The sequence below is a fragment of the Anomaloglossus baeobatrachus genome, chromosome 9, assembly GCF_048569485.1.
Source record: "Anomaloglossus baeobatrachus isolate aAnoBae1 chromosome 9, aAnoBae1.hap1, whole genome shotgun sequence".
In the NCBI taxonomy this organism is placed as follows: Eukaryota; Metazoa; Chordata; class Amphibia; order Anura; family Aromobatidae; genus Anomaloglossus; species Anomaloglossus baeobatrachus.
In genome coordinates, this window is record NC_134361.1 from 53,605,190 (window position 1) to 53,677,278 (window position 72,089).

The 72,089-nt window shown below is 42.8% G+C and overlaps 2 protein-coding genes across 2 annotated transcripts; one reads left to right on the forward strand and one right to left on the reverse strand.

The window, feature by feature from the left end:
* Positions 1–791: 791 nt before the first annotated feature.
* AGTR2 (angiotensin II receptor type 2) lies at positions 792–7,142 on the forward strand. Its single transcript, XM_075322650.1, has 2 exons — positions 792–835; positions 3,552–7,142. Exon 2 carries the CDS (start codon positions 3,624–3,626, stop codon positions 4,698–4,700), a length of 1,077 nt encoding a protein of 358 aa, XP_075178765.1. The 5' UTR covers positions 792–835; positions 3,552–3,623; the 3' UTR covers positions 4,701–7,142.
* A 4,362-nt stretch (positions 7,143–11,504) lies between these two features.
* LOC142250464 (sodium- and chloride-dependent neutral and basic amino acid transporter B(0+)-like) lies at positions 11,505–56,856 on the reverse strand. The gene is made up of 14 exons (XM_075322651.1): positions 56,748–56,856; positions 54,819–54,966; positions 47,932–48,063; positions 39,323–39,484; positions 37,987–38,107; positions 34,795–34,927; positions 33,199–33,339; positions 30,912–31,140; positions 30,101–30,226; positions 22,287–22,405; positions 18,904–19,003; positions 15,520–15,629; positions 14,813–14,980; positions 11,505–11,875 (listed from the first exon to the last, which is right to left on the reverse strand). The coding sequence occupies exons 1-14, from the start codon at positions 56,808–56,810 to the stop codon at positions 11,630–11,632; spliced, it is 1,998 nt and encodes a 665-aa protein (XP_075178766.1). The 5' UTR covers positions 56,811–56,856; the 3' UTR covers positions 11,505–11,629.
* Between the last annotated feature and the right edge of the window lie 15,233 nt (positions 56,857–72,089).

The following is a 72,089-nucleotide window of genomic DNA, read 5'->3' on the forward strand; positions in this document are numbered from 1 at the left end:
AAATGTAAGTGCTGAGCATAAAGCACAGGATAAATCTGAGCTGATGGAAATCTATGCTCCAAAAGTCAAATGGCGCTTCTGTACTGTACAGTCACATGTGGAGTATTGCCACGTTCAGGAGAAGTTGTGTAACACAGAGGATAGATAGATAGAAGGATAGATTATAGACAGATGGATAGAGACAGAGAGACAGACACACGTTGCACACAGGGTTTGGAGAGTTATGTTGATGTTCCAGAATGCAATACGACTATACTTGAATAATTGTTGATTTTTTTTGTTCAAGAATAAATGTGGATTGCTGTTTATGGAAAAAAAAATAAGACATCCCCTGAAAATAATCCCTATCGCATTTTTCAGAGCAAAAAATAATATAGGATCCTGTGTTATTTTTGGGGAAACACAGGTATATGTGTATTTAAAAGAGGGGCCACAGTCCCTAAATTGGCAAAAAAGGGGAGAAAGTTTATTCCAGTTTACGACCAATGCAAGCAACTATTTATTATGTGATGTAAATGTCTCCTAATCTTCTTTGTACATCAGGACCTGGATAACTCTTTAGTGTTATTTTTTTTTTCCAGTTTGTTCCCTGATGACTTCTTATAAGTTATATATACTTTATATATATACACTTTGATGTGAAAGGAGAACATGAGTTAAAGTTGCCAGTAAGACCTGTGCCAAGATTTTCCATTCCAAGCTCAGAGTGCTGTAGACTAACATGTCCCAGAGGGATAAACAGAGCATATAAGAAAGAAAGCAGACTTTTCAGGCAATTACTCCAGGACAAGCGCAGAGTAGAGGACACCTGCTCCTCGCAGAGGCTTATTACACGGTAAGTTGCAATCTGAATAATAAGTCTCCTTGGGACCCCAATTATTTCTTCTTACTATGTGTGTATTGAATTAATATTGCAATTCAGAAATTAATTAAACTGAGCCTTAATTAATAATTAATAATAATATATTGGGAATGCTTAAAAACCACAATTAGTGTAAAAATGTCACACATTGTACTTTGTGTGTGTATATATATATATATATATATATATATATATATATATTTATATATACTGTATATATATGTATACATAGAATTTTATTTTTTTAGTTTTTATTTAGAAAATACTATATATATATATATATATATATACATATTGATGAATTACATACTATAATGATCCAATAGTGGGAGAGAAGACTCAGTTTGTTGGGTCTAATCTAGTCCGAGTGCCTATGTCTGCAATACTTTATTTGGTTACTAATAGTGAATAAGTGAACTTTAAGAAGTGAGCTCATTAAATTTTACACATGGCTTCTATATGGGCTGCTATGTGAATGTATAGACTTATATATTCTACCACCTAAATAAAGCATACATTTCTATGCCTTTTAGATGCCTTTTAGATACATTTCTTAGGACAAGAAACCTTTCTGAAAAAAAAACAAACATTTTCTTCATTTTGTATTTTTATACCTTAGATATGTTTTTCCACAGATAAACGCATTCCCATTATAGTGTATGGTGCTGTTCAGATTCCCGAATTTTTTGGGCAGATCCAGTGTCCTCCCAAAAAAATGGAGTCACAGATCCAGCTCACCCATGAAAATCCATGGGACCAGGAATAAAAAAGAATATTTCTCAGATGCAATCTGAGTGGTGTCTGGTTTTACTTTTAAGACTACTAGAGTGCAGCTGTATGTATTTTGTAGATATATTGTATTTTCAGCTGGCACCTGTTCACACCTGTTGGATGTGTGGATTAGTCTTTTTGATATATTTGTAGTGTATTTCTTTCTGATTGAGCACCCCACCCTGTAACCAGGCTGTGTCCATCCTCCTTTACAGCTATATCCTTTCTGCCCAGACATGTAGGTTTTTAAACCAGATAGAGGCATTTAAGTTAGGTTCCCAGTATATAAGAGATCACCTCGTCGGGGTTATCGGGCTCACATGCATTGGCCAATACATGCACTAAGTATCTCTTTTTTTTCCCAAATATTCCTATAGCAGTAATGCAATACCAGAGCTCCCTTATTCATTGTTAGCATTCTAGAGTGCAGCTGTATGTGTTTTGCAGTTTTACTTTTAATTGATTGTGTTTTTGCATAGAAGGAAAATGAATTCCCACTGACGGTATATATATATATATATATACACAGTACAGACCAAAAGTTTCACACCTTCTCATCTCTAGAACCACTGTTAAGAGGAGACTTTGTGCAGCAGCCTTCATGGTAAAATAGCTGCTAGGAAACCACTGCTAAGGACAGGCAACAAGCAGAAGAGACTTGTTTGGGCGAAAGAACTCAAGGAATGGACATTAGACCAGTGGAAATCTGTGCTTTGGTCTGATGAGTCCAAATTTGAGATCTTTGGATCCAACCACCGTGTCTTTGTAGAAAAGGTGAACGGATGGACTCTACATGCCTGGTTCCCACCGTGAAGCATGGAGGAGGAGGTGTGATGGTGTGGGGGTGCTTTTCTGGTGACATTGTTGGGGATTTATTCAAAATTGAAGGCATACAGAACCAGCATGGCTACCACAGCATCTTGCAGCGGCGTGCTATTCCATCCGGTTTGCGTTTAGTTGGACCATCATTCAATTTTCAACAGGATAATGACCCCAAATACGCCTCCAGGCTGTGTAAGGGCTATTTGACTAAGAAGGAGAGTGATGGGGTGCTACGCCAGATGACCTGGCCTCCACAGTCACCAGACCTGAACCCAATCGAGATGGTTTGTGGTGAGCTGGACCGCAGAGTGAAAGCAAAAGGGCCAACAAGTGCTAAGCATCTCTGGGAACTCCTTCCAGACTTTTGGAAAAACCATTTCCGATGGCTACCTCTTGAAGCTCATCAAGAGAATGCCAAGAGTGTGCAAATCAGTAATCAAAGCAAAAGGTGGCTACTTTGAAGAACCTAGAATATAAGACATATTTTCAGTTATTTCACATGTTTTTGTTAAGTATTTCATTCCACATGTTTTAATTCATAGTTTTGCCTTCAATGTGAATCTACAATTTTCAGAGTCCTGAAAATAAAGAAAACTCTTTGAATGAGAAGGTGTGTCCAAACTTTTGGTCTGCACTGTATATATATAAAAATACATCTGAATGAAGTCTTGTGTTTTTTGTTTCTCATTAGCATAAGACTTTTACAGTAATTTTTAATGACTTAGTGCTTACAAATCAGCTACATTAGATGCTTTTTTTTAATCTATTAATGTTCACTACTTATATATGCTACGTATTCAACCGCTAATTATTATTTATATAGATGTAGGAGAACTGGATGTGCCATTCGGTGCTACTCATATTACAATGCTTTGTATGTGACTTTTCCTTAGAACATAAAGTAAACCTATTATATCCTATTATATCCAGGTAATCAGGTCACATAAAGAGATCCATTCTATACTATTACTGATGGAAATTAAAAGGTTTGCCCTACTTGTCTCTTCGTTTACGACTTATTGAACTTAGTGGCTAAATATACCTTAGGATCAACCGAATGTTATACATGTTTATAATATGTAATTATATTTCACAGGTTGTTACATGGTGTCAAAGCGGAAACGTTAGAAGCCTCCTCCCCGAAAAGGACTCTATACAAATACTATTCATGATGATGGAAGAACTATGGGAAACAACTAAAAATGTGACCAGTAACCAGTCGCTGCCATCTTCCTGCGCTAATTACACTATTCCGGACTATCAGCTTGATCTGCTCCCGGCATTCTACTCCTTCATTTTCATCTTTGGCTTCATTGGGAACAGTTTGGTCATCTCGGTCCTTTGTCTAGAAGGAGACGTAAAAATTGTGGCCAGGATTTATATCTTAAACCTTGCTATAGCCGACCTGCTATTCCTTATGACGTTACCTTTTTGGGCGACCTATTATGCCTTTGGCTTAAACTGGATGTTTGGGGCGGTAATGTGTAAAATATCAAGCTCACTTTTAACCCTCAATATATTTGCCAGTATCTTCTTCATCAGTTGTATGAGCATTGACCGGTATTTGGCCATCGTTTATCCTCTCTGGTCACAAAGGAGGACATTAAATCAGGCCATTCTTGTGGCTTTTATCATTTGGGCCTTAGCCATTATGTTAACTCTTCCTACCTTCTACTTCCGGAATACTTACTACATTAAGAACCTTGGTGTCCATGCCTGCATAATGGACTTTCCCAAGAAGGAGTATTCGAGCTGGTGTGTGGCCATGGCCTTGTTGAAGATCACTCTAGGCTTCTGCTTCCCAATAACCATAATTCTGACCAGTTACTTAATGATTGGATTACATCTGAAAAAGACCAAAGGATCCATACTGAACAGGAAGACCAGAGATCGGGTGCTGAAGATCGTCACCGCCATCGTTGTATGCTTCTTAATTTGTTGGCTGCCGTTCCATCTGCTGACTTTTTTGGATGTCTTAACAAGAATGAAAATTATTAATGACTGCAGAACTGAGACACTTGTCGAGACTGCTATGCCTTTGAGCATTTGCCTGGGCTTTTCTAATAGTTGCATTAACCCTTTATTGTATTGCTTTGTTGGGAATCAGTTCAGAGAGAATTTCAGGAATGTGTTTACTAGTATACGACGAATACAGGGCACAAACAGCCATCAGAACTCCATCAAAGGGGGGAATCATTCTAAAGAACCGGACCCAGATGAAAAGTATGAGAACCCGATAGTATGACTGCTGAGCTTGTTTCTGACAATGGAAAGCACATGGACTTTGTAATGGAGATAATCGGACATAAGCAGTTATATGTTGGATGACCATGTGCATATTTTTCTGGTCAAATATACCTGAAACCAAGATGAGTCAATGTTGTAAGAAATAATAAATTACATCTATGGGCTATATCTCATATGGTGGGATGTCACGTATTTGGCCAAGGCCTTGTGTTGTTTCTTACCACGCATGTGCTTGGTCAAATACAGTATATTTGAAACCAACATGAGTCAACGTTGTTAGAAATAATAACTTACATCTATGGGCTGTATCTAGTATCATCGTCTGACGTCACAGTTATGGCCGAGGACTTTTGTTGTTTCTTACCGCGCATGTGCTTGGAAGTCATATTGCGCATGTTCAGCTAGGAAACTATGGTGAATGGGTATATGTATATAAAACGAAACACGCACAATGTTATCTATTACATCTGCCTCATTAATTTACAGGGAGATACTGATGTATCGGACAGGTACATTTAGCAGCTTGGGCAAGCACGTTACAGAACAGAACAGTACCAAGCTTGGAGGCTGTTTATTAAAGATACCAGAATATACAGTTCAGGGCTGTACTCAAGACTTAAAGGGGTGGTTCACCTGCTTTCATTACCGGCCACATCGATATAATTTTAAGAAACAAGGTTTCTCTCATATATGTTGTGTCACCAATAGGTCCTGTGAGTGGTGCTATTGCAGTCCACTCATCCCCTTCGTATGACCCCCTGGCTCCGTGACCTCTGATGTCCGGTGATATCATGTCAACTGAGGCCGCTCCCAGTATTCCTAAGTGGCTGGGCTGGGGGTAGAGTTTCACCCCTCATTGCAGCCCAGTGTCGCTCCTGCTTGCAGCGCTCTGCAGCGAAGGAGAGAGAGCGCGCAGGAAGCTGGGCTGTGACTAGCGGTGAAACTCTGTCCACAGCCCAGTCACTCAGGAAGACTGGGGCCGGCCTCAGTTGAGGGACATCACTAGACATCAGAGGTCACGGAACCTGGGGGGGGGGGTCACGCACAGGAGATGAGCGAAGCGCAATAGCATAGCTCACAGGCACTATTGGCAACTCAAGGTATTTGTGAGAACCCTTGTTTATCAACATAATATTAATGTGGCCAGTAATGAAAATGGGTGAACCACCTCTTTAAGATGCTCCATAAGGGTAAAACACTAAAAAAGTTTGTAAATCTTACATATCACATAACAAATATTGGCCACGCTTTGTAGGGCTCTTCAAACTCCGATGTATTTAGCTTGATACCCTTAATACAGTCTGCAAAAGTTGCAATATTTTCTCTTAACTTTTAGCACCACTTTCTTGCCAGTCAAAAAATATTTGTGAACCAGAGGACTGAGGGGTACTTTGCACGCTGCAACATCGCAAGCCGATGCTGTGATGTCGAGCGCAATAGTCCCCGCCCCCGTTGCAGCAGCGATATCTTGTGATAGCTGCCGTAGCGAACATTATCGCTACGGCAGCTTCACACGCACTCACCTGTCCTGCGACGTCGCTCTGGCCGGCGAACCGCCTCCTTCCTAAGGGGGCGGGTCGAGCGGCGTCACAGCGATGTCACATGGCAGGCGGCCAATAGCAGCGGAGGGGTGGAGATGAGCGGGATGTAAACATCCCGCCCACCTCCTTCCTTCTCATAGCAGCCGGGACGCAGGTAAGGAGATGTTCCTCGCTCCTGCGGCTTCATACACAGCGATGTGTGCTGCCGCAGGAACGAGGAACTACATCGTACCTGTCGCTGCACCGGCATTATGGAAATGTCGGAGACTACAGCGATGATACGATAACGACGCTTTTGCTCTCGTTCATCGTATCAAAAAGGTTTTACACACTACGACATCGCAAGTGACGCCGAATGTGCGTCACTTTCGATTTGACCCCACCGACATCGCACCTGCGATGTCGTAGTGTGCAAAGCCAGCCTTAGCTCACGAGGAATAAGCTATGATTCCTCAGAAACGTGTTGGCCGAAGATGGTGTCTGTCTCTGTATCATGTATGCAGCAGGTTATAACAGCCAGTAATCTGCTAAGTACTAAAGACTAGTGCTGGACGAATAGTAACTATTCATGTCCAGATAATTCCTACCAAATACAGAGTACTCTTCCAGTACTCGTCATGGCAAGAAAAATGCTTGTTGTTCCCCATTGACTTGCATTAGGTCCGTTACTCGTGTGGAATACCGGAATAGTATTTTGGGATTTGTTACGAATAATCCGAACACATGAATAGTTACTAATCGCCCATCACTACTAAATATACTTGTCATGAAGGGGTGAAGAATTCTAAGATTGAAGTAAAAGTGGCATTTTGTGTTGAATTTGGAGATACCACTTGTTATATTAGTTGTGTTGACCAATTTAAATTGTTCTTATTTGATTTATCACAATTTGTGCGAATAAACCTAATTTTTTTAAGTTAGTTGAATAATTTTGATTGTAATTTGCAACTGAATATTCTAATTGTTGTGATGATACACAATGAACTGTTCCTCTAATATTCCTCCTAAAAAATGCTAAATAAATTGGCAAATGGGTGTGTCCCTAACAGGACTGAAACCATCACTTCTGATTGACAACTATTAGGGAGGTGACCAATTTGTTTATAAATGTCTAGTTAGAATAACAGAGGACCTGCACAATACGGAGGTCGAAAAGATATGATACCGTTTTTTGGGATGGAGTCATAAATTTAGCTAACAAAATATCTTCATTTCCTGTTGCATCAACGCCGGCGCTGGCACTACTATCCCTATGGGATTTCTCAATCTCCAGGCACTTAGACATACTGTATATTGTCTGTGGCCAGGAAGTTGATCCCGAGGTACTGACGGCAGGAGAGGTCTCCGTCGCGTGCTGAACTGGTGTTGGAAATTAACGACATATTCAGGATGGAAGACCTGATGGGTCAGACCTCTGGTAGGTCTTACAAGGTATATGACACGTGGTCGCCCTGGATCATGTTCCGAGACTCTCCAGACATGGCTGAGTGGTTGAATTCATAGTAGGGAGCTCAGGTACTTTGACCCATCTTTTGTCAGCAGTACTAGTTTTCTGAAGGTTTTGTGTTGATTTGGACGGGGGTGGCCATCCGGACGAGATTCTACCTCTACTCCTACTTCTTTTCTCTTCTCTTTACCGTTTTTTCGGTACCTCCTTTTTCCTTTTTTCTCTCCCTTCTTGTCTTTTGTGTGGTTCTCTATGGAAGCTTTGCTAATTTAGCACTGAACCGTTTTGTGGGAAGTTGTTTGGTATCCGAATTTGGATATTCAGTGCAAATAATAGAGACAGTTGTTAAAACTAATATATATTAAAGGGAACCTGTCAGGTCCCATATGTGTTCTGACCTACAAGCAGGGTGATGTGTGGCCTAGAAACCCCTTCCTACCATCCCTGTGTTGTAATATTGTGTAATATGAATATATACAGTACAGACCAAAAGTTTGGGCACACCTTCTCATTCAAAGAGTTTTCTTTATTTTCATGACTAAAAATTGTAGATTCACATTGAAGGCATCAAAACCGTGAATTAAAACATGTGTAATGAAATACTTAAAAAAGTGTGAAACAACTGAAAATATGTCTTATATTCTAGGTTCTTCAAAGTAGCCACCTTTTGCTTTGATTACTGCTTTGCACACTCTTGGTATTCTCTTGATGAGCTTCAAGAAGTAGTCACCGTAAATGGTCTTCCAACAGTCTTGAAGGAGTTCCCAGAGATGCTTAGCACTTGTTGGAACTTTTGCCTTCACTTTGTGGTTCAGCTCACCCCAAACCATCTTGATTGGGTTCAGGTCTGGTGACTGTGGAGACCAGGTCATCTGGCGTAGCACCCCATCACTTTCCTTCTTAGTCAAATAGCACTTACACAGCCTGGAGTTGTGTTTGAGGTCATTGTCCTGTTGAAAAATAAATGATGGTCCAACTAAACGCAAACCGGATGGAATAGCATGCCACTGCAAGATGCTGTGGTAGCCATGCTGGTTCAGTATGCCTTCAATTTTGAATAAATCCCCAACAGTGTCATCAGCAAAGAACCCCCACACCATCACACCTCCTCCTCCATGCTTCACAGTGGGAACCAGCCATATAGAGTCCATCCGTTCACCTTTTCTACAAAGACACGGTGGTTGGATCCAAAGATCTCAAATTTGGACTCATCAGACCAAAGCACAGATTTCCACTGGTCTAATGTCCATTCCTTGTGTTCTTTAGCCCAAACAAGTCTCTTCTGCTTGTTGCCTGTCCTTAGCAGAGGTTTCCTAGCAGCTATTTTACCATGAAGGCCTGCTGCACAAAGTCTCCTCTTAACAGTTGTTCTAGAGATGAGAAGGTGTGTCCAAACTTTTGGTCTGTGTATATATATATATATATATATATATATATATATACACTGTATATCTATAAAAAGTTTTATTACTTACATGTTCCGTATGTAAATGATCAAAGGCTCTAGTCCCCTGGGCGTCGCATCGCCCTGTGGGTGTTTGCATGCTTTCTGTGGTATCATGCCCCTGTGGGTGTGATACCATTGATTTACATGAGCGACGTAACCGTCAGCTCCTTGAGATCCCGCGCGTGCGCACGCTTACCATTCCTGCAACCTTGTTATCTGGGTGCTTGCTTGTCGGCTTCAGACACGCTCTCTGCATGCACAGAAGACTCCTCGCGTCTTAAGCCAATAAGGAAGCACCCGGCTAAGAAGGCTGCAGGAATGGTAAGCGCGCGCACATGTGGGATCTCAAGGAGCTGACGGTGACGTCGCTCATGTAAATCCATGGTATCGCGCCCAGAGTGGCGTGATACCACAGAAAGCATGCAAACACCCACAGGGCGATGCGACACCCAGGGGGCTAGACCCTCTGATCATTTACATAGGGAACACATATGTTATAAAATATTTTTTATACATTCATATTACACACTATTACAACACAGGGATGGGTAGGAAGGGGTTTCTAGGCCACACATCACACTGCTTGTAGATCAGAACGCATATTGGACCTGATAGGTTCCCTTTAAGGGGCGTATTGTTTCTCTCCTTGCTTACATGTTCATAAATGTTACTTGAAATGGAAAGGTCTCTTTTGATTAATTAAAACTTGATTTACAAAAAAAATGATACCATAATTGTTATGTATGGGGAATTCACATATTGAATAAACTTCCCCCTACGTTTTATATATACTATATGTATGGCATAAACACACAGAACTGTGGTGTGGGTGAAGTTAGGTTTCTGTGCTCTGCTACATCTAAAAACTCTGATTGTGTTACAACTGCTGCACCCAGTAAACTAAGTGATACATCTCTGGAATCATGGTCTCTTTTTCTACAGCATGCTGCTCTCAGATGACGCAGCAAAAACTTGTTGAAAGATTCCCTTTAAGGCCTGAAACACACATCCGTTAAAAACACGCACGTGCCGCGAGACACGTATTTTCCCTGCATGTTGCGTGAGGTAAGTACGTGTCTCGGGTACGTGCGGTCCACGTGCGTTCTCCGTTTGCTATCCGCGATAGCACATGGAGAACAGGTAATTTACATACTCACGTAGTCCGCGCTGCTGTCCAGGGTCCTGATCTTCGGCTCCAGCGCTGCCCACTCCCTGCTGACGCTGCTTCCGGCAGAGCGGAGGGGCGGAGATCAGCGCCCGTGAGAGCACGCCCACCTCCTTTACACGCTCAGAATGAGCGGCGGCCGGCAAGAACAGTTTGCAGCGAAAGAATCTGCGGGGCTGGTGGAGGTGAGTATTTTTTTTATTTTAAAATTAATGACACGTGTTCTCCGGCGCATGTCACACGGAACCGGATCCACACTACATCCGTGTGGTACGGGTGCGGGCCATGTGACACCCGTGCTGCCGGAGAATACGTGGACATGTCAGCGTGCAAAAATCACGGACGCACGCAAGTACGGAACGGACACACGTTCCGTTCCAAAATACTTACGTGTGTCCATACAATAGTGAAAACATAGGTCCAAGTGTCTCCGTGCCGCCGGTACGTGAAAAAACTGCCAAACACGTACCGGCGGCACGGATGTGTGTCGGAGGCCTAAGAGAGACATAACACTTTGGATTTATACACAGAGAAAGCTGATAAGCTGTAGAAAATTAAATAAAACTTTAATAGTTACAAAGATTTTGAAAAAAAAAAAAAAGATCTAGAGAACGCGTGGAAGAAGAAAATTAGTGTGACCTTGGAGGGGGTGGGCATTCTGTTTGTCACCCAGTTTTGTCAAAAAAGAGACAGTTGTACTCTAAAATGCTAAAGCATGAAAATCATGAATTACTGCTAAAAGAAATCTAAGAAAATTTTTTTTAGATATTTAGCATACAAAAATGGCCATTTTCATATCTGCCCAGTAGCCACGTCAAGGCATACCCAATTTCACAGGAACAGATCTAAAGAGGGTTGCATGGCTGCCCATAGTGATCAGTCACTGGGCTTGTGCCCCTCACTGTACTGATCAACAGGGGCTCAAAAGGCACACTCACCTAATTTATTGGAAACATAACCCATTAATATTTAAGTCCCAAAAAAACAATTTTATAGTCTGTTATCACTTGTCTCAAGAAAAGTTATAAATCCATTGAGAACAGCAACGTAATTGACAAAGTGACCAGTATAGATTATTCTATAGGGCCCAGCAGCTGAGGGGGCCACTTTTACTCCCACATGGCCAAGGACAAACCAACTCCAGCCTCAAAATCCAATAGCCAAAAAGTGTGTGGAAAATGGTAAAAGGGCACAGAAGCCGTGATTAATGGTGGTCATGGCGGAATGGGATTGTGTGGTTAATTGTTACGTCCTTGAGGAAGAGACTACGACTATCCACTCCAATTATTTTAAAACCATTTATTATAGATAATATACAAAGTTTAAGTCAGTCACTCTGAAATGAAGGGTTATCGAATGCTGTGATGTCTGGAATCTCCACATCATTGTCTTCCGGCTTCACAGGTTCATCTGTTCTTTGTGTGTATCTCTCAGTCACTTGTATATGTGAAATTTCCATCTCCTTGTCTTCTTTCTTCCCCCTTTCATCCTTCATATGCTGGTACCTCTCGTTACGGTTTTTAAGTAGGGCAGGACCCCAATTTGCCGTTGGTCTACAACAACTTGCAATCCGCTGTAGAGGGAGACAATAAACTTTCTTGGTTATTATCTAGATATCTTCTAAAACATCTTCTCATTACACCTCAAAAGGCTGGTTTATACGCAGTGACATTGCTAGCGATGTCGCTCGTGAAAGCACCCGCCCCCGTCATTTGTGCGTCACAGGCAAACAATATCGCTAGGACGCGTCACACGTACTTACCTTCCTAGTGACGTTGCTGTGGCCGGCGAAAAGCCTCTTTTCTAAAGGGGCGGTTTGTACTGTGTCACAGCGACGTCACACGGCAGGCATCCAATAGAAGCGGAGGGGCGGAGAGCAGCCGAATGAAAGTCACGCCCCCCTCGTTGCCGGAGGACGCAGGTACGGTGTTGTTCGTCGTTACCGCGGTGTCACATGTAGCGATGTGTGCTGTCTCAGGAACGACGAACAACCTGCGTCAAAAATCAGCAACGACATTTGGGAAATGGACGACGTGTCAACAATCAACGATTTGGTGAGTATTTTGCATCATTAGCGGTCGCTCGTACGTGTCACACGCAACGACGTCGCTAACGAGGCCGGATGTGCGTCACGAATTCCGTGACCTCAACGACATCTCGTTAGTGATGTTGTTGCGTGTAAAGCCCCCTTTAGGCCCCTTTCACATATCAGTTTTTTGCCATCAGTCACAATCCGTCGAATTATGAAAAAAACAGATCTGGTGACTGATGCCGCTGGATCCATTTTTTTCTCATCAACTTGTATTAGCGACAGATGGCCTCACGTTTGATTCATCGTTCGACGGATCTGTCGAAAAATGTACCGTGGCCATCGTCCTGATGGACGGAGACGACGGCCACAGTAACGTTTTTTGTGTACGTCGAAAAAACGGACAGTGACGGATCCATCTCCTTCTGTCTTTTGGTAGAATGGAAGCCTATGGGTGTAGGAGTCGTCGAAATCAGTCAAATCCGGCGACGGATTCAGTTTTTTTTTTAACTGAGCATGCTCCAATTATTATTTAGCCTCCAGCTAGTCGCATTTGTCAAAAAACAGGTCAGTCGCATCAGTTTAGCCACAATCTGCGACAGATCCGTTGATCCGTTGAGAAAACGGGTTGGGACGGATGGCAAAAAACTGATGTGAGAAAGGGGCCTTTGGCTATGTGCCCAAGACGTCCTCCAGAGAGGTCAAGTTTTTGTTAGGTCTTCGCAGGTGACCTTGCCATAGTTTTTATGGCTGATGAGCTGCTGGCAACTTTGCGGTGTACTTTCAAGTATATAGAACAATCAGCTTCTAAACGAAGAAGCCCGACAAACAACATGTTACTTCTTTTAAGCACTTCAAGGTTTCACTACAAGTTGAATTTCCCCGTAAAATTTGAGCGATTTGGCAAATTCAAATTTCATCAGGTCCGCTCCTCTACGAATTACTTAGGGTAACTACCCTTGCTCTTTAACTTGCACTCCACTACTTTTTGGTAATTGGTTCCTCTTAATTAGCATTTTGCCAGCACTCTAGGTGCTAGAACATTCTTTGCCTTACCATCATGCTTTGCTCCTGCCATTGTCCAATAGCTTGCCTGCCTGAACTGAAAACCCACCTATCAGCTAATCCTATTTTCAGACACAAACAAGAAGACCAAACCATGCTCCAACTTCTTGTACTATGTCTCAGGGTATCTGCTCATAGAGATGGATTACACTTGACAACAGGCAGTGGACACCAAGTTAGACAGAAGGGAGACATCTAGTGGCCAGCACTTCACTGTGCTTTTCAGAATTAAAATAACCTCATTTTTAAATAATGATTTGCCGATTTTCTCTTTATCACATTATCTATCAAATGCGTTCAAGCTTCTGAAAGTACAGGGAACAAATTATAGAAGACATCAGCAGATAACAAATGGCCAGAGTTTGTTCTTACTTTATTCCAGCTGTTCCCGGATATTACTTTTTTAATGAGCCTTTTTACATAGTGCAATTTTTTATGTTTTTTACAAGGGTGTGTGGTTCACAGAGTTCCCTGTGGGCGTGACTTTATTCTGCTTTGCATAATTACCCTGTGAGCTCCGCCCCATTGTAAAAACCATAAAAATTAGCGGTAAATAAGGCCCATCTCAATGGAGCTATATGGCTGATTAAAAACAAATAAAAAAACCCTCTGAATACTCAAGGCAACAGCAGGAAAAAAAATCTGGGCAAAAAATTGGTACTTTTTACCTGGTGACAGGTCGTCTGTAAGGCCGCTTTCACACTGCATTCCTCTCCCCGTTCAGTCGTCACGTCAAGGCTTCCATATGAACCTCCCACAAAACGGGTTTCGGACTTATGCGCCGACGGGGCCACTGACTATTGTGCACCATTGTGCAGACGGAATCACCGTGTGCTCTGTTGTGCACCATTTTCGGGATTATACGCCTACTGGTGGCTTGACACCTAGATGTAGCAGACTGTGTTTGGGTGTTCGCCTACAGTAAACGTATACCCCAAAAAATGGTGCAACACAGAGCAAATAGTGACTCCTTGTGCTCCATTATAGTCAGTGGCCTCGTTGGCGCATACATCTGAATCCCATTTTGCGGTAGGTTCAGACTGAAGCCTTGACGTGACCACTGAACGGGGAGAGGAAAGCATTGTGAAAGCGGCCGTACAAAGGACCTGTCACCAAGTAAAAAGTACCAATTTTTTGCTCAGATTTTTTCCCCGCTGCTGCGTTGAGTATGGAATCATTGAACGGGGAGAGGAACGCAGTGTGAAAGCGGCTAAAGAGTTATATGGCTTCAGTAATAAATAAATTATTGGGGAAGTTTAGGATGGAGACACTGAAGATTGGAGATGCTCATTGGGCAGAGGTATTGGGGTCAGGGGAAGCTACTTGAATAATTTGATGTTATGAGCTTAATAATAATACAAATTATAATAAAGACAAAAATGACCTTGTGTCTTAACACCTCCATCATATACTGACCTGGAACAGATTCCCTTCAGCTTGGATGACCTTGACACACGCAACGATTGGAATCCATATGAGGCAGAAAACCACCATGAGGAACCCCAGGATGACTCCCCATTTAGGATAGGCAACACCATTATACTCGGGGTTTTGGAATGTTACCAGTGACCAAATCAAAATTGCCTGGAAAAGGAGTAAAATAAGTCTGTAAGAAACGTCTGTAACAATTTGGCTGCATATGAGCCACATTCATTTTGAGCTGAATTCAAAATTAAAAACTTTTCAGGACACGTAATAAAATATAAAACTTTTGTCTGGTTACAGACAGTTTCACACATCAGTTTTTTTTCTCATGGTCCGTTTTTTTGTTTGTAAGGTCAAGTGATAATTACCTTAGCTCGAATCTTTATTCCACCTGTGTGAAAGGCCCTTAAACCACCACTCCATCTTTTTTTTTGTTTTTTGTTTTCAGCACTGGAGTGATGCTATGAATCTAAAGTCCCTGCTTCCATTAATATCTTCAACTGCCACCATCTTCACCTTTTATTGGCACCATTCTAGTGCCACAGCACCATTTTGCATCAGCAACGTCTTACTGGCCGGAAGTAGAGGTAACGCTCTCAAGTGCTCAATGCAAGTCTAGGAGAGCCAGAAAAAGGCACTCATAGACTTACATTGAGTTGTGACTTTCAAATAGGATAAGAGTAAGGCCTAACACTTACTGCTAAGAGCACCGGTGACACAAAATACCAGCAGACCCTCCACCACAGCCAGAAGATCCAGTGCTTCTTTCCAAGCATCATCTCTGTATCCAAAATAATTGTATTGCCACCTGTTGAGTTGCAAAATGAATTAGACTTAATTATACAAATAGCAGAAAATGAAAAAAAAATATTTTACAATGGGTAAAGTAAGGATTAGCATAAATGTTTTTACTTAAGTTGCGCTCATTCTAGTTGTACTATTGGAGTCATCTATTTCCACTAATGTCCATTACATTAACCCTCCATCACATACAATAGGCCTGACAGGCACATCTCTTTTACTTTCATTTCTCCTTCCTCACCAGATTGTGAGGAAATCCCCTCCCTCCAGGTAGTCTCCTGTCTCTAGCAGCTCTGTGAAACCTCATACCACAGTTGGATTGCAGAGCTTCAGGAGGACAGATATAACTGCCCTAATCTCTCAGGCTCATTGTATGTGAACTCGTTAGAACCGATATTGTATGTGACGGAGGGTTAATCACACAGGTATGCAAGATTTGGGTTTATGACAATTTTTTCAGATCTAATAACTGATTCCTATGTTTTCTTATACCTTGATTTCAAAAACACTTATTTTTAACCATCATGTATGGATTTTGAACAACGGGCATGAAATTAGGAACTCGTGAGATGAACAAGGAAAATCCTAATTGTAGCCAAAAAAGTACACAATATTATATATACAAATTTATTGAACATTCATTCTGCAACTTTATTGGAAATTAATTTTTCCTTTTCTTTTCAAAGCTTCTCTTTATACTTTTACTCTTATAGAGGCCTGCAGATCTTCTCTGTGAAGCCTCCAGCAGTTGTCCCACATCTTGTTTATGTTCCATCTACCTTGTTATCGATGTTCCATCTCCTTGATATCTTGATGAAATCTTTCTCCTTGCTGTTCGCTAACAGCACCAAGGTTTTCAGGAAAGTCATCCAAATAGGAATGTAGAAAATGTAACATCAAATTCATCAAGGTTTGGAAATGTTTCAGCATGTTCTCCATGATGGACTTAAATTTTGGATCTTTGTTGTTACCTATCAATTATTTCACAACTTCTTTAAACAAATCTCAAGCCCTTTTTCTCAACAGCTTTCATCTTTGTTTTGAACACATCGCCCTTCATAAGTTTCCAAGTATCCGGATCCATAAAAATGCCTTCTGTCAATTTTGCTTCGGACAGTCCTTGAAACTTGGTACACAGACACTTCAAAGTCTATCCTTCTTTCGGTACAGCTTTCACAAACTGCTTCATCAGTCCCAGCTTAAGGCCTGTGCCACACACACGTGAAAATCACGCACGTGCCGCGAGACACGTATTTTCCTTGCATATTGCGTTAGGTAAGTACGTGTCTCCGGTACGTGCGGGCCATGTGTGTTCTCCGTGTCCTATCCGCGATAACACACGGAGAACCGGTAATTTGCATACTCACGTGGTCCTTGCTGCTGTCCGTGGTGCTGATCTTTGGTCTCCAGTCCTGCGGACTCCCCGCTGCTGCTGCTTTCGGCCGCAGTGAAGTGAATATTAAATGAGCATAATGAGTGGTGGTCGGCAGCAAGTGACAGCAGCGGCAGAGACAGGAGGGCAGGAGAAGGTGAGTAAAGATTTGATATTTTTTTCTCTGACACGTGAGTTTTCTCCAGCGCGTGTCACACGGTACCGCATCCACACTACATCCGTGTGGTATGGGTGCGGGCCGTGTGACATCCATGATGCCGGAGAGGAACGGACATGTCAGCGTGAGAAACTCACGGACACACGTAAGCACGGAACGGACAAACATTCCGTTCAAAAATACTTACGTGTGTCCAATACATTAGGAAAACATTGGTCCACGTGTTTACGTGTCTCCGGTACATGAAAAAACTGCCAAACACGTACCGGAGGCACGGATGTGTGTCGGAGGCCTAATGTGGAGTGGTGACAGGAGAACTTTAGTAGAATCAACTAAGCTTTCCCCAACTGTTTTGGAGTTCAGGTTGCAAAGATGTTCTCATTGGCCAACTTTTTTGGCTTCAGTAATGAGTCCTATCCCGGCTATCCCATTCACACAAAAAAGCATGGGGATTTTGTGTATCCTCCTTGTTGCCCAAGGATCAAAGAGAAGACTTCCACATGACCACATATTGACCATCCTTGATCATTGTAGTTTAGTTTCTTGAGAATAAAGTCTAAATTCTCACAACTTTGCTTCAAGTGCACAGAATGCCCAACAGGCACTGTAGGATACTTACTAAAATTGTGCAGTAGTAAGTTTCAGACTTTTTTGGGATGAATCAATAAAGAGTCTCCACTTGCTCACATTGTACTCAATGTTAAATTTTTACGTTAGCCCAGGAACATCATTGCAATACACTAGAGCACAGCCTTGAGAAAAGTAGTGAAGGAATTTCTTTTTTCTCCATCTGTACCATGGAAAACAGTTACCAGGAGCTGGCAGGTTTTTTCCTTAGTCCAGAGCCTAAAGGTTCTACAGATTGTTTAGGAAGGTCCAAGTCACTGACTAAATCATTTAATTCAAACTGTGAAAAAAGCTATAACCCATTGGGAGTAGCGTGAAAGTCTTCTTTAGAATCCTGCTCTTCATGTTTTAAACAAGGTGTATCTTCAAGTTTCTCCAGAGGTGAAGGGACACATACAAGTATTTTTGAACCATGGGGCACAGGGACGAATCGCTGACGGAAGCTCTGGGTATACAATTTCCTTCTTATTTGTAAGGTTGAATCCCTCCACGTTGCACATACAAAATTAGCAGTCATCACTTGATTTTGCAGTTCCCTCTAGATCAAAGGCACGCCAAAATGAAAGCTTTCTTGCTTCCCTTTAGACCACTGTTCTTCTACACAAACAGAACACACTACATGTGGAGCCCATAACTTTTTCGATCACCTAGTTTTATACCACAGTACGCATAATACTCTTCTAACGGAAAATGTAATGTTCCTTCAATGTTTCTTCACTACAAAAGAATGCAAATGTAGCAAAAATTGCCAGGTGAATTACGACACCTCCTTGTAGCCATGTCAATCACGTTAGAAACAGAAGCTTAATCCACCATGGTCGGTTAGCAAAATCTCTCTGCCCACAGAAGTCAATCGCAACACTAATTAATTTCTAAACAATCTGATGACACCAAAATGATCCACTAAAGGTCACGCAAAGAGGTCAAAGTAGGGTGCAAGAAAAATCCAATGGGGTCAGTGTTCGTGAAAAAACTGTTTGTGATGGAATTATTACGATATTTGTACTGATTTCAGCTATTGAAAATATATAAAACTCACCTTTTACTTTTCAAATAATTTTACCCTTGCTGACCTGTGTAATCTATATACTGATTTGTACGTACCATAAATCCATATTAGCGCCACCAATTCTAATACGGCAACAAATAAGATAGCCCATCCTCCGCAAAAGGTATCGGTAAGTATAACCCAGAAAATTCCAGCCTGGAAGTGGAAGAAAAAAGAGGAATAAAAAAAAAATTAGACAAATGTGCTTTAATGAACACCCCTATGTGTACAATTTTCAGTAACAGTTGACATCTTAATACAGAGATCCCATGAATGTCCACTATCTTGAGAACTGGCCGTCAACTTGCATCTCCAGGAATCTCCAGAGAGGTGTCCGGGCTTGCTCGATTTATCTGCTATCTTTTGTATTGACGTTCTAAGTATTTGGAACATTTTGGGATTTTCCATACAATGAATGTTGGGATGCACGTCTAATGGACATTTACGGCATATATGGTGTTATATGATATATGCTCCCATAGGAAAAAAATGAGGATCAGAAGACAATGTTAGTTACCTGTTATTCTACACTGACCATTGTGAAATAACAAATCAATGGGAATTTTACACAGAGAATGTCACACTAGGAAGGCATGCTGGATCACAGTACAATATTAGGCTAATATTAGGGAGAGGGGAGCGGGGTCACCTCTGAACACTCACCTCAAGCTTATCACTGCACTCCCTACAATAGCAGCTGGTGAAGCATTATTTCAACAGTGCCTCTATTCAAATTTAACTGTTGACACCAAGAATGGAGTTCCTGGATTTCATCCTACTTTACAAGGAGCTGTGCATCAGAGGGGACCATTCTTGGGGTCATGAATCTACCTTGACGTTGTAGCATCAGGTTTGAGGGGCATCCATATATTATAGTGTTTTTTTGGTGCTTGTGGTAAATGTGTGGGCAGTAATGGCATGGAAGAATATGCCCGAAGTCTGGCTCTAAGTAACCATGAGGAGCTGACCAATGGGCTACTGGAGTGAGAGTGGGGAGTGATTGGATCCCGAGGAACAGTGGTGTCCAAGAGATGAATTGAGAGGTAGAAGAAACAAGGACCAGGAGAAAGAAACCCTCAAAGATGTAACTAGGGAATAGAGGAGGAACCACAGACACTGGTGAGTCTGAGAGTGCCTACAGTCATAAGAAAAACTAAGTACACCTGCTGTGGTAAGTGTGTGGGCAGGAAGGGCATGGAAGGCTATGCCAAAGTCTGACTCTAAGAAGCCACCGAGGAGCACAGCAATGAGCTGCTGAAGTGAGAGTGGGGAGTGATTGGATCCCGAAGAAGAGTGGTGTCCAAGAGAGGAATTAAGAGGTAGAGGAAATGAGGACCAGCAGAAAGAAACCCTCAAAGATGTCACTAGGGAATAGAGGAGAAACCACAGACACTGGTGAGTCTCAGAGTGCCTACAGTCATAAGAAAAACTGAGTACACCCACTGTGGTAAGTGTGTGGGCAGCAAGGGCACAGCAGACTATGCCTAAGTCTGAACCTAAGTAGCCACCGAGAAGCACACCAATGGGCTGCTGAAGTGAGAGTGGGGAGTGATTGGATCCTGAGGAAAGTGGTGTCCAAGAGAGGAATTGAGAGGTAGAAGAAACAAGGACCAGGAGAAAGGAACCCTCCCAGATGTCATCTAATATATAAAGCTGAATGTGTGTATGTGGTGTGTGTGTGTGTGTATATATGTCCGGGATTGGCATCTGCACCGTCACAGCTACAGCCACAAAATTTTGCACACTCACACTTCTGGACCCCGAGAGCGTCATAGGCTATGTTTTGAGGGGAAATTGTAACCCCGCGCTTTACAGTTATTCACCAAAAAACCTGCCTCCATTAAAGTGAATGGAGCTGGGAGCCACAGTGCAGCCAGAACTTCAGAAGAATGCGCAGCCACGCCCTTAAATGGAATGTTGGCGTGTCACAATGCAGCCAGGGAAAGAGACAGACACAGACAGGGAAAGAGGCAGACACAGACAGGGTAAGAAATAGACATAGCCAGAGTAAGAGACAGACACAAAGAGACAGACACAGACAAAGAGACAGACTGACAGGGAAAGAGACAGACAGGGAAAGAGAGGGAAAGAGAGAGACAGGTTGAGACAGACACAGACAAAGAGACAGAGACAGACACAGGGAAACAGACAGACAGAGAAAGAGAGGGAAAGAGACGGACAGGGTAAGAGACAGACAAAGACAGGTAAAGAGACAGACAAAGAGACAGACACAAGGAAAGAGACAGAGGGAAAGAGACAGACAGGGAAAGAGAGGGAAAGAGACAGACAGGGAAAGTGACTGAGATAGATAGACAGACAGGGAAAGAGATAGATAGACAGACATGGAAAGAGATTGAGACAGACGGAGAAAGAGACAGTGACAGTCAGAGACGCAGATAGGGACAGAGACAGGCAGACAGGGAAGGAGGAGACAGCCAGAGAGACAGACAAAGATAGATGGGGAAAGACACAGACCTTGATAGAGACAGATGGGGAAAGAGACAGAGAAATAGAGACAGACAAGGGAAGAGACAGACAGAGACAGGCAGACAGGGAAAGAGACAGACAGGAAAAGACACAGACGGGGAAAGAGACAGACCTGGGAAAGAGACAGACCTAGAAAGAGACAGACCTGGGAAAGAGACAGACCTGGGAAAGAGACAGATGGGGAAAGAAACAGACAGAGAGAGACAGACAAAGAAAGATACAGACAGAGACAGGCAGACCGGGAAAGAGACAGACGGGGAAAGAGACGGATGGGGAAAGAGACAGACCTGGAAAGAGACAGACGGAGCACATTACTTGGACAATTTAGTTAAATCTGTGTGGAATATCTGTGGTGTTGAAATATATGTTGTGAAATGCTTCTATTATCTTAGTTTTTACCTTTTAATAATTTTATTTCTATTTGTTTTGTGTTTTTTGTGTGCAGAATACATTTTTGTTAATACATTCTATTTTGTTAACAGCAGTTATTAACCCGGGCGAAGCCGGGTAGTACAGCTAGTTAGGGAATAAAGGAGGACCCACAGACACTAGTGAGTCTGAAAGTGCCTACAGTCATAAGAAAAATTAAGTACACCCGCTGTAGTAAGTGTGTGGACAGTAAGGGCATGAAAGACTATGCCAAAGTCTGGAAAACATCTGGTGCTTTTGAAGGTCTTATAATTTGCTGCAGACTGGTTGTTATAGTAGAGCTATGTTTAAAACTCCAATAATTGCTAATAGTCCTGAATTCGACGGACTGTCCTGAAATTTCGGAAACAGTCACTGCAGATTTGGACTTTCCCAGTCTGAAAAAGGTAGGGTTTATGAAAACCTATGTCAATTGCGGTAGTTCCCTGAAGCAGGACAGAGATGTTGAATTGATATGTATGAAAATGCACGTACAGTAGGTGCTGACAACAGGTAAATTCCAAGCAATAATCAGTAAATGTACCTGAGTGACACATGGGATACCAAGGAGGAACAGAAACACACAGAGCGCCGTAGTGAGGGGAATCCGCATTTTCTTCATTGCTCTGGGAAAGGCGTCCTGTATGGCTGTCGTAATAGTTTCTTGTAAAATATAAAAGAAAAAAGTAGCACAATTATCCCGCTGATTAGTATATAAAGCTTCCAGCCCCACAAGGCTTTACAGATATTTATGGTTCTGATGCCAGTGATGTACAGTTAGGTCCAGAAATATTTGGACAGTGACACAAGTTTTGTTATTTTAGCTGTTTACAAAAACATGTTCAGAAATACAATTACATATATAATATGGGCTGAAAGTGCACACTCCCAGCTGCAATATGAGAGTTTTCACATCCAAATCGGAGAAAGGGTTTAGGAATCATAGCTCTGTAATGCATAGCCTCCTCTTTTTCAAGGGACCAAAAGTAATTGGACAAGGGACTCTAAGGGCTGCAATTAACTCTGAAGGCGTCTCCCTCGTTAACCTGTAATCAATGAAGTAGTTAAAAGGTCTGGGGTTGATTACAGGTGTGTGGTTTTGCATTTGGAAGCTGTTGCTGTGACCAGACAACATGCGGTCTAAGGAACTCTCAATTGAGGTGAAGCAGAACATCCTGAGGCTGAAAAAAAAAAGAAAAAATCCATCAGAGAGATAGCAGACATGCTTGGAGTAGCAAAATCAACAGTCGGGTACATTCTGAGAAAAAAGGAATTGACTGGTGAGCTTGGGAACTCAAAAAGGCCTGGGCGTCCACGGATGACAACAGTGGTGGATGATCGCTGCATACTTTCTTTGGTGAAGAAGAACCCGTTCACAACATCAACTGAAGTCCAGAACACTCTCAGTGAAGTAGGTGAATCTGTCTCTAAGTCAACAGTAAAGAGAAGACTCCATGAAAGTAAATACAAAGGGTTCACATCTAGATGCAAACCATTCATCAATTCCAAAAATAGACAGGCCAGAGTTAAATTTGCTGAAAAACACCTCATGAAGCCAGCTCAGTTCTGGAAAAGTATTCTATGAACAGATGAGACAAAGATCAACCTGTACCAGAATGATGGGAAGAAAAAAGTTTGGAGAAGAAAGGGAATGGCACATGATCCAAGGCACACCACATCCTCTGTAAAACATGGTGGAGGCAACGTGATGGCATGGGCATGCATGGCTTTCAATGGCACTGGGTCACTTGTGTTTATTGATGACATAACAGCAGACAAGAGTAGCCGGATGAATTCTGAAGTGTACCGGGATATACTTTCAGCCCAGATTCAGCCAAATGCCGCAAAGTTGATCGGACGGCGCTTCATAGTACAGATGGACAATGACCCCAAGCATACAGCCAAAGCTACCCAGGAGTTCATGAGTGCAAAAAAGTGGAATATTCTGCAATGGCCAAGTCAGTCACCAGATCTTAACCCAATTGAGCATGCATTTCACTTGCTCAAATCCAGACTTAAGACGGAAAGACCCACAAACAAGCAACACCTGAAGGCTGTGGCTGTAAAGGCCTGGCAAAGCATTAAGAAGGAGGAAACCCAGCGTTTGGTGATGTCCATGGGTTCCAGACTTAAGGCAGTGATTGCCTCCAAAGGATTCGCAACAAAATATTGAAAATAAAAATATTTTGTTTGGGTTTGGTTTATTTGTCCAATTACTTTTGACCTCCTAAAATGTGGAGTGTTTGTAAAGAAATGTGTACAATTCCTACAATTTCTATCAGATATTTTTGTTCAAACCTTCAAATTAAACGTTACAATCTGCACTTGAATTCTGTTGTAGAGGTTTCATTTCAAATCCAATGTGGTGGCATGCTGAGCCCAACTCGCGAAAATTGTGTCACTGTCCAAATATTTCTGGACCTAACTGTATGCACCGGGGCACACAATGTCCGCTAACACTTTGGTAATCTTGTTGGTAAAATACAACATTTTATTATACTTTCTTCTTGCAGTCATTGGATAACTATTCAGATGTTGAAAAGCCGTCATGGTCAGATAAATATACTTATGTCTGTATCCAAAGCTGACTTAATCTGTGAGACAGTAATGTTCTAGTTTGTTTACAGCCAAAACACTTGGTATAACAGGACTGACAATGGTCAGAAATACATAGCAATAAATGCTCTCAAACAATGTACAACACAGTAGAGAGGGTGAAAAATAGAACCGTCTCACCCATTGATGAATGACCAGAGGATGGAGACCTTCGGTTAGTGTCAGTCCTTAGTTGACTTGTCCATCCTACTAGGCAAGGCCTGAGAGCTAACCTATCGGGCTATATTCATACTGTATCAGGCCCTCAATGTCCCAAAGCTCCTAACCTCACAAGGTCAGTCCACATGTGGAAGAAGCTCTACAGTAGCAAATGCCTTTGCATACAGCAGATACACCTATGGGAGTCTCTGATTGGTATTTTCCTTATTGGAAACCACCTATTTTGTAGTTATTCTTTGTGCAGTTGCTGACCACTGTGATGGTGGAATATGGGGGGTTGTGTATAGTTTTGTGCAGATTTGTATTTCAGGCGTGGTGCTCTGTCCATTCTGTGTACATTGTCCTGTTAAGGTAGGTTAATCACCCCCGCCGGGCTTTTGGCCCTTAGTCTGGGGGAGGGGGGCCTGTGATCCATCTAAACTATTTGATTACCTGGGAGATTATTCAATATAGCTGGGAAGGGCAAGAGACAAGCTGGAAGATTGATCCTCTGGGGGAGAAGCTGCAGCTACAGGCAGCACCCCATAGAGCTGTTGAGAAACCCAGATTTCCCTGGAAAAGGACTGCTGGAGAACTGTGACTGATCCCAGGACATTTATCCCATTACTGGACTACTTTATCCTCTGTGTGGTGGATTATTTTTATGGACCTTCTAACTTGTTTGGAATAAATGTTCTTTGGATTGTTCAATCATCTCTCGCTCTGTTGATTGTGTAATATCGGAGAGGGACCCCGTGAAAACCACGATATCCACCTTATGGATATTGGTACTATAACCCTCTTTCCATCTAAGTTGTGTAGTTTTATCCACTAATGATCCTGTGAGGAAGAAACGCATTGGGAGTCACATGTTGCTCCTGTAGGGCTTCTTCCATATAGGGACTGCCCTTTTGAGGGCAGGATCTTTGGAAAGTTGAAGGTCTAAGACAGTATGAATAGTGCCCAACAGGTCAGTTCTCAGGTCTCGCCTAATAGGATGGACGAGTCTACTCAGCACTGATACCAACCGAAGGTCGCCATCATCTAGACATCCACCAATGGATAAGACTGTTTTATTTTTCACTCTCTTTATTCTACATTGCTTGAGAACGTTTATTAGTGTATATTTATGGCTATTGTCAACCCTATTATACCATGTATTTTGGCTATACACTAACTAGAACATTACCGTTTCACAGATTAAGTCAGTTTTGGATAAAGACATATTCACATTTGTCCATTCAACTATACCTAAGCCTTTGGCTATACATTGATGAAAGTAATAGATTGTCCATTGGTTCATGGTGGATATTCATTTTTTTTTTGTATCTGTCAGAGTATGGGGTATTTTTTATTAGGTGTGCAAGTTTTTTGTATTTTATATTAATTAAAGGTTATGTTTTTATTAACTCACAATGAGCTTTTTATGCTAACATACAAGTGAGTTAGTTTGGAGATTTATACTTTATCAGGAATTGTGAATGTTCTAATCAATGATTATCTACTGAGGTCAGGTGACTAATAACCGGGGCATCAATGCACATTTTATGATGTCCTGTCAATCATTCACCGGCAAATGGAGCTTCATAACTTCTGGTTTGATGGATTTGAATGGTAAGTAATGTTTATTTTTTATTTTTTAATGATTTGAACATAAATTTTGAAAAGTTCAGGAAAACATCTTTAACAAGACATGTAATCAGCAATGATTAAAACTTGTTCTTAATATTAAGAATTCATTATGTTCACTGACAGCAGGTAGAGATCTTTGAAATGGGGATGAATATAAGCCTAAGGTATATCACAAAAATGATATACTGTATTTTTCACTTCATAAGACGCATTGGATTATAAGACGCACTCCAAATTTAGAGATAAAAAGGTAAACAAAAAAATTGGGTCCGTCTTATACTTTGGTGTTGTCTTACGGGGAGGGGCAGCAGCGGTGGTGGAGTGGAGTCACAGAAGGCATGGGCGGTGCTGGAGGAGTCTGGGCAGTGGTGGGGTCTGTGCTGGCAGCGGTGGGTCTGTGCTGGCAGCGGAAGTTGTGCTGGCAGCGAAAACTGCGGGCCAGTGAGGCAGTGTCCCAGAAGCTCTGTCGGCAGTGCTGGCTTCAAAGAAATGGCGCCCGGAGCGGCGCGTGTGCAGTTGGAGCTTTCAGCCGAGAGCTCCATCTGTGCACATGCTGACTCCAGGCACCATCATTTGAAGCTAGAGCATCTGGGACACTTGCCGCACAGCCATCGCAACTTCCACTGCCAGCACAGACACACAGCCAGCCGGCTGCCCGCACAGTAAGCCAGCAAGCTGCCCGCACAGTGAGGCACACAGCCGCTGCCCACACAGAGAGTTGATACACACGGCACTTCTGGGGTGGTGCTCAAGTAGGGTCCAAAACTGTCTGAAATAGGTGTAGAAAATTGGCACTCAAGATAAATGTGAATAATGGTCTTCTATTGAGAAGAAGTTGTAGGACCAACACAAGCACAAACGTTTCGGTCAAAGACCTTCATCAGTGTGCATGCAGGGGGTCCTCAGAAAAGCGTAGTAACTGGCATAGTTAGGTATGACGCAGTGTCCACATTGCCACATTGACAGCAGTGGACACCGCATCATACCTGACTACTCCAGTTGCTACACCTTCTGAGGACCCCCTTCACGCACACTGATGAAGGTCTTTGACCGAAACGTCTGTGGTTGTGCTGATCTTACAACTTCTTCTCAATAAAAGACCACTATTCACATTTATTTTGAGTGCTAAGTTTCTACACCCACACAGAGAGGCAGCTGGCCGCCCGCACCGAGAGACAGCCGGCTGCACACACAGAGAGGCACGTGGCCACCCGAACAGACAGCCGGCCGCATAGAGAGCCACCCGCACAGAGAGCCAGCCGGCCACCCGTACAGACAGACCCCCTGCGCCAATTCTCCACCTCCCAGTAAGCTATATTCGGATTTTAAGACGCACCCTTCATTTTCTTCCCAAATTTTTGGGAGGAAAAGTACGTTTTATAATCCAAAAAATATGGTAATAGTTTATTTTATATTAAACAAGCTAGAGCCTGAAGAGTCACTAATTTATTAAAAATGGTGTCATTTAAATCAGCAATGACTTGCCTAGAATGGCACTTTCTTGTGGAAATGCAATCATAAATATCAGAAAATACCAATGGACTGAGCATCTCCCGTATGTTATTGGACTGCTAACCAAAATACATGTAATACATATGTAATTCAAAATGGATCGGTTGCAGTTCATACATTTTAACAAGATAAATCCTTATTGTATAGCAAGCACAAAATCCTAGACAGGACAAATAAAACATTTAAAAAGTGCTCATAGCACCAGAAACAGGATACAACCCATAAGACTGGCATTAGAACCAAAAGAGCCATAGACATATAATGGATATCCGAAATAGATGCACATAGACACTAACCCTAAAGTGATGTCAAATAGTATTCGACAATGAAAAAATGTGCAATAACTAACGCAGCATAAAAATAATATAAAGGACCTGATCAGTGACAATATGCAATATATTGCCATGTGCTTAATCATCGGGTGAATTGGCATATTGAAAAAGCATGATGTAGGAATGAGGACCCAGCGCATATTGCCATGGTATAACATAAATGTGTGGTGTGTTTTTTCCCCTGATACAACTTGCTTTAGGTATGACATAAGGAAGAGATCAGATTGTGAACTGCTGTTGCCATTCCAGGTTCTAGATCTAGATGTTTTGGTGCAAAAACTCTCTGAGCAACCACAGTTTGGGAAGATGATCCCCCGTGATGATAATGTAAGAGGGTGGCAGGAAGAAGATACTCATATTCATTGTTCCATGGCATTTGTACATCAACATCGGCATCTGCTAGACAACAAGGAACTGATCTACAAGGAGTGTGTTTCCTCAGAAGAAGAGTTAAAGGGAACTTGTCACCGGATGTTTATAATACTCACCTAATGGTCGGTGCGGAGCAGACTGGTCGGATGGGCATCTCCCTTCTCCCGGTCCACACCTCCTCTTGAGAAGGGCGATCAAAGTGCACCTGCGCAGGACCTCACTGTTGGCTAGTGTAGATGACGTAGAACGCGTCATCCACACTAGCTTCAGAAGGAAGATGGAGATGGCCGAAAGAGGAGGCGCGGGACCCGGAGAAGGGAGACGACCCATCCGACCAATCTGCTCCGCACCGACCGTTAGTTAAGTATTCTGAACATCCGGTGACAGGTTCCCTTTAATAGGGGATACCGAGCCAGTTGACAACTGCTGCATAGTCACAAAATACAGAGAGCTAGGCCGGCAGTGAGAAGGCAGAGTTAAAGTCAGCATTACAAGGGGAGCAGACATGTGTGAAGCGGACAAGCCTGTGTCATCTGTAGTAGAGTCATCTTTAAGTATATTGAGTTCAGAAGAACCAGAAAATTGCATACCATCACCAGAGAAACCTGAAGACTGAAAACATTACCAGTGGAACTCAAAGACTGAGTATCATCGCCAGAGGAACCCAGAGATCAAATAACGTCACCATGGGAACTCAAAGACCGAATACCATCGCCAGAGGAACCCAAAGATTGAATACCATTTCCACAGTAACCCAAAGACCGAATACCCAAAATACCCAAAGGAACCTGAATACCTCCAACAGAAGAGGATCAAACTAGGTGGTCAAACACAGAAGATTGGACAACGAGAACCAGATTCTGAGAAACAAATATTTGTGCCGCAGCTGCATACAATTGAGCCGGGCCATCACTTCCCGCCTTAACACACGATACTGAGATAGCCAAAGAGAGAATAGCTAGTTACTAAAGATAACTGTTGGCATAGAGTATAGCATCACAACTGTGCAACATTTAGTAACATACAACGATTTTTGAGAGTCTAAGTTTTCTTCTTTAATTGTATGATATGACTATGAGTAGTGCGACAGCAACTCTCCCCTGACGGAAGGACCAGGATTAGCCTTCAGTGACTACATGTACCCAATGAGTCAAGGGTAACTGTGAAACTTGCAAACTGTAATTTGAGTTATTTGTTTTGAATTTCTGTATTGCCCTTCACTTATCCAACCCTCTTCCATCTCCCCATTCCTGCCTAATAAAAAATATTACATTCACCACTGAGTCATTCCTATTGCATGTTGCATATTATTATTATTAATTATTATTATTATTATTATTTATTGCATATCTGACCTTATTGTTACAATAATAAGTTCCATTGCCCCAAACTGTTATTTTAACAGGATGCAAAGCTTAGAGTTTATAACTAGGGATGATCGAATACTTCAAATATTTGGCTTCGCAAATATTTTCCGAATACCTCGCCGCTATTCGACTATTCGATGCGCAATGTAAGTCTATGGGAAGCCCAAATAGTATTGAATATTTGTTCTTCGGGTTTCCCATAGACTTATATTGCGCATCGACTATTCGTGAATAGTCGAATAGCAGCGAGGTATTCGGAAAATATTCGCGAAGCCGAATAATCGAAGTATTCGATCATCCCTATTTATAACCAGTGAAATAGTCGAACTTTGGGGCCAAGTGTTCCCAACACCTAGAGTATCAAAAGTTAGTTGTTCAGCTCAGCTTACCTATCGTAGCAAACTGCGAGTCAAGTCCTAATGTAAAGAGCATGCAGAAGAATAAAATGGCCCATAGTGGAGATATTGGTAACTTTGTCAATGCATCTGGATAGGCAATAAATGCCAAGCCGAATCCTACAAAGAAAGTTTCCTTGATTAGTTTGATTAAAATTATATTGATTATCGATTTATAGCATTTACAGTGGTATAAGAAATGGAGAAGTACTACGGTATGTATCATGACCCAACTGTTCTTACTAGTGCCCCTTGCCATAGAGTATGTCCGCTGCTATGGGTGTGTTTGGTCCAATTGCAGAATGGTTAGTCCATGTATTACCAATGATGAAATATAGATATTATTGAGTCTTTGTGGATCTTTAAACCTTAGAATTATATACATAGTACATACTGTATATAGGATTAAAGAAAGAGCTTTTAGTCTTTGTCCAATGCTTTGCACATGAGAAACCATAGACAATGTTTTCCACATACTTGACCCTTGACCATCCCATCATCTTATCACATCTGACTGGTTTGCCATAAGAAGTCAATAATTTTCCCAATTTTGTATATCACCTGAAGGTTTACTCCACCATGTTACACCAAGTGGTATAGAGCTGTCATACAAGCATATCGACATGTTCTCTATGAGGTGAGAGGAAGAGGCTACAGTCAGACCCCTCTAATACAATACGTGATTGTCTGAAGACCCCTATTCACATTCAACAGGTTCATCTGACATTAATCTATGTTTATGGCCATTTTAAGACATCTAGAACTAGAAGTTTACTCCTCATTTCATTCCAGGAACATCTGTTACCTTCAGCAACTACTTCTGAGACTTTTTTCCCAGAGATAAAAGCCATGTGTCCTAAGATGGAGAAGACTGAGAACCCCGCGAGGATGCTGGTCAGGCAGTTGACTATGCAGACAAATATGGAATCCCAGTAGCTGTTATTATGGAATTTATTGTACGAAGAAAGTGCGATCAGTCCTCCCCATGCCGTAGAGAGGGAATAAAATATTTGAGTAGCAGCATCACTCCAAACCTGGGAAAGTAAAGGGAAATAACTATTAAAATGGGACATGGATGTCATCATCAGTAGACTACAATTATACTGTGACACATATCTTGCTATTGCTGGACGATTAAGTCAGTGGACGAAGAATGAAGTTCAAGTTACTGATGCCTTGTAAGTAAATGATAAAGAGTGAGATGGCTCGTGAAATCTAGATGACCTCTGAACGGTCAATTCCCCCACAAGAAAGTGTATTGTCTCAAGGACCAAAAGGCTGCGATAACCTAAATAAACATTGTATTAACCATTTATAAGTTCAGCATAGTACTAAGGACAGTGTAATGAACCAGCAGGGGGAGCTGGAATACCAGGAGAGTGCTAAGTAGGGATTCCCCACTAGTTGGCACTAGACTTAAACGGCAGGAGGAGCCGGAGCACCAGGAGAGTGCTGACAGCAATCCTCCACTAGAGGGCACAAGTCTACCCAGTAGTCTACCCAGTAGTCTACCCAGTGGAAGAAGTGGATGGTCATACGGGCCGGAGAGAGAATCAGGATGTTGATGAGGTACAAGGGGTCAGCCGGAGACAGAGTCCAGGGAGAGTCGAGTCAGGAGCCGAGAGTGTTATGATCCGGAACCATGGAAGACCACCACAAATCATTGGCAAAAAGGTGACAAGAGCATTGGCAACTAATCTGGCCGCCATCCCCTTACTAACCAACACAACTAGAAGTAGCCGAGGGGTGAACTAACATCCTGTGCACCGCGGACCCAGCCGGAGAACTAACTATCCTAAAGGTAGGAAAGATGAATAACTCTCTGCCTCAGAAAATAGACAAGAATAGCAAGCCCCCCACATTCAAAGACTGCGGTGATATAACACAATACACAGATAGATGACAGGATTAGCAAAAGGTGAGGCCCCCGCTGACTAAAATAGGAAAAGACAGGAAAGGGACTAATGGTTGTCAGAGAAAAACCCTGCAAAATACCAACTTCCTGATAGTACAAAAAGGCCCTCAGATCGCTCAATCTGAACTCCGTCCTATACCAGGTGCCCTTGTCATACCAATGAACAGAAAACAAGAATCATAACAAAGTCAACAAGCCACAAACACATGGACCCAAAGGAGCTATACTCCACACAGAACTGCAGGGAGTTCCTCAACAATCCACTAAGGGGGAAAATCCCTGCAAGCAAATAAACTGAAAATAACCACAGCAAAATGACAAACCCAGATAAACAAAGAACCAGACCATAAATAAACAGCAAGCACTTATCTGGGGAAGATGTGGTGTAAAGCAGGCTAAAGATACAAATAACAACTGACATCCGGCAACAGCCTGCAATCAGACCAGGACTTAAATAAGCAGAGAGTTAGGAAAGGAAACACCCACTGCACAACCCACCTGGTCTCTGTCCAAACCCTTCCCGGCCACCAGAGGGAGCCTCCCAGCAGCCAAGACATAACTAACATTCACAACACGAGAGGGAACGTCAAAGACTGGGGAAGTGCAGAAACCAGAGTTTATAGACAAGCCGAAGTCGGGAGCTGGGAGAACAGTTTATAGCAGGGAGTACAGGAGGATGGAACAACATAGGAGGGAGGATGGGAGTCAGAGAGGAACGAAGGCGGTCAGGATGGAAAACGGAGGGGATGGAAAGTCAGGACGGGAGGCAGGGAGCATGTACACAGTCAAGACAGGAGGAGGGGGAGCGGACACAGTCAGGACGGGAAGCAGGGTGGACGAATGTAAACAGGACGGGAGGCAGGATTAAAACTTACAAGGGACCAGCAACACATTGCAGAGCAGAATTATAACTGGCACAGCATGAATGGAAGTGCCCTGAAGATAAAGCTGGGGTCATGACAGACAAGTTTGATTAACGCAAAACTCCGTAATGATGATCAGAGTTTGAAGTAACCTTATTTCTGCAAGTGAATAAAATATCCATCTGATTAGAAAAGGGTCATCCACTGACCAGTGATGATCAAGGGGCTTCCTTTAAAATAACTTTTGTCCATCCCAGTATTAGTCTAAATCACATTTTTTTGAAAAAATAAAAAGTTAAATGAAAAATACATACTTCACCATTACTGAGCTTACTGATGTCAGACTGTTGCCCAATATAATATTCAATTCCATCCCGTGCCCCCTCCAGTGTTACCCCTCTTATAAGGAGGATAACTAGGACAACATAGGGGAATAGGGCAGTGAAGTACACCACCTAATTAGGAGCAAAGAGGCAGTTAGTTACTCATTACCTTTATAAGATTAAAACATACTTGGAGTTTCAGAAAACTTGACAGGTTTTCAAAGCTATAATGTGAAGACAGATACTTGGTACTCCAATATTTTGAAAACCAAACTATTTCATATATTTATTACAAAGCTGTTTGCGAGCCCAAAAAATAAACATGCAACGTTACGGTCACTGCTGGACCCTTATCACTACTGATTGCCAGGAGACATCTGTATGCAGCAGCATGATAGTGCGGCATCCACCGCTTACGAGGGACTGCTGATAAGTCTTTGGGTTTATCCAGAAAGAAATGAGATGGGATGATGAAACTTTACATTTATTCCTCATACTCTCCACTGATGTCAACACACTTCTTACATCAATATTCCAAGTTCAGTAAGCCTAGCAAAAAGAAGAATTTCAGTTGTGCCTCAAACCAGGCATCCGTAGCAGCCATGGCATCAGAAATGGTGTGAAATTTGGTACCTTTGAGGTGTTTCTTCAGGTTTGGAAACAGATGATTGTTGGAGGGAGCTAGATTTGGTGAATAAGGTGGGTGGTCAACCAGCTGGAAGCCCAGCTCTGCCAGTTTTGCCGTGGCCGCTTGTGCAGTGTGAGCAGAGGCATTGTCTTACAGGAACAAGATTCCTTTGGACAGCTTGCCACGCCATTTGGCCTTCAGAGCCACTTTCAATTGGTCCAAAAGTTCAATGTAATACCTTGCATTGATGATGGAACCCTTTTGAAGGTAGTCCACTAGCAGCACGCCCTCCTTATCCCAGAACACTAATGCCATCACCTTAGTGGCTGATGTTTGCACCCTGAACTTCTTTGGATGAGGAGACCCACTATGCCTCCACTCTTTTGACTGCTCCTTGTTTTCAGGGTCATACAAATAAATCCAGGTCTCATCAATAGTGACCAGTCTATCCAGGAAGTTCTTATCAGCCCGGAAACACTGACAAATGGATCGGAAGTTTTCACTCGCATGCTTCTCTGATCTGTTCTCAAACATTTGGGGATCCACTTTGCAGATCACTTCCTCATGTCCAAATGTTCATGAATATTGACACAAACACGTTCACGGGAAATCCCCATGATGTCTGCTATTGCCTTTGCTGAAATTCGTGGATTTTCCAGTATGAGGTTGTGCACAGCATCGATGATCTCCGGAACAGCAACCAGCCCCTCATATTACAAGGAAGTAAGTAGTAAGTCGAAGTGCCACGGTTTCATGAAGGTTTTCAAAGCTATTGCTTGGGGCTACGACCTCCACACATTTTCAGTACAAGAATAGAGCAGCGCTTGACTGAACACTTCTTCTCTTTCATTTTACTAAGTGACTGGGGATCCAGCAGTTGGATGCTGAATAATCCCAAATTTTAGATATCACGTCCAAAGTTATACAATGATGAAGAAGCTGTAATATGATAACTTTACCTTTCCAGAAGACTGTATGCCTTTCGATAATGCAGCAACTGTTATGATCCACGCCAACAGTAGACAAAGCGCTAGGTACCAAACCACATGCCCCGTCTCATCGAGGCTCCTAGACTGCTGCAGGGTGACTTTTCTGAAGATATAACAAAGCTCTGATTAGTAATTAAATACAGACAAAGATTTAAAATACTCAGTCTTAGATCTTCAATGGATCGTTTGCTAAGAGAATTATAGAAAGTTATTACTTTTAAGGGGGTGCTACACGCAGCGATATCGCTAGCGTTATCGCTGGTGAAAGCACCTGCCCCCGTCGTTTGTTCGTCACACCTCCTTTGTAAGGGGGCGGTTCGTGCAGCATCATAGTGGCATCACTAAGCCGCCGCCCAATAGAAGCGGAGGGGAGGAGATGAGCGGGACGAACATCCCACCCACCTCCTTCCTTCCGCATTGGTGACGGCCGCAGGTAAGCTGTAGTTCGTCGTTCCCGAGGTGTCACACGTAGTGATGTGTGCTGCCTCGGGAACAACGAACAACCTGGGTGCTCAACAATCAACGATTTTTGAAAAGGAACGACGTGTCAACGATAGACGATAAGGTGAGTATATTCCATTGTTAACGGCCGCTCGTTGGTGTCACACGCAACAACGTCGCTAACGATGCCGGATGTGCGTCACGGAATCCGTGACCCCGGCGATATATCGTTAGATACGTCGTTGCGTGTAATGGGGCATTTAGTTGTATTTACAAAGACCGTTAATGTTTCATAAGAGGCCCACCCTCCCTCCTAAAAATGCTTTACAGTTTTGAATGCAATTTTGCTTCAAAATAGTTGGTACTTATGGGAACCGCAGATAGATAAGCCTTTGCAAATTTATGTAAATTAATAGATGCGATGTGACTACAGGGTAGCGAGAGACAGGGGCTCCTATACTGTCCCTAGGCTATATCTAACCTTTTTATTACCCCTGATGTTGGAGATGCTGGTGTTCCATGCCTTACTATTCTCCTGCAGTTCACATTTGGAGAGAAAAGAGTTAATAGACCACGCTGCCGTAGAAAAGAGGATCCATGTAGAAGGAATGATTTTATTTGTCTACACGTTTCAAAGCCTTATGGCTTCTTCATCAGGACAAATCATATACAAATTATAGGTATATGATTTGTCCTGAGGAAGATCCATAAGGCTTTGAAACGCGTAGACAAATAAAATCATTCCTTCTACATGGATCCTCTTTTCTATGACAGCGCGATCTATTAACCCTTTTCTCTCTCTAAATTTAAACTGCATCTCCATGTGGGTTCTGCTGCAGCCATATTTACACCATTAGGCTATGTGCCCATGGGACAATGTACTTGCGGACTATGCCGCAGGTTTGTCTGCAGGTTTACTGCAGCTGCTCCCCGGAATCCGCAGCTATCCATTGCTTTGGGATTCGAGCATTTTTGTTGCGGTAAACGTGCGGGACAAATGCGGAAATACCGCCATAGTGGAAAGGCGGGACATCCGCAGATATTTCCGCATGAATAATTTCTTCAAACTCGTCAAAGAGTTGGATATTGACTAAAAGGGCCACTTAATATGGTGGTTATGGTGGTCTCCTAAAAAGAGCAACTCCTTGGCTAGGTCCTTCCTGGAGGGATATCTGGCTCTTTTCTGTGTCGAGACTCCTAACAGAGGCTCCACGGACCTTTTTTGATTTGCATACTTTCCAGAGGGCAATGCACCTAGGATATCACTGTTTTGAGCGCCCTTGTTGGCTGCCGGCAGTGTTTTCTCTGGCTGGTCTCCCCGAGATCAGTTATTGTTCTGTCTTGCTGGTCTACTAGGCATTGCTCCCACCTAGCCAGAATCCTACTCCACACTGATGAGGGGTAATACCCCGAAACAGCTGTCTGTGGATGGATACTTGGCCTTGGTATTTCCCTTGTCATATCTTTAAACTTGTCAAAGAGTTGAATATTGACTAAAAGGGCCACTTAATATGATGGTTATGTGGGTCTCCTAAAAAGAGCCACTCCTTGGCTAGGTCCTTCCCACAGGGATATCTGGCTATTTTCTGTGTCGAGACTCCTAACAGAGGCTCCACGGACCCTTTTTGATTCGCATGAATAATTGACATGCAGTTATGTGCGGCTTCGGGAAATCTGCAGCATGTCCCGCAGCCGCACATACTGCAGCATTGATACAGTAATCCCCAAATCCCCTAGGATAAAATGGGGAGTGTTTGTACTTGCGTAAACCTCCGGATTTATGTGGAAAATCCACATAAATTTGCGGGTCTTCCACGTTGTCCCGTGGGCACATAGCCTTACAGTGGTTGTGACTTTGTGACTCTCACAACCACACCGAGTGAGTCTACCCTTATAGCAGCTTTACTGACAGTGTTTTAGGATAAGACCCTGTTGCTTCCAGGATTATGAACTGTTACTATTCTTCAGATCTAAACTATTTCCCTCCACAGGGAAGGAAGGGGCAGAAGAGTAATGGAAATACAGGTTAAGACAGACAGAGGAAAACCAAAACTCAGACACATTGTAAACTCACAGGAATAAACAGTAAGAGTCTAAGGAAAAAAGCAAGAGAAGTAAGGCAGCAACAAAGGGAAAACAAGGGTTAACACCACAACCGCTCAACACAACAAAGTACTACAACCACTACAATCTGGATCACACCACCACACCAGACCAGTATAGAGAAGCTATAGATGGCATTAAAGTGACCAGCCAACAGATATAGGAGGGGAGCGAATGTGACGGGCTCCCCCATAGTATGTGATCAAAGGAGACTATCAAGCAGCCCAGCGGAGATTAACTCTTGCTAGCCTGCCTATGAACTACAAGTCTGTGGGTCAACACCTGAGTCTGTGTGCACTGATCACAGACATCAGAGAAGTTAGCAAGCAGAGTGCCAGAATCTGTACTTTCTACAGATCCTGACGCCGCCATGACAGTCGGCGATGTTTGTAAAAACCTCCTTGTGACATTAATAGAGTGTCATACCATTACACATGATATCACACTATGACAAAACCACATACACGTACTTTTGAACATGGCTTTTCCGGAGCATTTACATTTGTGCATCATTGCTGCATTTGGAGATTTGTCATGGCTTGGTCTCCTGATGCCCCATTACCACCGTATGTGAATTCATCCTCCTAATTATATGATATTCATTCCTTTCATACTTACTCCCAGTATTGTTTGCTTGGAAGTTCAGTATCATTGTCCGCAATGCATGTGAGGTTATTGGCATTTACCCATGACACATTCATTGTTACTGTAGCATTGTCCAACGTCACATTGCATAAGCCTAAAATATAAAAAAAAAAAAGTTAGTGTATGATCCTATGGAGAACGGATTATCTGGAGATTTAGGTATATTCAGTAGCAGCCTTACGGATGAGACATCATGAAATGCAACATAAAGGGGGAAATGCATAAAAAGCCGCAATATTAACTCAAGAAAATTTGCACAATTTATTGATTTTGCCACTTTGGACTGAGAGCAGATTTTCCTCTGCAGATATTTATTGTTGCAGGAGTTCTGCGTCGATATATATTGAAATACTCTATAGACATTTCTTAATCATTTTCCATTTATACAATATAGATAAATGCTATGTATAATGGCAGAACATGAGACGAGCACTAATAAAAAATATCCCCATGTCCCGACCCCCTACAACAGCCCCCTCCAATAACCTGACAAGGGCCTAGAATATATGGCCAAAAAGTAATTTAACTTTCTTATTTTTTTTAATAATTTAGTCAACAAAATTTGTAAATCACTTTATTGGCAAATTTGTCTTAACTCCTGTAAAAAAAAAAAGTCCCTGACTTCCAAACTCCTGCTTTCCACGAGTCTATTTACTAGTAGTCTTCTGGATTTATATTAGAGCTTACTCAATTGGAGTACAGATGATGGCAGTGATGAGTCAGTGCCTCGCTCCTCCTCTGATTGTTCTACTTAGGCCGGTGTCACACTTGCGATTTCCTTGCATGTATCTTGCACGAGTTTCGCGGTGCATCACCCAGCACGGACTCACACTCTCCTCACAGGAGCTGGTCGGTTACATGCATCTCTATGCAACCGACCCACTCCTGTGAGCAGAGTGTGAGTCCGTGCCGGGTGATGCAACGCGAGACTCGTGTGAGATACACGCAAGGCAATCGCAAGTTTGACACCGGCCTTATCAGAACAATCTCATGCAGCAGCTTATCACCAGATTTAGTGAGAGAAGTACTGAGCTGACCCATCACTGCCATCAGCTGTACTCCAAACGAGTAAATTCTGCTATTCCTGCAGCTAAAGACAGGGGAATAGATTGGGAAAAAGCAAAAGTATGGAAGCCAATTACATACCTTTTTTTTTTACAGCCACGAAGACAAATACCCTAATAAAGTTATTTGCAAAGTTTCACAACTTTCCATGTTGGACAAAATTATTAAAAAAAAAATAAAAAATTAAAAGTTTACTCTTCAATGCTTTTTCTATAAAAGTCTAAAGTAAAACTATTATACTGACCTGATATACCGTTACGACATTTACTGTCTGCCCAGTAGGAACACTCCGTCCATGGTAAGTAACTAGTAAACGAGGCAAATAAATAATATAGACTGTAGGCAACAATAACATTGTAGTATATAGTTACCAGTCCTGATATGAGAACCATTGTGACGCCAATACCTGCAATGGACAAAAAATTGGTGGTTCAGGTATGGACCATTAAAGATAGTGTGAGTATAAGACGGGGGGAAGGGGACTCAGATTAGAGGCACCATGCCAGTACTGGAACCTGAACTTCCAAAAGAACTGCTGCACCCAGTAATCTAAGTGATACATCATTGGATTCAGGATCTCTTCACCTATATTATGCGGCTCTCAGGTGAGGTAGCAAAAACCTGCTACAGATTCCATTTAAAACATGAGTTGTTCTGACTGGAAGCCATTTTTGCAGCAGCTCCTCTCTGAACAAGAGATCCAAGTTTAGGATTTCCATATATTCCTATCTGCTCCGTTTTATTTTTTGACCATTCTAAATTGATTGGAATTGATATGTATTCATGAGAACCACATTGACCATCGAGATTTGACACATTGGGGATGCAAATCAGATGAGTTTATTTTTTATATCTATTTTTATTTCCTGATAGCAGATTTTTGTATTCTATTTTCTGTAAATGATTATACGGCTGGGCATTTTGCATGAGTTGCTGTTATCATCTTTCAGAGTATGACTTTTCGGTAGTCACATGGAGGAAGTAATAGACTGGAAATGTTCATTGACTTTGTATTGTAAAATTTTCTAGGTAGGCTCTGTGATCTGTATAGAAATTAATGCACAGGGAGGAGGAGGTGAGCTGTGACCATCACCTATTGGTAATGGTTTAAACCTGTGTTATCTGTCTCCGTTTTAATATTAGGGTACATTTCATTTTAATTCTGCCTTTGATGGTATTACTCAAATATATCTTTACAGAACAAGAAGGTTCAGCATATTATTAGGTACAGTACCAGAGTAAAAACTACAAGACTTCAGGATTAGTGGTAATATAGATAATAAATTACAATATTAAAAATACATCATTACAAAATGTTGCTTACCATGAAAAGTCAATATGAACAAAGGTCTATTTTCTGATAACTTCTTGTAAAGAGAACCTGACATATTTACCTGCAGATTACCTGTATATCATATATAGTGTTTATATCCTGTTTAACCAGTTACTGGAGCAGCAGCTGAAGGTAGAAAATGAAGTTACATTCTCCCTGCAGTCACTCACTTCCAGTTATTCGGGGGATGCAAATGATGAATATAATCACTGCTTACTAAACTTTGAGAGTGGCTGTAACCACTCCCTGCTGTATTGATTGACAGCATATGTGTTAGAGGAGATATCAATCAAAGTGCCAGGCAGTGATTAGAGGTACGCTTACTGTATAATGAGTGACGATTGTATCCACTCCCTGCACTGTCCAGATGAATGGAAGTGAGCGACTGCAGGGAGAATATAACTTCATTTTCTCCCTGTAGCTACTGTCCAATAATGGAACCAGACTTTAAATGCTATTTTTCTGCCAATTACCACTATATATGTAGGTATACAGCAGATCTATGGAACATATTGCTTGGCTGGGTTGGGCTGGAACTTAAGCGGGCTTTACACGCTACGACATCGCTAGCAATTGCTAGCGATATCGAGCGTGTAAGCACCCGCCCCTGTCGTGTGTGCGATATCGTGTGTTCGCTGCCGTAGCGAACATTATCGCTACGGCAGCGTCACACGCACTTACCTGGTCGGCGGCGTCGCTGTGACTGCCGAACAATCCCTCCCTCAACGGGGAGGGACGTTCGGCATCACAGCAACGTCACCGCGACATCATTAAGCGGCCGGCCAATCAAAGCGGAGGGGCGGAGATGAGCGGGACATAACATCCCGCCCACCTCCTTCCTTCCGCATTGCGGCCGACGGCAGGCAAGGAGACATTCCTCGCTCCTGCGGTGTCATACACAGCGATGTGTGCTGCCGCAGGAACGAGGAACAACATCGATAATCAACCATTACCGATTTTTGGTTTTGGGACGACCTCTCCATGGTGAACGATTTTCACAATTTTTGAGGTCGCTGGTCAGTGTCACACTCTGCGATATCGTTAATGATGCTGGATGTGCGTCACTAACAACTTGACCCTGACGACAAAACATTAACGATATCGTAGTGTGTAAAGCGGGCTTAACAGTACCTGTAATAACTGAAGGAACTCAGTGGAAGCTTAGACTGTGTCTGAACATGCCTTGCAATAATCTATCTGCTAGAAGATATGTGCCCATTATCTGGAGCGTGACGTTGTAACAGAGAATGAGTCTACAGTAAAGAGTTATTGTTTGAAGTCGTCATCTGGTCCTGGTCAGCCAATGTCAGTGGCAGTATGTGGCCTGCACGGGTTCCCAGCTCGCATGGCACAAGTCCACACACCCAGCCAGGACCAGTCGTTCAATGTAGAGTTCAAGGGCATCAGGAGTAAATCTCTTACCCACGACTATCGCCCAATGCCACTCTACAAAGCGACCAGTGCTGATATATTCCAAAACGGTAACCTCCCATGAGTGTCCAGAAGTACAAGGTGTTCAGAGCTCAGAGACACGGCCGATGTAAAAATGGCTGAAACCTGACCACCACTGATCAAGACGCAGGAGTAGAAACATCAAGACTGGGCCAAGAAAGAATAATGACCCGGCCCTTTCCTCACCTAAGCTAAACCCTTCTTAAAAGATTTACGGTTAAGGAAAACAGTCAACTTTTTCTGGGAGGCAGTAAAGTGGATAGTTAACAGATTAAGGGGTACTTTGCACGCTGCGACATCCCTAGCCGATGATAGCGATGCCGAGCGCGATAGTCCCCGCCCCATCACACATGCGATATCTTGTGATATCTGCCGTAGCGAACATTATTGCTACGGCAGCTTCACACGCACTTACCTGGTCGGCGACGTCGCTGTGACTGCCAAAGAATCCCTCCTTCAAGGAGACGGTGCGTTCAGCGTCACAGCGACGTCACTAATCGGCCGGCCAATTGAAGCGGAGGGGCGGAGATGAGCGGGATGTAAACATCCTGCCCACCTCCTTCCTTCCGCATTGCCGGTGGACGGCGGGCGCAGGTAAGGAGATGTTTGTTGCTCCTCTGGCTTCACACACAGCGATGTTTGGAACTGCAGGAACGACAAACAACATCGTACCTGCGGACGCACCGACATTATGAAAAGGAACGACGTGACACAGATCAGCGATTTTTGACTGTTTCACGCTCATTCATCTTCTCTACTAAGCTTTACATGTTGCGACGTCGGATGTGCGTCACTTTCGATTTGACCCGACGATATCGCAGTAGCGATGTCGCAACGTGCAAAGTACCCCTAAGAAATGTACAGTCTCCACGAATAGAAAGGTTATGAGTTTTGACTGTGATTGAAAAGAAGGGCAGCAATATTGGTTACTGATATATATTTTTTAAATGGCAAAACTTATTTTTGTACTTTTTGAGTTGTTTGGTTATTATTCTCACTTTAATAGATGAAAATAAACTACTGAGATTGAAAATGTCCGTTTTTCATTCAGTCAAATGGATTTTTTTTGTTTTTTAGTATTTGAAAGTTTTAGCATGGAAGTCTTTTTGTCTGATTCAATGGATATGGATTACTGTATATACTAAAGTATAAGCCGAACTGAGTATAAGGGTGGTGTCACACACAGCGACGACGACAACGACGTCGCTGCTACGTCACCATTTTTTGTGACGTAGCAGTGACGTCCCGTCGTTGTCGCTTGTCGCTGTGTGTGACATCCAGCAACGAGCTGGCCCCTGCTGTGAGATCGCTGCTCGTTGCTGAATGTCCTGCTTCATTTTTTGGTCGTCGCTCTTCCGCTGTGACACACACATCGCTGTGTGTGACAGCGAGAGAGCGACGAAATGAAGCGAGCAGGGAGCAGGAGCCGGCGTCTGGCAGCTGCGGTGACCTGTAACCAGGGTAAACATCGGGTAACCAAGGGAAGACATTTCCCTGGTTACCCAATATTTACCTTCGTTACCAGCGTCCGCCACTCTCGCTGCCAGTGCCGGCTCCTGCTCTGTGCACATGTAGCTGCAGTACACATCGGGTAATTAACCCGATGTGTACTGTAGCTAGGAGTGCAGGGAGCCAGCGCTAAGCGGTGTGCGCGGCTCCCTGCTTTCTGCACATGTAGCACAGCGACGCGTGTCGTTATGATCGCTGCTGCTTCTGCTGTGTTTGACAGCTAAGCAGCGATCATAACAGCGACTTACAAGGTCGCTGCTGCGTCACAGAAAATGGTGACGTAGCATCGACGTCATTGTCGCTATGTGTGAACCCAGCTTAAGCCTAGGCACCTAATCTTGACTCGACAATAAGCCTAGGGTGGGTAATGCAGCAACTACTGGTAAATTTCAAAAACAAAAATATATACCAATAAAATGTAATGTGCCCCATCCTTGTACCCTGAAGGAATCCGCCCATATTGTCTCCTGTAGTAATGTACCCATATTTTCTCCTGTAATAATGTGCCCATATTGTCTCCTGTAATAATGTGCCCATATTGTCTCCTGTAATAATGTGCCCATATTGTCTCTTGTAGTAAAGTGCCCATGTAGCGCCCCTGAAGCCAACAGGGTGCTACATGGTTCTGCATCCCCACAAGGATGCAGGATCTATCCCCTAGGGCCCCAGGAGACCAGTGCCAGTAACAACAAAAACCCAGGTAATCCCAGTTTTCCCCAACAAGCCCCCATACAATAGTACATAGCTAGGGTCGAACTAATGGATGGCCGCCTAGAGGTGGAGCCAATCCTGTCCACTAGTTGACCAGGTGGGAGGGGCAGACTGTGGAGAGTAAAGGTCAGAGGAGGAGAGGAAAAAAGGTGGACGTTAGGAGACATTCTGACTTGGGTTACCGGTAACCTGGTACTTAGGAGAGAAGTTGCCGGTAAATTACGGTGGAGTACTCCCGGAACTACGCACCGACGGGGTACAGGACCCTAGGACAGGAAAGAGCTCCAAGCCAACCTGTTAACACCTGCACAGCAAGGGGACCATCAAGGACCTCGCTGACCCTAAAAATCCAAATACTCAGTAGCAAAGGGAGAACCAGGGACAGGACTAGAGACTCCAACCCCACAGGGTTCACGCTACCGTCAGGCGGACAGAAGTGGACAAACCACCGGGCAGGGACCCCCAGTTGCTCTATGCCACGGGGGCCCTTTTACCAGAGACAGGTGCAGGATAAGAAGGTACCAGAGTACTAAACTGGCATTGGGACAAAGGGGACCTGGAGGTGAAACCAGCCGGCCTCGGGTAACCAGTCACCATTAACCAGCAGTGAGTAAAACCCAGTTGCACTATATCTCTGTGTGGACTACCTTCTTCCGACACCCGTCACATCATCTATCCTCTGGGGCCCGGCCCTGCTTGCAGAGGGCCTACCATCCAGGCTGCAATTACCACCAGCCCCAGTAGTCACACTCTACAGCAGCGGCTATAGCCGCAACACCGCAAGTGGCGTCACATATGAACACTAACCTAATCCACTGTAAATATACCCCCATTATAAAAAGGGCCCAGGGCACGGAACCGGGCAATGGCCACCACCATGAAATTCCCAAGACATATACTGCCCGAAATGGAATACCCCATATCCCTGGCCGCGTCACCCATATTGTCTCCTGTAATAATGTGCCCATATTGTTCCCTGTAACAATATGCCTATATTGTCTCCTGTAGTAATGTGACTATATTGTCTCCTGTAATAATGTGCCCATATTGTCCCCCGTAGTAATGTGCCCATATTGTCTACTGTAATAATGTGCCCATATTGTCCCCTGTAGTAATGTGCCCATATTGTCTCCTGTAGTAATGTGCCCATATTGTCTCCTGTAATGTGCCCATATTGTCCCCTGTAGTAATGGGCCCATGCGGCGCCACAAAGCATTCAAGTGAAGAAAAAGCGCTGAAGGCAACAGCGGCAGCCCCTGCACCGGCCCCAATCACCGAGAGGTCCGCAAAAAGCTGGTAAGAGGACACTGTGGGAATGGAGGACAGGTGAAAATAATATTCTGTGGGACGCTCACTCAAGTATAAGCCAAGGGGGGCATTTTCAGCAGATAAAAAATGGGCTGAAAAACTCGGCTTATACTCGAGTGTATATGGTATGACCGTTTGACTGACCATGCTTCCAACCCAACCTCCCCCATTAGCCACAGGTGTTTTTATCCTTTAATAGCAGATCTCTTTTTGGCCATATAGGTAGGTTTTTAAATCCAGAGAGAGCCAGTTAGACAGAGTAGGATCCAGTATAATAAGATTACCGTGACGTGGCTACTGGGCAGGAATGAAAATGGCCATTTTGATATGAAAAACATCTCAAAATATTTTTTGTTTTTTTTTATGTGTTTTAATAGTTAAGTACAAGACCTGTGGTGACATCACGGTCCTATGACTGACGACATGATCGTGATGTCACCAAACGTCTTCAAGCAGACTCTATATCAGAATCTATAATAACCTGTGTAGTTCCTGCTATAGAAGTTGGAGGCCCCTAAGAAAGCTGACCCCCGGGGTAGCTGCCAAGTTTTCCCCACCCTAATGATGGCACTGCTTGCACAATGTGTACAGTACAACAATTACATTTTGAAATTTGTGTTCCAAGAGAGTTTACAGTACGCGTGTTAAATACTTTTGCGTAAAAATAGTCCAAAGTATTTGAGGAATGATACCTTTATTGACAAACCCGAAAAATGGTATGTGTCAGCTTTCAGAGCTCATTGACACCTTCATCAGGTAAATTACAAATGATTGACTACGGTAAGAGATGACCACAATATTTAAAGGGAATGTGTCATCAAAAAAGGTAAATCATAAAAATGGAACCTGTCATGAAGTTCAGGCTGCCAGAATCACAGGTGGCAATGTGTTGGCGTTTCAGAGAGGATATACTTTGAAAATTTGGCTGGAGACTATGGGTCTCACATGCCTTGTTCGAGGCAGACTAAGAGGTCTCACCCTAAACATATTAATAATGAGAGGCCTGACAATCAGGAGGAGCAGAGCAAGAAGAAGCCGGCCTTAGACATTGTCCTCTACTGGATTTCCAAAGAAGGTATTTACTGACGCACCAAAGTATTAACTCAAAAATGCTGCCACTGACTGATTTGTGCTGCCCATGGCTCGTCAGGTTCCCTTTGAATTCAGTTTTTCTGTTAAGTACATTTTTAAATTCTATTAGATTATTTTTTTTCTTTACCCATGTCGTTGTCTACATTATGTTACAAAAAAGTCCTGAAATCTTGCAGTTTTTACTCTGGTCCTTATAACAGACTTTCACTTTTTTTGTTCTGTACAAATCATTTTTCAGCACTCTCACTATCATCACAGACAGGATTATAATTAAAGGTATGAGTATAGATAACAGTTTTACCCCATGTCACGCATCGCTTGTGAGGAATATTGAAGCAAGTTGGAGGGGTAGCTCCAAAGTGTAGTTAGCAGAAAACCCACAAGAGGGCGATAGTGCACAAAAAGAATAGTCAACAAGCCGAAGTCAAATAACAGGGTGTCTCGTCAGTATTGGGGAGTAAGCAAGCCGTCAACAGGAGGAAGCAAGGGGGTGGAAGCCAGGAAATATTGTCAGAGGCAGAAGGGCTAAACAAGGCCAAAGTCGGGGATAGTAATCAAGGTCAGTAGCCTGGAGGTCAGAGTACCTACAGAGGAGGTGGAGACACAAGACGGGACCGGTCCAGAGAGTCAAAGGACAGAACTGGGGTCAGGAGGATGGGAAGAACAGGGTACAGGGAGGACACAGGTCAAGGAAAGGTAGCTGGGAGATAGGACGTAGCAGAGTCAAGATTCATGGGAACCTGTAGCACATTGCAGATTACTTGTGGCGTCCCGGAGGCAGCAGCACTAAGATATGATGGCACGACCCTCGTAACGAGGCCAGAACGAATAAGCACCTCCCCAGAGACGAATCCCCGGAGGCAGGAAACATGCACCGGCTCAGAGACAGAAGAGCCATTTATGAATCATGACACCCCACATATCTTATATCTAACACTACAAAAGCCATTAATGACAAGAAAAGGCATTTAGAATATAGACATCTTATGGGTGAGCTCTCAATTTTAAAAACTGCAAAAAAAAACTACAAAGAGCTGAATAGAATTTGTTAAAAAAAAAGTAATAAAATAAGCTAAAGTACAAAATAAATGACAGATAATAGAAGAAAATAAGTTATATCCTAAGAAAATCAATGGATATAAAAAAACAAGCTCCGCAGGGGCGGGTCCAATAAATAATGGTAACGCGTAGTAGACTATGATTTCTTATCCAGTGGGATAAAAGGATATGTGGACATATATTTCCTGAGCGTAAGGAGATATGTAATAATACTGATATATTTTTTTCCTAGTTCCGAATCACACTATTTTTTCCACCATACATTGTTCCAAGGGGGCAGATCCCTTTAGTATTTAAATGGTCATAACTATAATCTGCAATCATTCATAAAAATGTTCCCATAACCAACAACAAGAATACAAGAAATGGAATCTACGCTCTGACCTTACCTTGAAATAGTGGCACCATCCTCCATATTGCAATAGGGCCCAGACTGCCAAATTGCCCAATTGAACATTCCAAAAAGAACAGGGGTAAACCAGCGAGCGCCAGCATGATTACATAAGGGATTAGGAAGGCCCCTGAAATGAAAAGACAATGGTTGCTGGTCACATGACTGTATTCTATTGACTCCGAGTCGTACAGAGACGTAATACAGCACCTATAACGCCCTCTATACATCTCTATAGTCACATAGGGGTGAGATTTTGGATGTGAATATCGCCATTATATGGCGGCACAGTACAGGGGGCCTAATGCTCTGCAGCACTCCTACATAAAGGCTTGTAGTTACTGTGAAAATCATCCATATTAGAATGGCTGTCTACTGTTTCATGTAAAATTTAGCTTATTCTCCTCATACCGAGCCTGATTGTGTCGCTACTCTCTGCCTGAGTGGCTGCTCCTCACTGTTCCTCCTACCTGCTGAGATCTCACACTGCTCAGTACAAGCTGCAGATGGTAATCAGACTGGTTTGGTGGGAAGTGAGTGAATATATTTAGATTCAACATGGACTCATAAAATGGTTATTTGAATATCAAGGGTTTTACAGCTACAGTGCCTACAAGTAGTGTTCAACCCCCTGCAGATTTAGCAGGTTTACACATTCGGAATTAACTTGGCATTGTGACATTTGGACTGTAGATCAGCCTGGAAGTGTGAAATGCACTGCAGCAAAAAAGAATGTTATTTCTTTTTTTATTTTTTTTTTAAATTGTGAAAAGTTTATTCAGAGGGTCATTTATTATTCAACCCCTCAAACCACAAGAATTCTGTTTGGTTCCCTAAAGTATTAAGAAGTATTTCAGGCACAAAGAACAATGAGCTTCACATGTTTGGATTAATTATCTCTTTTTCCAGCCTTTTCTGACTAATTAAGACCCTCCCCAAACTTGTGAACAGCACTCATACTTGGTCAACATGGGAAAGACAAAGGAGCATTCCAAGGCCATCAGAGACAAGATCGTGGAGGGTCACAAGGCTGGCAAGGGGTACAAAACCCTTTCCAAGGAGTTGGGCCTACCTGTCTCCACTGTTGGGAGCATCATCCGGACGTGGAAGGCTTATGGAACTACTGTTAGCCTTCCACGGCCTGGACAGCCTTTGAAAGTTTCCACCCATGCCGAGGCCAGGCTTGTCTGAAGAGTCAAGGCTAACCCAAGGACAACAAGGAAGGAGCTCCGGGAAGATCTCATGGCAGTGGGGACATTGGTTTCAGTCAATACCATAAGTAACGTACTCCACCGCAATGGTCTCCGTTCCAGACGAACCCGTAAGGTACCTTTACTTTCAAAGCGTCATGTCAAGGCTCGTCTACAGTTTGCTCATGATCACTTGGAGGACTCTGAGACAGACTGGTTCAAGGTTCCCTGGTCTGATGAGACCAAGATCGAGATCTTTGGTGCCAACCACACACGTGACGTTTGGAAACTGGATGGCACCGCATACGACCCCAAGAATACCATCCCTACAGTCAAGCATGGTGGTGGCAGCATCATGCTGTGGGGCTGTTTCTCAGCCAAGGGGCATGGCCATCTGGTCCGCATCCATGGGAAGATGGATAGCACGGCCTACCTGGAGATTTAGGCCAAGAACCTCTGCTCCTCCATCAAGGATCTTAAGATGGGTCGTCATTTCATCTTCCAACAAGATAATGACCCAAAGCATACAGCCAAGAAAACCAAGGCCTGGTTCAAGAGGGAAAAAATCAAGGTGTTGCAGTGGCCTAGTCAGTCTCCTGACCTTAACCCAATTGAAAACTTGTGGAAGGAGCTCAAGATTAAAGTCCACATGAGACACCCAAAGAACCTAGATAACTTGGAGAAGATCTGCATGGAGGAGTGGGCCAAGATAACTCCAGAGACCTGTGCCGGCCTGATCAGGTCTTATAAAAGACGATTATTAGCTGTAATTGCAAACAAGGGTTATTCCACAAAATATTAAACCTAGGGGTTGAATAATAATTGACCCACACTTTTATGTTGAAAATTTATTAAAATTTAACTGAGCAACATAACTTGTTGGTTTGTAAGATTTATGCATCTGTTAATAAACCCTGCTCTTGTTTGAAGTTTGCAGGCTCTAACTTATTTGCATCTTATCAAACCTGCTAAATCTGCAGGGGGTTGAATACTACTTGTAGGCACTGTATTATGCCAAGAGTTTTCAAAGTAAGTTTACCAGGCTCATCAGGTCCGATCTGTTAAATATTATGTATTGTTTTGTTAATTCTAGTGACAAATCCTCTTTAAGCAGCCCCTGGTATGAGGACACCTGTCAGTGGACCATGGGGGAGGAAGGGAACGTTATTAACAGGGACAAAAAGCTGAATTTTCAATATTTTAAGTTTGGGGAACAGCCAATTCATGAGTTAGAATATTATTAAGGGCAATATGTGAACAGTCCAAGGTTGTACGTGAGATAAGAGTTGACATTGTGATCTCCTCTATGGACAAGGATAGCAGTGATGACAATACTTGTACATTGTTACAGCATATGTTGGCGCTATATAAGCAACAGGAAATAAATGATAAATCTTAGAGGTAGAAGTAAACCCTTCTCCACGGTATCACTTTGCATAATACAGTGTGTCCACCCATATCCTGTCCACCGCCATTAACTTGAGAACGGCGGCAGCTATAGGCATAGAAGTGGTGTCTAGGTATAGTAAAGTAGCCATGCGCTACGCAGTGAAACCACCTATAGCACCACCTGGTGGAAAACAACGGAATTAGCATTTTTATTTAAAAAACGGAACGAGATAGAGAAAAAAAAGTTAATTACAAAGTTGTAGGGCATCATCAATTCAATACGAATCGACACCTTGCATACAGAAATGCTATGATGTGAAACCCATGACCCCCCCCAAAACATTGAATGCTGGTCACGCATATGGCGCTCATTTAACTTTGATGCTCACAGTGGCCCCCGTCAGCTGCAATGCACATCTGGACTCTGGACAGCATACTGTATCTTGCTATATGTTGTGCAATATGGTAGGGGACATGTTTGCACAAGCATCTGTGATACGTCGTCGTAGGTCCTGCAATGTTGGTGGAGGGGTCGCATACACCTGCTGTTTGATGTGACCTCACAGAAAGATGTCCAATGGGGTCAGCTCCATGCAGCCACCATACCCAATGACTTGTAGGAAGGTCTCCATGAGGTATCGCTTCACGTCCGCAGCCTTGTGAGTTTTACACGTTCTAATCATAGCAATTCTGTATGCAAGGTGTCGATTCGTATTGAATTGATGATGCCCTACAACTTTCTAATTCCCTTTTTTTCTCTATCTCGTTCCGTTTTCAAGATAAAAATGCTAACTCCGTTGTTTTCCACCAGGTGGCGCTATAGGTGGTTTCATTGCATAGCGCATGGCTACTTTACTATACCTAGACACCACTTCTATGCCTATAGCTGCCGCCGTTCTCAAGTTAATGGTGGTGGACAGGACATGGGTGGACACAATGTATACTGGTGATGTATGATTGACGTATTTTCTTAGTATGATCGTTATCTCATTATTTTTGCTTTATTAATTTGGCCTCTTTTTACCTGCGGAGCTAAATTATCAATTTTATGACCTGTCCATAAATGTAGCAATACTTATATCATTGCCTCTGCATGAAAGTAATGAGGCGCTAGCACTTCCTTGCTGCAAACTTTCCTTTTCCTGCACATTTTTAAATCTTTGCTTTTTTTATATGTGCTATAGTATATCATAAAAGTGAGTGCACCCCTCACATTTTTGTAAATATTTTATTATATCTTTTCATGGGACAACACTGAAGATCTGAAACTTTGATACAATGTAAAGTAGTCAGTGTACCGCTTGTATAGCAGTGTAAATTTGGTGTCTTCTAAATAACCGCTGGCAACAAAAGTGAGTACACCCCTAAGTGAAAATGCTCAAATTGTGACCCAAGTGTCAATATTTTGTGTGGCCACCATTATTTTCCATCACTGCCTTAACTCTCTTGTGTATGAAGTTCACTAGCGCTTCACAGGAGCCGCTGGATCCTCGTCTATCCTCCATGACGACATCATGGAGCTGGTGGATGTTAGAGACCTTGCGCTCCTCCATCTTCCATTTGAGGAGGCCCCACAGATGATCAATAGGGTTTAGGTCTGGAGACGCTTGGCCAGTCCAGCACCTTTACCCTCAGTTTCTTTATCAGGCAGTGGTTGTCTTAGATGTGTGTTTGAGATCATTACCATATTGGTATATAAATGGAGGGGAACACGGTCTGCTTCATTATGTCACAGTACATGTCATTCATGGATCCCTCAATGAACTGTAGCTCCCCACAGCCAGCAGCACTCATGCAGCCCCGAACCATGACACTTCTACCACCATGCCTGACTGTAAGCAGGACACACTTGTCTTTGTTCTCCTCACCTGTTTGTCACCACACACACCTGACACCATCTGAACCAAATAAGTTTATCTTGGTCTCATCAGATCACAGGACGGTTCCAGTAAATCATGTCCTTAGTCTGCTTGTCTTCAGCAAATTGCTTGTGGGCTGTCTTGTGCATTATTTTTAGAAGAGTCTTCTTTCTGGGACGACAGCCATACAGGCCAATGTGATGCAGTGATGCAGTGTGCGGTGTATGGTCTGAGCACTGTCAGGATGATCCCACACCCCTGTAACCTCTGCAGCAATGCTGGTAGCACTCATAGGTCTATTTGGATGAGACACCCTCTGGATATGACGCTAAGTACATGAACTCAACTCCTTTGGTCGGCCATGGCGAGGCCTGTTCTGAGTGGATCCTGTCTTGTTAAACTGCTGTATGGTCTTGGCCACCGTGCTGCAGCTCAGTATCAGGGTGTTGGCAATCTTCTTATAGTCTCGGCCATCTTTATGTAGAGCAAAAATTATTTTTTTCAGCTCCTCAGTGAATTCTTTGCCATGATGAGCCATGCTGAACTTCCAGTGACCAGTATAAGGCTATGTTCACACGTTGCGTTTTTTTCCGCGTTTCTGCAGCGTTTTTAGCAGCAGCGTTTTTGCGCTAAAACGCATGCGTTTTTGATTGCAGCAAAGTCTATGGGAAAAGCAGAAATCCTGCCTGCACTTTGCTTTTTTTTCTGCAGCGTTTAATTTGCATATTTGTGGTCAAAAACCATGCGTCCAAAGAAGCAGCATGTCAGTTGTTTTTGCCATTTCTGCAGCGTTTCCTTAACATTGGAGTCAATGAGAAATGGCAAAACGCAACCAATAGCACAATTCCTGCGTTTTTCATGCTTTTTACCTGCTTTTCCACTGCGTTTTTGGCTCCAAAAACGCATGCTTTTCTGGACAAAAATTAATGGGTTCTAATGTTCCTTTACACACACACAATAGCCGAAAATTTAAATGTTAAAAAATTATAAACTTCACCTATTTTTCTGATAAAATATGCTTAACCACTATTTTTTCATTAAAATTGATAATTTCCCATATAGTTTTATTAAAAGTTAATTTTATACTTTTTTTCTCTTTTTTCATTCTTTTTGACTAATTTAACTTTATTTCTCAGTGTCTTGATCTAAAAAACGCATCTGCAGAAACGCAGGTGAAAACGCAAGTAAAAAGCGCTAAAAACGCACTAAAAACGCGGCAAAAACGCATGCGTTTTTAGCGCAAAAAAATGGTCAAAAGCCATTTGGTCAAAAACCAAGGGAAGGAAAACGTGCAGAATAAACTGCAGGTACTCCGACGCAACGTGCGCACATAGCCTAAGAGAATGTGTGAGAGAGAACACCAAATGTAACACACCTGCTCCCCATTCTCACCTGAGACTTTGTACCACTAATGAGTCACAAAACACCAGGGAGGGAAAATGGCTAATTGGGCACAATGTGGCCATTTTCACTTAGGGGTGTACTCACTTTTGTTGCCAGCGGTTTAGCCACTAATGCCTTTATGTTGAGTTATTTAGAAGGCAGAAAATTTACACTGTTATACAAGCTGTGCACTGACTACTGTACATTGTATTACAGGGTCAGATCTTCAGTGTTATCCTATGAAACTATATAATAAAATATTTCAATAAATCCAAGATGTAAGGGGTGTACTCACTTTTGAGATATACTGTATATATATATATATATATATATATATATATATATATATATATTTATTTAACATACATACATAATACATATATATTAAAAAAAGGGAGAGGTGATGGGGTGTACTCACTTTTGAGATATACTGTCTATATATATATATATATATATATATATATATATAAAACATTGTATATTGTAAATGCAAATATAACTGAAATGTAGTAGAGAGAATGTTGCCACATTCCATACACATAAATAATGTTACCATATAGTGCACATCAGGAGATGCAGACACAAGAGGGTCCCTATGCAAGAACAATATAGGGGTCTTTTGCAATCATCACAATGCACAATCCCACCTGCTTGTCCCCTTCACAGTTTGGCATGCTGTGCACGGATTCCACCAATGCTATGTCCGCCCCTGGTGCACACACATAATGCCCTATATCATCTATAGGTAAATAATGCTGCCACATCATACACAGTCACATCATTTTACACTTAGTCATAATCACAACTAATTACAGACAATTACAGCCCAGGGTCACCTATATATTATGCAGCCAAAACAGCCTAGAAATTTGCACCAAAATCTGCATGTGCTACTTGTGCCAATTTTTCCATTTCCCGCAACAAAATGGGTAAAATCAGCTGTGAAAATCTACGGCATTTCATCAACATTTTGGACAGTTTTTGCAAAATTGCACTGAACTCTGTGACTGCAGAGTAAGAGATATTATTTTGCTTTATAAGACATAATACAGAAGTGACTTTACCTCCTCCATGTTTAAAGCAAAGATACGGGAATCTCCAGACGTTGCCAAGTCCCACTCCGTATCCCACCATAGACAACAGATAGTCGGCTTTATTGGCCCACATCTCCCGCTCTGGTGCCCCGTTATTGGCAGATTCATCGGCTTCATTCTTGATTCAACAGGAATATTAAGTAGATTTTGAATGAATTAACATAAATCAATACTATATATTGTATAGCTGATGATGAAAAAATGTTAAGGAAAATTAATGGAAAATTTCAGAGGGGCAGAATGGGGTGAACTAAGACTCAGCTACAGCGTTTGTTCTGACTGGGAATTTGTAAACTCTTTTAATTTGTCTTTTATCTCCTTTCCTTTTCTTTTTTCTTTGTTTTTTATTGCATTTTTGGTGTGTTCTTTGTCTACAGTACATGTTTAAATAAAGTTAATTTGATTCATCAAAAAAAGAAGAAAAAGCATTGAAAAAAAACCACAGCTGCATTTTTTTCACTCTCATTACTGTCAAAGGTGAAAAAAGCAGCGAAAACGCTGAAAGAAAAATCAGCAAAAACGCTGAAAGAAAAAGCAGCAAAAATGTGGAAAGAAAAAGCAGCAAAAACGCTGAACAAAAAGCAATAAAAATGCTGAAAGAAAAGGCAGCAAAAACGCTGAAAAAAAGCAATATAAATGCTGGAAGAAAAAGCAGCAAAAATGCAGAAAAAAAATAAAGCAACAAAAATGCTGAAAGAAAAAGTAACAAATTTTTGAAATAAAGAGCAGCAAAAATGCAAAAACAGCAGCAAAATTATGAAAGAAAAAGCAGCAAAAATGCTAAAAAGCAGCAAAATTATGAAAGAAAAAGCAGCAAAAATGCTGAAAGAAAAAGCAGCAAAAATTCTGAAAAAAGCAGCAAAAATGCTGAAAGAAAAGGCAGCAAAAACGGTGGAAAAAAAAGCAGAAAAAACGCTGAAAGAAAAAGCAGCAAAAATGTGGAAAGAAAAAGCAGCAAAAACGCTGAACAAAAAGCAATAAAAATGCTGAAAGAAAAGGCAGCAAAAACGCTGAAAAAAAGCAATATAAATGCTGGAAGAAAAAGCAGCAAAAATGCAGAAAAAAAATAAAGCAACAAAAATGCTGAAAGAAAAAGTAACAAATTTTTGAAATAAAGAGCAGCAAAAATGCAAAAACAGCAGCAAAATTCTGAAAGAAAAAGCAGCAAAAATGCTAAAAAGCAGCAAAATTATGAAAGAAAAAGCAGCAAAAATGCTGAAAGAAAAAGCAGCAAAAATTTTGAAAAAAGCAGCAAAAATGCTGAAAGAAAAGGCAGCAAAAACGCTGGAAAAAAAGCAATAAAACTGCTGGAAGAAAAAGCAGCAAAAATGCTGAAAGAAAAAGTAGCAAATTTTTGAAAGAAAAGCAGCAAAAATGCTGAAAAAGCAGCAAAAACACTGAAAAAAGCAGCAAAAACGCAGCAGTTTTCCATTTTAGTCAGGAAAAAAAAGCAAGTGTGTGTACTGTAAAAAAGCAGTTTTTATTTCCATTTATTTGCATTAAACCAATGAAAAAAAAGCAGCAAAAACGTAACGTGTAAACATAGTCCAAAGTGGAACTGAACATTCATGGAATCATAAATCAGCTAAAAAAAGCTCTGAAAAGTCAGATAAAGGAGTTACAAATATTGCATCAGAGCGCGCTCACTGATGGGTTCTTAGTTAACTCATTCTGCAGCCAGCAATGCACAGTGTGACACAGAGGAAGGAGAACTTTACAAAGCTAAATAATTTTAGCCCCAAATACAAGCATTTAAATAAATTTAAAAAAAAACAAAAAAAAATACTCTGGCAGGTGTCATATCTTTTAACGCAGTTCGTTTTTTTTAATTTTTTTTTTTCAAAGATAGTATTCTTGAAGGAAAAAGAAAAAGGAATGAATAGAGAGCGGATTACTTACATGGAGATCTATGGATTTTTTCTTGGAGCATCTCATGAATCTGGGTAGAGGTAAGATCCCCATGTTCCTCCTGTAATCTGGTCTTCGCGATGTGACTTGGCTGCACCTTGTAACTTCTGTCATTGAGAGAAGGGAGGTGTTAGCCGCTGTACATTGTAATTAAGACGTTGAGTCACTTTCTCACCATTTCTCAATCCTGCTTTATGTCTAAGCCTTCGATATAATCGGTGTCATTTGTATCATAATTATGCAAAACTGAAGTGATGCCAATAATGGCCGATATAACACCTGTAATTAGAGAGATCCTTATATCATAAAGGAGGCCAGACATAAACTGTGTCATGAAGTGTAAGGGGGCAGGTGATATTTTGGATATTTAAGGTCACTGTATTTCTGTAAGAAATCGCATAAGACCTCAGACAGTGAAGGGTATGACCCCTCCGAATAACCCCTATAGAATGGTGGTGGTACTCACAACATTGAACTGATCCACGGGGTCCGGGCAAGTGTTCCTCAGCTCTAAGGCTTTGTGCGCTGTAGGCGTTTTTTTTCACGCTGCGTTTTCTGTGCGTTTTTGTCCGCAAAAACGCATAAAAAAACGCACTAGCGGTAAAATCGCGGGTGCGTTTTTACCACGTTTTTGGCTGCGTTTTTGTACACTGGATTCAATGAGTGAAAAACGCAGAAATAATTGACATGCTGCGTTTTTGTGGTCATCACAAAAACGCAGCTACAAAAAACCGCTGTGTGCGGACAGCACTTCTGAAAACCCATAGACATTTCTGGGGAAGCAATGTCACAGCGTTTTCTGCACAAAAATGCAGTTAAAGACGTCGCTAAAAATGCATAAAAAAAGTCTAGTGCGCACAGGGCCTAATCTAAAGAGGAATCTGGCAAAAAGTATGGAATTCCTCCCTAGCGCCACCACAGGTAAAATGAAGCATTACACAATGCCCATAAAAATCAATGTTTGAGTCCTGTAGTTGGGTCTTCTCTTTATAGACATTCTCTGCACTGGATAAATAATGAAGGTCCCAACTGATGGACTCCCCCATTGAATATGTATATAAGGTGGTATGTGTATTTAAAGGGAACCAATCATCAGGATTTTCGTATATAACCTAACGCCAGTGCTGAATTTTTGTATACCTGAATTGTCTTTTTTTTAGTCCTTTGGTTCCTTAGCTGGTTTTTTAGATATTTTTGTTCCCATTTTTTTGCACAGTTTTCCATTTTTTTCCTGGCATTTTCCAGATATTTTTTTATGTCCATAAAGAAATGCTTAAAAGAAGAACTTGGCACTACATAATTGGATGTAAGGAATTTAATGTGTAGGTAGTCCAGAAAAATGATAACGTTTCGACTCCTATAGTTGGGTCTGCATCAGAGACAATAGATTCTTGTACAGGATATGCCTTTAAGATGTGGACATTGTCAAAAGTCACATTAATAGAAAAATCAGACTACTGTGATGTATAGATATGATGGTGCAGTATAGTAAAGCATCTTACATACTGTCGGAGAGCACCATCAGATCTATACATCACAGTAGTCTGACAGTAGAAGACTATTACAGGAAAGAACATAGAAGACATTTGTCATCACGTGTAGATATTTCGGAATTCCCAACATAGTGACATTATTAGGATGTTTGAAAAGTGGAAATATTACTAAAAATTTCAGAAAACCCCCTCAATGTAGCCCAATATCCCAACATCAAGGCCAACTACGATAACCGGAAGCCCTGTCTTATAAGTTACATTTATAATCGCTTCCCCTGAATAAAACTTTTAAGTGTTTATCTCAGGGGTAAATCTAAATTTTCTGTGTTAGATCACTTAAAAAACAAAGTTATAAATTGGATTTATTAAAACAATGATCTTCTGTCTAGATATTTCTGTTTTATTATATGTTCTTTGTATTGTCTCGGCTAATGGCCACCATACGCTTTAGACTAAAGTTGACCAAAGTCACCGATATTGTCAATATTGATTGATAGACTAGTGTATATGGGGGGCTCCCAACAGATGGTAATGGATGGGAGAAAATGATCCGGCACATTGAGATAAGTCTGGCTCTTTCAGGGGTCTTCAGAGAAGCTGGGAGAAATAGTCGTTGGCCGAATGATCACGTTGGCCAACAGATATCTCATGTATATCAGAGCTTTAATTTTTCCAATACAATGTGTATGGGGGTCTCCCAACATATCGTGATGAGTAGAAAAGGATCCGGCACATTGAGATAAGTCTAGCTCTTTCAGGGGTCTTCAAGAAGGTTGGGAGAAATAGTCGTTGGCTGAATTATCTCGTTGGCCAACAGATATCTAATGTATATCCGGAGACTTAATTTTCCCAGTGCAAGGGATAAAAAGTCACTTCTAGTGGCCTGATGTATTTGCTGGTCTACATAATAGAAGGAATTATTTCTCTACAATGGGATGGAGCTACTGATCATGTGTGACTACCAGCACCGGACATATTAGATGGTCATTCCGAGAGGGCATGGAAACGAAAACCAAGGACTTCATAACAAGTACATTCTGTCCCAAATCCCACTGCACATGAGTTTGATGTAACTATAAAGGGGTACTCCGCTCCATCACATGTTAAAACTGAGCTTAGTGCGCCCAAACACCAAGACGTACATCCACACCTAACTACGTGTAACCAATAATGGATTTTTATAGGTCAACCGTGTAACACACCATTATACACAAACACAGCCAACGTTATAGCATTAATCAGGGCAACTTCTAGAACTCTGGTGGTAACAGTCATTGTAATATTCAGTATACACAAGTACAATGCTTACATGATTACAAAAAGGAGGTAAGAATAAAACAGACAACATAAAAATAAAAGAGATAAAATAAAGAGACGTCTTACTAATGAGATCGTTGATAAATCCACCAACATTCACAGCGAACTACAATCTTGGTTGCTTCTCCGGGGTCTGACACTTTGTGCTTCTTGATTAGAGATTTTACAGTCTCACGGCCAGACCCCTCAACCTTCCTCCTGGCCAGGTGAGAGGAGGACGGCTAATGGTATGCAAGGACAGGAGATTGCAAGACATGATTCTACCTTATATCAGATTTTTTACTGGAGACTCTTAAGCCCGCTTTACACGCTACAATATATCTTACGATGTGTCGGCGGGGTCACGTGGTAAGTGATGCACATCCGGCATCATAAGTTACATTGTAGCGTGTGAAACCTCCGTGCGATTGCGATTGAACGTTAAAACATTCATCGCACGCACGTCGTTCAATTCCTAAAAATTGAACGTGCGGTTGTTCAATGTTCCCGAGGCAGCACACATCACAGTGTGTGACACCCCGGGAATGATAAACAGATCTTACCTACGTCCTGCGGCAATGCGGAAAGAAGGAGGTGGGCGGGATGTTCACGTCCCGCTCATCTCCGCCCCTCTGCTTCTATTGGCCGGCTGCCGCGTGATGTCGCTGCGACGCCGAACGTCCCTCCCACTCCAGGAAGTGGACTTCGCCGACCACATCGAGGTCGTATGGAGTGTAAGTACGTGTGACGGCAAATAATCGTTTGTGCGACACGTTCAACAAATTGAACGTGCCGCACGTACGATGGGGGCGGGTACAATCGCATACGATATCGTATGCTTAATCGTAACGTGTAAAGCAGGCTTTAGTGGAATAATGAGATAGCTAAGGATCCAAGCACATCTTAACAATCCTGCACACACCAAACATGACTATTACCGAACCAAAATTTGGGTTGATATTACATTCATGACGTTTGCTGAAAAATAAACAATCAAAGGGAATCTACCACTAGATTTGTGCCACCCAAACTATGGACAGCGATGAACCAGAGCCTGGTGGCACATTGTGTTGTACTCTGAAATGCTGATGCAGACCTAGGTACATACCTGTCAATCAATAGGAGTGGGCAGAAAGAGGCCGGACATTGACTGCATTGGACTAGTCTGGTAACTGCCTATGGTGCCTATAGCTAGAGATGAGCGGACCCGCGTAAGTTCGGTTCTGCGGGTTCAGCCGGACCTTAGATAAAGTTTGAAAAAACAAGGGACAAAATGCCATAACCAATCAATAAAATTCATATATTTTATTCAATTATATAAATAGTCATACAAATTAGAAAAAAGGTACAAAAAGATTCATAATAAAGTCATGTGGAATAGGAGGTAATTTCGCGAGGACACAAAGAGTGGGGTACACAAAATATAGGCACTAAAAGTACACCCACGCAAGGCATGTATACTGGCCAAAAAGGCTCATATGGATATCAACATTGATATTACTCTGGTTTTCACCTTTAAATAAAGGAAGCCAGGTGAACAGGCACAATGCTCCAAAAGAGACATATAACCAAGATGTCATTTATAGGAGAGTGTACACGGTAATTAACCACGTACTATTACATGTATTCAGTGGAAAAGGTTTTCCTACTGGATCTCAGGAGCATTGAAATTCCCACACCTGGACTCATTACCTAAAACAGTCAGTGGTTCTTAACTACAAGGTCAGCAAATCAGAGGGACAAAAGATAGTAAAGACAGCCTATACAAGGGAAAAAGGGATAATTACCTATAGTAACACTGTGCCACAGGACCCCCACGTTTCCCTGATGCCGTTTCGCTAGATGCTTTCTCAAAGGGAATTTTTCTAATTTGTATGACTATTTATATAATTGAATAAAATATATGAATTTTATTGATTGGTTATGGCATTTTGTGCCTTGTTTTTTCTATTGTAATCACTGGGTCATCCAGTGTTGGGATGAATATTCCAGGTTAAGGCCATGTTAGGAAAATATGCATATTTAGATAAAGTCTGGTTTGGGACCCGGACTTGACTTGAATCTCAATGGAAGTCACTTATTGGGCAGTTTGGGTCTACGTCCACATACAGCCAGCCATAAACAGATCACTTCCAAAGGGAGGTGGGCAGCGGTTTTCCATATTTTTGGGTGCACACTACATCTGATCACGCTGTTGTTACCCCCCATGTGAGAGCCACTGAAACACTGAGTGTACCCGAACACAGCAATGCTCGATTGAGTGGTTTGCATACGTTACGGTAAAACACCAGAACTCCGAACTCGAACACTGTTTTTTTGGTAAAGTCTGTGTTCGGTACAAACACTGAACTTTGGGTTCGCTCATCTCTACCTATGGTTCCTGGCTGGAAAATGATGGTCATTTCCTCTTCCATTGAGAGCTCCTTTGTCCGCATGTTTTGGATTCAGAGCAACAGCTTCCATATGCAAATACCATTCCTGGAATCCGCTTCAGAATATAGCATTTGCTTTGAACATGGATTAGTGCAGAGATGACATTGAAATACAACATTTTCATTATCTTAGCTTGAAGATCATGGTGAGATCAGAGGGAACAGTCTATATTGGAGAGTTGACGAACTCATTAGCATCTCTTTGTTCGCTAGGAAGCACACACAGACAGGACAATTGGTTATTCTTTACCCTGAAGTCTCCAGACTAATGTTGCTATTTCCTTACTGATATTTTATGATTACAGGTGTCTAATGATATCTAGTTTCGATTTTTATCACAGGACTCATATTATGTGTGGCGCCCTGGACAAGCCAGGACGTCACAGGAACTGCAACAACACACCCCACACCCCGATTAGGCACATCAGTCACACACGCAAATCCTTGTTGCCTCCCTCCAGGGGCTGATGTCCACACCAGGTGGGGTGGAGCCAGGCGGTTGGCCCCACCCACTGAGGAGTTCACAGTCCTAGAGGCGAGAAAGGAAGAGAGAACGGTTAGGGAGAGAGAAGTGAGAGTTGAGGGAAGTGGTAGTGGAGAAGCAAGAAGAGACTGACCGTGTCCGGGTACGTGGCCCGGGCACCCAAGAGCAAGGTTGGCAGACGGTGGTGACGCATAACCGTAAGGACCGGGAACAGGCGGTGGCCCGCCGGTACCGAACCGGAGAGCAAAGAGAAGCCAGCACCATTCGGCAGGGCCTACGGACCCCGACCAGGCTTGGAGTCGCCGTTAAACCGGTCAAATCCGTCAGCGACGGGAACCTCCAGGGTTTCCCAGCAGCAAAGACCCGACTGAAGGCAACCGCTCAACCATGAAGGGAAATACAGCTACCGCCACAGCTAGAGTTCCCAGGGCCAGAGTCTGTGGGCAAAAAGGGGCTCCTCTGGCAAACACACTGCTGGGGAGCAGGCTACCGGTGGGAAGCCATCGGGGCCGAAAACACATCACAGGTGCAGGGAGAGGCAGTCACCGCCAATCTACCGGGAGTGATCACCGCAGCCGTCTGCGGAACCTGTCCATCCAGCCGTTTGTTTTACCAGAGACTCCGTGTACGTTATTGGCTGAGTGAGTACCACCATGCCGTCTGGCACCACGCTGCCCCCGCGACCCTGCACCTCACCAAACCCCGCCATCCACCTTTCAGTCACCATCACCGGGCCCCGGGACCACCAAAAACCCCCCTACCCACGGAGGGGAGAGAAACATCTCGGCTGCTCCCTGTCATCGCTCCCGGGATCCCCGTCCAGAGCAGCGGTGGTGTCCCAACCTCACCACAACCGTGGGTGGCATCACGGACTGACTTCCCAAACCCCAAAAACTATTCCCCTTTCACTCACGAGCGAGGAGCGCCGCTCGAGTCCCCGGATCCGGCCCACCGCTCGAGCCACCGAGCAGCAGCAGCAGCCGGACCCGAGTCGCGAGCGCGGTCGAGCAGCGCACCCCCCGCCCGTGACACATGCACCAGCATTACGTAGACACAACATTATTTATTAAATACAATTACTCCATTAAAAAAAATTGTAGGATTTTATGGGTAGGCTGAAAAAAATGAACGGAAAAACGTAATTGTATCTTTAAGTGCTTAATCCCAGAACTTCTGCAAGAGAAAACACATTGATGCTCCATGATGTATCATTTCATCCTGGAGGGTGTGTGGCTGTATGTAGCGGGTTCAGGAGCTGAGTCCGCTCCATACAAAACAGTTGCTGGCTGTATTACGAAATCAGCTTTTGTCTGTAAGAGCTGTGATAGTCTGTACCATCATGGTGCAAATTCTGTTCAAATGTCCTCTGTGGAGAGTCCAAAAAATATCTGCGAGGGCCCAAATGAAACACATCAGGCTCAGTCTTTCTGAAACGAGGAGTTCTCCAATCCTTTAAGATCCGGTATCTCAACCTCATTATTGTCTTCCTTAGCGGTGTCGTCCTTCATGTTTTGATACCTCTCACCATGGTTATTTGGCAGTCGGGGGACCCAGTTCTTAATTGGTCTACAACATTTCACAATACGCTGTGAAGGCAATTTAAGAATAAGATGAATTTCTATATACAGTTAGGTCCAGAAATATTTGGACAGTGACACAAGTTTTGTTATTTTAGCTGTTTACAAAAACATGTTCAGAAATACAATTATATATATAATATGGGCTGAAAGTGCACACTCCCAGCTGCAATATGAGAGTTTTCACATCCAAATCGGAGAAAGGGTTTAGGAATCATAGCTCTGTAATGCATAGCCTCCTCTTTTTCAAGAGACCAAAAGTAATTGGACAAGGGACTCTAAGGGCTGCAATTAACTCTGAAGGCGTCTCCCTTGCTAACCTGTAATCAATGAAGTAGTTAAAAGGTCTGGGGTTGATTACAGGTGTGTGGTTTTGCATTCGGAAGCTGTTGCTGTGACCAGACAACATGCGGTCTAAGGAACTCTCAATTGAGGTGAAGCAGAACATCCTGAGGCTGAAAAAAAAGAAAAAATCCATCAGAGAGATAGCAGACATGCTTGGAGTAGCAAAATCAACAGTCGGTACATTCTGAGAAAAAAGGAATTGACTGGTGAGCTTGGGAACTCAAAAAGGCCTGGGCGTCCGCGGATGACAACAGTGGTGGATGATCGCCGCATACTTTCTTTGGTGAAGAAGAACCCGTTCACAACATCAACTGAAGTCCAGAACACTCTCAGTGAAGTAGGTGTATCTGTCTCTAAGTCAACAGTAAAGAGAAGACTCCATGAAAGTAAATACAAAGGGTTCACATCTAGATGCAAACCATTCATCAATTCCAAAAATAGACAGGCCAGAGTTAAATTTGCTGAAAAACACCTCATGAAGCCAGCTCAGTTCTGGAAAAGTATTCTATGGACAGATGAGACAAAGATCAACCTGTACCAGAATGATGGGAAGAAAAAAGTTTGGAGAAGAAAGGGAACGGCACATGATCCAAGGCACACCATATCCTCTGTAAAACATGGTGGAGGCAACGTGATGGCATGGGCATGCATGGCTTTCAATGGCACTGGGTCACTTGTGTTTATTGATGACATAACAGCAGACAAGAGTAGCCGGATGAATTCTGAAGTGTACCAGGATATACTTTCAGCCCAGATTCAGCCAAATGCCGCAAAGTTGATCGGACGGCGCTTCATAGTACAGATGGACAATGACCCCAAGCATACAGCCAAAGCTACCCAGGAGTTCATGAGTGCAAAAAAGTGGAACATTCTGCAATGGCCAAGTCAATCACCAGATCTTAACCCAATTGAGCATGCATTTCACTTGCTCAAATCCAGACTTAAGACGGAAAGACCCACAAACAAGCAAGACCTGAAGGCTGCGGCTGTAAAGGCCTGGCAAAGCATTAAGAAGGAGGAAACCCAGCGTTTGGTGATGTCCATGGGTTCCAGACTTAAGGCAGTGATTGCCTCCAAAGGATTCCCAACAAAATATTGAAAATAAAAATATTTTGTTTGGGTTTGGTTTATTTGTCCAATTACTTTTGACCTCCTAAAATGTGGAGTGTTTGTAAAGAAATGTGTACAATTCCTACAATTTCTATCAGATATTTTTGTTCAAACCTTCAAATTAAACGTTACAATCTGCACTTGAATTCTGTTGTAGAGATTTCATTTCAAATCCAATGTGGTGGCATGCAGAGCCCAACTCGCGAAAATTGTGTCACTGTCCAAATATTTCTGGACCTAACTGTATACCATGGGATTTATCCAATATACACAGTATATATCATTTATAGTCAGCAAAACGATCAAGAACGATCTGTATGGCTGTGTTGAAATCATTTATGTAGTCTTCGCTTGGATGTGTTGCGGTAGAAGCTACCAATGTACAAGTCAAGCAATCCATAGGGTTTAGTGAGCAGTCCATGTCTAGTCTGCTCATCTTCCATGGTCCTGTTCAGTTTTCAGTGGCATCTTGTCTCATGACAAAATGTAGTAGCCACGGGGCAAGGGGTTAAATATACTCGTCGCCGGGCGGTGATGTCGGGTCTGGGATGTCACAGGTTGCCCTGCCTGGCTTTGTGGTCCCAAGGTGTACACTAATAGGGAAATGGAGATGGGATGAGGATGGGTGATGATGGGGATGATAGGAGTAGTAGCTGTGTCATGACGCCACCAGCGGTATCCGGCCAGGGATTAGCTGCCGCTGCGGTCGCAGTCCTCTGGGGCGAAGGATGGTGTCGCAGCTAGGGTAGTTGATGTTCCCGCAGGTGAAGCTAGGCCCCAGGGAGGATGATGGTGGTAGTAGTGGCCGTTGGCGCCTAAGCGCAGGACGCCAGCGCCGGCAATGAAGGACAGACATGGCAGTTGCGGTTCCAGGTCTTTACTCACTGTCCTTTGGTTGCCTGGGGGTACTGGTCTCTGCTGTGATGGGCTCCAGCCAATCGCGGATAAGTAAGAGGTAGCCATCGGCATTTGAAAGTGTCCTTTCCCAAGGGATGCCCCTCCAGAAGTGATGAACCCGGGCTGAGCTTCCTGCTTTAAGCCTCAGGCTCCGTGAAAAGAAAGAAAGAAGAAAGCGGTGTCGTGCTGCCAGAACTGAAGTCCTGACTTGACTAAAGATTGTGTCCAGGTTGCTCCTACTTCTACCCCAAGTGGTGCCCGCCCCCCAGGTGGTTGTGCTAGTGACCGGGAAAGTCCCATGCATCTTGATGGCCACCCCCCAGCCTAACCTAGTCCAGTCCCCAGTAACACCGGTGGTTACCCCCCTCCTTACCCGAGATGAATACTGCCTCTTAAATGAGGTGCAGTACCCTGTGGCGACTGAAGCCTCAGAGGCGCCACATTTGTTATTCTGGAAGCCCTGTGTGAAGATTACTAAAGCCTTCCATCTACTACTGCCTGGAACAGTGTTATATAGCTGTGTACTTGCAGGAAACTGTTACATCACCTCATGTATAGAAGATGCTGGTGAAGTGTGCCCTGATTTAATGCCCTGAATTGCCAAAGAACTCATGTTTACTTTGCCCAGCCTCACTATACAGAGTGGCACACAACACCAGTTTTGTGTTGGACAGCTCTGTTACATCACATATAGCTGCATGATGTATAAAAACACATTTACCTTTCCAGAAGACTTAATTCCTTTCGCCAAAGCAGCTGCCGTTATAATCCATGCCAACAGCAGGCAGAGGGCTAAGTGCCAAACCACCTGCCCTGTCTCGTCCATACCACTCAATCGCTTAAGAGCCACTTTGCTGAAATAATGAAGATATGAGTTATGTCTAGAGATAAGCAAATCGCTTATCAGATCCTGGTCCAGCAGCCCTATCATTGGTACATGGTCTCCGGTTGAGATCTCTGTGATCCACCTCCTACCTGCTGGAATCCTTTGTGCCTCTTTAGTAGTCTCACTGCAAAGTCTTGAGTGCGTCATGCTGCCACGATGATGTCACCTGGCGCCCATAAGTCAGAAGAGACTCAGTGGATTCCGGTGGGTAGGAAGCAAATCACAGGGCTCGTTTCTGGTAACCATAGACCACTGAGATGGCCACTGGAGAAGTTTCTTGAACTTCTATTCACTCAACTCTACTTTTATCAGAACAAATCTGAAAAATGCCCTAAGACTACTATATAACTACATTAGCTGGAAAGTCATACCACCACCGATGTTGGACACATTCACAAATGCTTATACATACTTTCATGGTCATATTTTAGATGAAACACCACTTTAAAAACATTGTCCATAACATCACTATCAGATCGGTGATGGACTCCATCCAGTACAACCTTCAATCAGCTGTAACTATCTCCAGAAATGGTTGGATATAAAGAGTGTTCAGAGCAAATTACCATAGCTGCACTCACTGTGAACTACTATTTGAAATGAATGGCACCTGAGCTGGAGTATCCAAAAATGAGCACTACAGTGCGAACATAGGTGGACTTTACTGGCTCTTTTCAATATTTATGTGAAGCTAATGTTGAAAACAGCTGATTAGTAAGGGAGCCAGGTTTAGACCCTCAACAATCCAATATTGATGGCTAGCGATGAGCAGACCCGTAGAAGTTCGGTTTGGTGGGTTCAGCCGAACTGTAAATTAAGTTCTATTTGGGACCCAAACTTGACCTGAACCCCAGTGGGAGTCATTAATTGGGCAGTTCGGGTCTTCACCATGATGCAGCCAGCCATGAACAGATCACTTCTGGGATGGGTGGACAACGTTTTTCCATTTTTTTTTTTGGTGCATACTACATCTGATCACGCTGTTGTTACCCAAATGTGAACCGATCAAACACTGCAATCAGCTCGCGAGAGCACGGATGTTTTATCCATGAAACAATTACCATAAGGCCCGTTTCACACGTCAGTGAAAAACACAGACGTTTTTCACTGGCGTGTAAAACACGCACATGTCCCTGCGTGTGCCGTGATTCACGGCACACGTGGGTTGTCTAAGTGCAATCCGGGCTCCGTTCTCCGTGGCCCGTGATTGCACTTAGCAATCAACTCACCTGCGCCCGCTCCCGCTCTCCATGGTGCTGAATCCTCCCGCAGTGCAGCATCCGGCCGGCGCTGACCCCCGCAGCAGCTGCTTCCGGGTCGGCTGTGTCGTGCATCATGAATATGCGCGACAATAATGAGCCGGCTCAGAAGCAGCAGGCTGCACGGGCTGCAGAGGACATCGCTGGACGCCGGGTGAGTTAAAATGTTTATTATTTTAAATGCACATTTTTTTCTGGCACATGTTTCACGGACCACACCACTGCGCGGTCCGTGGAACATCAGTGATGCCAGAAAAAAATGGACATGTCTCCGTGCAGGAATCACGCACACGCGGGTACGCCGCACGGAGACACGTGCAGTGAAAAATCACTGACGTGTGAGCAGACCCATTCATTAGAATGGGTCTGCGTATGTCAGTGATTCTGGTACGTTTAAAAAAAAAGCACAAACGACCCAGAATCACTGACGTGTGAAAGGGGCCTAACACGCAGGTTTGCTTCACTGCATGATGTGTGCAGGCGCCCCAGGGAGAGTCTCGCACAGTCTCTGAATGACTCTCATTGGGATTAAAGGGAACCTGTCACCACTTTTTTGGTTTATAAGCTGCGACCACCACCACCGGGCTCTTATATACAGCATTCTAACATGCTGTATATAAGAGCCCAGGCTGGGAGTATAACATAAAAAACACTTTGTAATACTTACCCAACAGTCGCGTGGTTGGCCAGATGGGCGTCTCCGTTCTCCGGGCAGTTCTTCTTACCGCTTAAGCTGCTTTGACAGTTACTGTCGGCCCACTCAAAACAGTCAGCCCAAGGCAGATAGCTTCTAAATGAGGAAAATAAATAAAAGAGGCTGTAGGCAATAATTACATTGTAGTAAATCGATACAAGTGTAGATATCAGCACCATCGTAACACCAACACCTAAAAGTGTGAAAAATGAGAAAAAAAAACTTATTTACTGCATAATAGGAGAAAAAGAAAATGAAATATTAGATTTTTGGGGGGAGAAGAGGTGTCTATGGGATTTATGGGATGTGGAGGACTTAAATTACAAAGTATTTTTTTATTTATTGTACCTTAAATAATATAATTCCAGTATTTTGTAGTGTAGTGTTCAGCCTTAACTTGGAAGAGTGGCACAATTCTCCATATTTCAATGGGGCCCAAACTGGCAAATTGTCCAAGAGAGCACTCGAGAAATAATAGAGGTAAACCAGCCAGCGCCAGCATGATTATATAGGGGATAAGAAATGCTCCTACAATAAATAAAAAAAAATCATATAGAAATTAGAAAAATAACTGAAAGACCAAAGTCTACCAGGTTGTTGTATGAAGTGTGTTAATAGAAGTTCAACAAATAATTTGAGAAAAAGACTGATGGCGCATCCTAATGTGCACAGGTGCAAACTGAACATGAAACAAAGTAACAAAAATATGGGAATATAGACATGCATTACTGCTATGAAAAACATACAAATATATTGAGATACTTAGCACACAAAAATGGCCAGTTTTATGGGAGCCCAACAGCCAATGGCATGGTGACCTCTTTTTGTTGGGTCCCTACCAAACTAATGCCTCTCTTATTATTTGTTCCACATACAGAGTGCAACTGTCTTTTTTTTGTTACTATGTCTCATGTTCAGTTTGCACCTGTTCACATTAGAAAGGTAGGATATGCCGTCAGTCTTTTTCTTAGATTATAGGGACATGCCTTCTGATTGAGGACTCCTGCTCTTCAGCCTTAGGTGATTTTAGGGTTCTGGGCTGTGATGCTGGGCTGCATCGAGCGGTGAAACTTCGCCCACAACCCAGTCACTCAGGGAGACTGGGTCCAGCCTTGGTGATGTCGGGTCTGCAAGAAGTTGACGTGACATCACTGCATCTCAGAGGTTGCAGAGCCCGGGGGGTGTCACATGATGGAGATGAGTGGATCGCAATAGCGATGCTCAGAGGCAGAATTGGCTACACGAGGGATTTGGGAAAAGCCTTCACTATGAGTTTTACAGCGTTGTGGCCGCTAATGCAGACTAATGGACCACCTCTTTAAGGAGATGGATGATGATACATAAAAATGAGCTGCCAAAAGTAGATTAGTTTTGTAGTTTTGATAAAGGACGTCAGTGTGCTTCTGAAATGAGCCTTCCCTTTGAGTTTTACAGCGATGTGGTCACTGATGGTGAGTAGTGAACCACCCCTTTAATAAAGATTACAGTTTAATCGACTATATTGTATACAATCCAATCTATTTTTGACCATAAAATTCAATTTCCTTCTTTTTTTTTATTAACCACTTTATGTAGAATAGATAGATATCACAAGATTTACACCAGTAGATGTGACATCTCACCTACTCATCTTCATAGCCCAAAGACCTTTTCCCTAATCCGAGCATTTCTAAAAAGTTCTCATATTAATGTCAGTGAGTATAGATGGGTGAATACTAACTATTCATGTTCGGATAATGCTTACTGAATATGGAGTACTATTCCAGTACTCATCACGGCAAGAAAAATGCTCGTACTCCCCATTGATTTGCCTTAGGTTTGTTATTCGTGACGAATTCCAGAATAGAACTTTGGGATTCGTTACAACTAATCCGAACACGAATAGCTACTATTCGCTCATCACTATGTAGCTGCTGTAAAGCACTAGTTTAAATTTTTAAAAAATGTTTAAAAAATGTAATGCATTTCTTGCAACAACTTCTTGTAATGACAATAGAAATTGACTTGTTATGGATTTGAAACACGCACCGCAGGTCAGTTTATGCTCAGTAAAAAAGAAGCGCAGTGGCTATGAGATTTTTATAGATCCCATCCACTTTGCTGTAACTGTAAGATGCTGTATTTTGGACAAAGGAAAAATATGCAGCGTCAAAAACTTGTTGACACAAAGCCTAAAGGCTGCTTTACACGCTACGAGATCGCTAAAGCGATCTCGTTGGGGTCATGAAATTTGTGACGCACATCCGGCCACGTTAGCGATGTCGTTGTGTGTGACACCTATGAGCGATTTTGAATCGTCGCAAAAATGTTCAAAATCGCTAATCAGTGACATGCCCCCCTATTCCCAATCGTTGCAGGTACGATGTTGTTCGTCGTTCCTGCGGCAGCACACATCACTATGTGTGACACCGCAGGAACGAGGAACCTCACCTTACCTGCGGCCGCCGGCAATGAGGAAGGAAGGAGGTGGGCGGGATGTTACGTTCCGCTCATCTCCGCCCCTCCGCTTCTATTGTGTGGCCACTTAGTGACATCGCTGTGACGCCGAATGAACCGCCCCCCTTAGAAAGGAGGCGGTTCGCCGGTCACAGCGACGTCGCTAGGCAGGTAAGTAGTGTGACGGGTCTGCGCGATTTTGTGCGCCACGGGCAGCGATTTGCCCATGACGCACAAACGATGGGGGCGGGTACGCACGCTAGCGATCTTGCTAGCGAGATCGCAGAGTGTAAAGCGGCCTTGAGATATTTACTCTCTTTTTATCGCATTGTTTTTGGGGAAAAATGCAGTTATCAAAAATAGTCATTTTAGTGTTTCAATTATTTATCTTTATGACACTTAAAGGATCTCTATCAGTAGATTT

Bases quoted from the DNA above. Each gene is read 5' to 3' on its own strand.
- AGTR2 (XM_075322650.1), top strand. From the start codon at position 3,624: ATGATGATGGAAGAACTATGGGAAACAACTAAAAATGTGACCAGTAAC.
- LOC142250464 (XM_075322651.1), bottom strand. From the start codon at position 56,810: ATGGGGATCTTACCTCTACCCAGATTCATGAGATGCTCCAAGAAAAAA. The intron at 38,108-39,322 runs GTCAGTATAATA...TTTATATTTTAG, and splicing joins ATGTCGTAACGGTATATCAG to GCTTATGCAATGTGACGTTG. The intron at 15,630-18,903 runs GTACGTACAAAT...GCAACTCAACAG, and splicing joins GGCGCTAATATGGATTTATG to GTGGCAATACAATTATTTTG.